The sequence below is a fragment of the Quercus robur genome, chromosome 10, assembly GCF_932294415.1.
Source record: "Quercus robur chromosome 10, dhQueRobu3.1, whole genome shotgun sequence".
NCBI lineage: Eukaryota > Viridiplantae > Streptophyta > Magnoliopsida > Fagales > Fagaceae > Quercus > Quercus robur.
In genome coordinates, this window is record NC_065543.1 from 39,627,296 (window position 1) to 39,699,384 (window position 72,089).

General features: G+C 32.4%; 4 protein-coding genes and 1 pseudogene across 12 annotated transcripts in view; all 5 read right to left on the reverse strand.

The window, feature by feature from the left end:
• Nucleotides 1–16,896: 16,896 nt before the first annotated feature.
• Nucleotides 16,897–17,833, reverse strand: LOC126703345 (uncharacterized). The gene is made up of 2 exons (XM_050402310.1): nucleotides 17,636–17,833; nucleotides 16,897–17,428 (listed from the first exon to the last, which is right to left on the reverse strand). Exons 1-2 carry the CDS (start codon nucleotides 17,771–17,773, stop codon nucleotides 17,195–17,197), a joined length of 372 nt encoding a protein of 123 aa, XP_050258267.1. The 5' UTR covers nucleotides 17,774–17,833; the 3' UTR covers nucleotides 16,897–17,194.
• A 10,040-nt stretch (nucleotides 17,834–27,873) lies between these two features.
• On the reverse strand, nucleotides 27,874–30,707 carry LOC126703169 (uncharacterized; annotated as a pseudogene).
• A 6,417-nt stretch (nucleotides 30,708–37,124) lies between these two features.
• LOC126703244 (uncharacterized) lies at nucleotides 37,125–40,272 on the reverse strand. The gene is made up of 3 exons (XM_050402199.1): nucleotides 40,097–40,272; nucleotides 39,061–39,273; nucleotides 37,125–38,242 (listed from the first exon to the last, which is right to left on the reverse strand). Exons 2-3 carry the CDS (start codon nucleotides 39,217–39,219, stop codon nucleotides 37,397–37,399), a joined length of 1,005 nt encoding a protein of 334 aa, XP_050258156.1. The 5' UTR covers nucleotides 39,220–39,273; nucleotides 40,097–40,272; the 3' UTR covers nucleotides 37,125–37,396.
• Nucleotides 40,273–44,188: 3,916 nt separating this feature from the next.
• LOC126704401 (probable LRR receptor-like serine/threonine-protein kinase At1g74360) lies at nucleotides 44,189–49,336 on the reverse strand. The gene is made up of 2 exons (XM_050403404.1): nucleotides 48,490–49,336; nucleotides 44,189–46,558 (listed from the first exon to the last, which is right to left on the reverse strand). Exons 1-2 carry the CDS (start codon nucleotides 48,551–48,553, stop codon nucleotides 44,346–44,348), a joined length of 2,277 nt encoding a protein of 758 aa, XP_050259361.1. The 5' UTR covers nucleotides 48,554–49,336; the 3' UTR covers nucleotides 44,189–44,345.
• Nucleotides 49,337–61,310: 11,974 nt separating this feature from the next.
• Nucleotides 61,311–72,089, reverse strand: part of LOC126704399 (probable LRR receptor-like serine/threonine-protein kinase At1g74360) — an 18,231-nt gene continuing 7,452 nt past the window's right edge. Inside the window, exons 1-4 of one of the 9 annotated variants that reach the window (XM_050403402.1) lie at nucleotides 67,443–67,688; nucleotides 66,018–66,119; nucleotides 65,088–65,207; nucleotides 61,311–64,694 (exon numbers count right to left, since the gene is read on the reverse strand). In XM_050403402.1, the coding sequence (XP_050259359.1) occupies nucleotides 61,462–64,694; nucleotides 65,088–65,151 (3,297 nt within the window). In that variant the 5' untranslated portion in view covers nucleotides 65,152–65,207; nucleotides 66,018–66,119; nucleotides 67,443–67,688 and the 3' untranslated portion in view covers nucleotides 61,311–61,461. Of the gene's footprint in view, nucleotides 64,695–65,087; nucleotides 65,327–66,017; nucleotides 66,120–67,442; nucleotides 67,689–72,089 lie in introns of those variants that run through there. The other 8 variants (XM_050403398.1, XM_050403397.1, XM_050403401.1 and 5 more) reach the window with 8 other exon arrangements.

Here is a 72,089-nt window from a genome sequence, read left to right on the forward strand (position 1 = left end):
AAGGTTAATTTCAAATAAAAGATTGAATATTATAGTTGAATAAAAAGGAACTTACTTTAACTTGGATATATGACTTTGCATAGTTAAGTACAGTTGTAATCTACATTTTAATTTTATATATTCTTTTTAAGAGAAAGAGATAGATAGGTTTCTCAAAAAAAAAGAAAGAGATAGATAGATATTATTTGGTGTGTGGTTTAGTAGGAGATTAGTCATCATTGGTGATTTATCACATTTGTAGCATTTTATTTGAAATATCATAGGGTTTTAATTGGGTTAAATTTTTATCGGTCTCCTATTTTAAAAGCCTTGTTAGAAATGAAAAAGAAAAATACTACAAAATGTTCACAATAAATGTGATTATGACTGTAATTGATGAATTATAGTAACTTAATTTATTTGTATTTGAATTACTTTTTTATGTGATTGGTGATATGTCAGTTAAATCTATAATAAAATTTGTGGTATTTTTAGCATCACTTTTAAAAAAAAGTACCAATTATTTAAAAAATATTATATTTTTATAAATTTTTTAGCCTTTTACTAAGGGAGGGGAGATGGGGCCTTTTTTTAGTAGAGAAATTTTTTATTTGTTGTGGGGCCTTAAGCCTAGGCCTAAGTTGCCTAGGCCTTGAGCCGACAGTGCTTGTCTGACCGTGATGGAACGATGAAAAATAATAGGTCATATAATCAATAGTGTTAGAAAAGTGTCATGTCAAGTAATCACAATCTCATAAGTTAATAGGTTATGAAATTGGGTGTAATATATTGTATATATCCTTAGAATTATTCTTTTGGTTAGTAGGAGCAAATGAAAGGAACTCATGTTTAAGATTTTCCATTTTTCTTCTCCTTCTATTCCAAAACTTGTAGAATCTTGGATGCTTCTAGTATGCTTTCCTTTCATACTCATTCCCTTCATACGAGGATCTTTTTTGTTTATTTTTAAAGTGGCAAAGACTATTTCATAGTGAAATTTTGATTTTTTTTTTTTTTTTAAACTAATCTAAATGTATGTCATTCTTGTGAGTGGGTAGATCGAAAGGAGGAAGTATTTGGACAAGAACCATGCGCAAATGGACTTGAGTACGTCCAAGAAGAAAATGGACTTGAGTACGCAAATGGACTTGAGTACGTCCAAGGGCTTGAATACGTCCAAGATCAACTAGTGCAAAGTAACTTTAAGCTCCACTTTTTCTCCCCCACAATCTATTTATAAAAAATAAAAAATGTAGAGTAACACTAATTCTAGTGTGCATACCTTTGTGTTGGAGTGATATGGAAGAAGTGAAATTGCTAGAATTCCCCCTGAACTCATATGATAGGTTTGTTTAATTTAGTTGATTTTCCCCCTAATTTCAGCTGAGGAAACATATGCTATAGAACTGTAGTCCCAAAAATCTACAAGCAGATGCAACAAGTTCAATTTTATTTAATGCGATTGATGATTAGCGAGATACAATAAATGGTAATGTGAGAGAAAGTCGATGATTTTCGATGCATGGTATCTTGGTTTATGCCCCAATGATGGAATCTTACTCATAGAAGAGTTATTTTTGCCTATGAGTAAGTTTCTTAGTGGTCAGGAAGGTTCATGCACGACAATTATTGGTATACTCGATTGTACTTGTAGAGGTATTGTTTATGCCATGCATGCACATCCTTTATATTTGCATTCACCAATTATTACCTATCAATATTTTTGGTTTTTATCTTATCAAAAAAAAAAAAATATATATATATATTTACATATATATATATATATATATTTACATATATATGTTTAAATATTAGCTATAATATATACCATGTTAAATATGTTAAAGTAGATATGGAATAATAAGAATTAAAGAATACAAGAATACGAAAAGTTAAATGATTCAATCTGATGGCTCAAAAAAAAACCCATCAGGATTAATGTTTTCTTTGATTATTGTATTTTGAAAAATAAAATATGATATGATAAATCCTCGTGGAATATATCCTCATGATAAAGAGATTTCTAAAATTTTAAGGGTCTGTAGTGTCTAGTCGCTCTCGCGCGGTGAGAGATGACTCAAAAAATACCCCATGAGAACCAGAGTCTGGCCACAATGTGTCAATGTGGCTTTACCACTGGACTTCACTAAAGGGTTTGGCAATGACAACTCGAAAATGGCACGAAAGTGAAGAAGTGAACAAAATGTTTGAAATTGGAAGAGTTGGTGTTGGTCTTCATCATTCAAATCCACAAGATCCAGAAGCAGATGTTGTCGCCACAATGAGCCAATGCTTGGAGGGGTCCGGATATGGGAGTGTCATTGTCTAAAGTCTCCACATCCTGATGCCTATCAACCACGTCTGATCACTGTCTATATAAATAGCCACAAATCTAGGCACTGAAAATCAACCTTTATACTCGGTACAACCTTTTTTTTTTTTTTTTTTTTCGCTGCTGTGACTATCTAGGCACTAAAGGGTTTGGCAATGACAACTCGAAAATGGCACGAAAGTGAAGAAGTGAACAAACAAAATGTTTGAAATTGGAAGAGTTGGTGTTGGTCTTCATCATTCAAATCCACAAGATCCAGAAGCAGATGTTGTCGCCACAATGAGCCAATGCTTGGAGGGGTCCGGATATGGGAGTGTCATTGTCTAAAGTCTCCACATCCTGATGCCTATCAACCACGTCTGATCACTGTCTATATAAATAGCCACACATCTAGGCACTGAAAATCAACCTTTATACTCGGTACAACCTTTTTTTTTTTTTTTTTTTCGCTGCTGTGACTATACAAGTACAACTACTGTTTCAAGGTACACGCATAAATTATATACAACTGCTGCTTTGTGCAAGTACAACTTACTGTCGATTATAGTACAACTTAGTGTGAAGTGTAATGTACGAATGTAATGATCAGGGTGGGCTAAAACACAAACATTTATTACCGTACTTTATTATGCCCTAATATCCATCAGGTATTTTAGTAAAACCCTTTTATTATTAGGATTTTACTAACGTAATAATAAATTTTTTTATGATAAAATGTGAAAGTAATTAATTGTTTTTGATAGTCTTTTCAATTTTTTATAATTTTTTATTAAAAATTGATGATTAATGCATGTTCTAAAAGCATCCATTAATTACACACTTATTATTATTATATTTAACTATGATTTTAAAAATGGCAAAACTATAATATTAGTCCTTCAAGTTTACTTTATATGCACAATTGGTCCTTCAAGTTTTAAAACTGAGTTGTATTAGTCCTTTTACTAACTGTATTTAATGGTGTTACTTATGTGTCAAACGGAACAATGACTTGATATTTATTTTTTCCAATGACGTGGCATTTTTTATTAAAAAATTACAACATAAATTAAGGCAATTTGATTAACAACCAGGTACCAATTGCAATTAATAAGGGAAGCCATCAAACTCTAGAGAGAGAGAGTTTGTTCAAACGGACCAGGTAGTGAAGAGCTTGAGGAACAAGGCGAGAGCGCCGACAATAGAGAGATTCCAAGGGAGCAACAAGAAGGATGGTGTTGTTGTTGTTGTTGTTATTGTTGATGTTGATTTTGTTGTTTATTATGAGATGGAATGACTCTCTACCCCTGCGCTTACCTCCTCCATCTCCGAATACCAATGGAATGGAATGACTTTGTTTATGATGAGATGACTTTTGTTGACTTGTTATATGTCCAATTCAACTTTCATATTTCTAGGGAAATGTTAACAAACACCGTGCGGCGCTTGTTAAGATTTTTCTATATGAATCCCACTTAATAAAAATGACAAAAAATTATTAAAAGGGTTGTCAAAAAGGATAGAAAACTACTAAAAAATTGTCAAAATTGACAAAAAGCCACAAAAAATAGACAAAAAGCTGCAAAAAAAAGTTGTTATTAACGGGCATGTTAACAAAACCCATATTTTTAAGTCCCTCACAAAAAAAAAAAAAAAAAAAAGCCTTATATTTTTAAAGAGGGAGAGAAGGAGAGAGATGTGAAAGAGGACAAATATGAGAGAAGAGAAGCAGGCAGGTCAAGCAGAGTGAGGTGGATTCTTTTGGGTTTTTGTTATGAAGGAACAAATAGAGAATCTTGAGAGGTTTCTATCTTCTGCCTTTTTTTTTTTTTTTTTTTTCCGAAGTAACTCTTATACTTGCACATGCTAGAGAAATTTATTTTGTGATTTTTAATATAAAAAATGCCACATTATTAAAAAAAAATGCTAAATCATTGTTCCGTAAGTCATGTAAATAACACCATTAATGATAGTTTGTAAAAGAACTAATATAACTCAATTTTAAAACTTGAGAGACTAAGAGCTTGTTTGGATGGGATGAGTTTTGAGTGATATCACTCAATTTTTTGTTTCCATCATCCAAATTGTGTGGGTCCCACGGATAAGCATTTGTTTGGATGAGTTTTGGATCATTGTTTCCAACATTCAATTCTCTGATTTTTGAGTGATAAGTTATGGAAACTGAAAACACATTTTAGGTGTTTTCAATTTCCAAAACTCAGTTTTCAAGGGCATTTTCGTAATTAAACTCACATACTCAGCTGCAATGTTTGACAAATGTATATATATATATATATATATATATATATATTTGGTGAAACCTAGCCGCAATTTTTGAAGTTGAAAACTGAGTTTGAGTTAAGGTGCCAAACAGGGGGTTTGGGAAATTGAGGTATTTTAAGTGATGAGTGATGAAAATTGAGTGAAGACAAATTACAAACCAAACAGGCCCTAAGAGCTTGTTTGGATAGCCCAAAAACTGAGTAGTATCACTCAGTTTTCATGATCCATCATCCAAAACTCGTGGGTCTCACAAATGATGCAGTGTTTGGCTTGGTTTTGGATGCTTGTTTCCATTACTCAAAAACTCAAAATTTTGAGTTTGGATGATGGAAACTGAAAATACAATTTTGGTATTTTCAGATTATGGATTATGAGTGATAGTGGCAAAATGGTAAAAAAATCAAATTTGTGAGACCATTCTCTTGACCTGTCACTGTCAAGAAACAATGTCATACCACTTGTTTTTTTTTCTTTTTCTTTCTTTCTTCTTTAATAGAACCGGCTTTTTTTTTTTTTTTTTTTTTTTTTTTCTTCTTCTTCTTCTTCATTCTTTCTTTCTTCATTAGATCCATTCCACCACCGACGATTTTTTTTTTCTTGGTTTTGTCTTTCTTTCTTTTCTTCTTTTTCTTTCTTTCTTCTTCAGACCCATTCACCATGTTCATCCACATATAAATATATACCCAGAAACAGAAACCCATTCCTCATTTTTCAAAAAATTATTAGGTACTCCCGAAATATCATAAATACATACTCCCTCCTTTCACATAAATGGTGGGTCTTACCATGAATTTAATTAGTGGGACCCACCATTCATGTGAGAAGAAGGAGTACGCATTTATGGTACTCCGGGAGTACACAATAATTTCCTCTCATTTTCATGATTTTGGTCTTCGATCTAAGGATTCTTGGGTTTGGGTTTGGGTTTTTTGTATTTGTGGGTTTGGGTTGGCAATTTTGGATCACCGATCTGAAGATTTTGTATTGGTGTGTTTGTAGTTGTGGTTTGAAGCTTGAGCTGTGATGGACGTGGGTTTGTGTGGTTGGTGGTGGTATTGATGATTGAAAATTTTTTCTTTTTGTGGGTGTAGTTGATGGTTGTATTTTTTTATTTTATTTTATTTTTATTTTTTTGTTTTGTGGCTGTTGGTGGTGTTGGCAGTGGTGGGTTCTGAGTTTGTCGTTGATGGTGGTGATGGACTTGGGAGAATATGAAAGAGGGGAAGAGAAAGTAGAGCGGGTAGCAATCATAACCTTGTGTAGTGTCAGTGGGGTGGGTTCCACCATTTTGGCAAAAGGTGGACTTAAAAGTTTAGATATGTGACTGAGTTTTGTAACCAAACAACAATTTTGGAGTTTTTGAGTGATAGTGGGGTTTGGGTTATGAGTTATGAGATTTGAGTTAGAGTTATAAGTTATGAGTATTGAGTTATGAAAATTGAGTTATGTCTAAATCAAACGGGCCCTAAATTGTGCTCGCTTCAAATTTGAGAGAACAGTTACGCACATAGGATAAACTTGAGAGACCAACATCATAGTTTCGCCTTTAAAAATCGTAACGGTTATTAAATTGGAGTCACATTAACTTCAAGGGTGATGCTAAAACCTGCTTTGACCCCTTCTCCTCGCCTAAATGCACTCCTAAATAGACTATTAGTAATGTGATTTGTAATATTTTAAGTTTGAAAGAGTCTTTTGTTTCTTGTTCCTTTTGCTGGACTATTAGGCTTTGTAACCTTGCTGCTCATAAAGCAGCTAGGATGTATTTTTCGTCTACGTCTTTTTGCTTTCATCACCGCAACCTACTTGAAACTCTCTTGGAGGTTTGTATGGCAGATGGCTGTCTTTGTTAGTCTTTTCCTCTTTCAATAAAGATTGAAGTTTATCCCCAAAAAAAAAAATTGTAACGGTCAAAGAATCGAAAATGTATTTGGTTCCTGGTTAAACCAGTGGTTTTCTTGATTCAATTATCAATTTTTACTAGACCAGTCTTTGGTTGAATCGATTCAACCAGCCGATCTAGTCCGATTTTTAAAACTGTACTTTTTACTGTAAGAGTTATTTTAGGTTATTTTAATGTTTTAAATGTTAAAATAGAATTTGCGACGTAAGGTATATTGTTAAATAGTGTATTAAAATAGAAAAAGTAAATTTTTGGTGCACTAAAATAACAATTGTTTTAGCACACCAAATACTAATCCATGTGATATTGCAATAATGCCATATTCCAGCCAATGATTGTTACAAGCGAAAAAGAAAAAAAAAAAAAAAAAAGTAAAATATAAAATATAGTCCACTAAAAAAATTAGCAATTGGCTAGCCAAAATTTTAACAGAAACTCACCTCTCTCTCTCTCTCTCTCTCTCTCTCTCTCTCTGTGCGCGCGCGCATGTTTGTGATGGATATTGGGGTCATTGAGCTACAAGGATCTTTGTACGTAATTAGATACATTATTTTAGGTGTAGTATATTAGATTCCTAATTAAATTCAAATGTTTAGTTGCTTTGGCCAAATAAAATACAAATAATATAATATTTTTCAAGGGCAGTTTTTTATTTTTAATTTTTTTCAAATGTCTTTCTAAAGAAAATTAATTTTAACACAACTAGAGGTTATTGGGGAATTAATATGCTGCACCTAAGTTAGTGTTATCTATTTTTTGGACAATTGTTATTTATTTATTTTTTTATATAATTCTATAATATTAAAACAGAAGGTAGGGGATTTAATCCCTAGATGTCTCCCTTAGAAACACTTGGAAGTGCCATCTAGTTGAGCTATAAGGGTCATGACATTATTGCTGAAAGGACAAGGTTTAGTAACAAACTTGGTTGCATTACAACTTCACTTAATATCTTTTTATTAGAGATGAATTTTGAGAAATTCAACGTTGAATTACATTTTCTTCTTATATGTTTCATGCTTGCAAAATTTAAAGAAGATCAAAGATCAATAGTTATATCATTATCTAAATGTTTAAATTCCAAATTTTTGTAATAAAAAATTATAAATGAAAAATAAGTTTGTGAATCGAATAGTAAATAATATCCAATTAACACGAAATTTGACATACATGTTAATAACATAAAAAACATGCAATCCAACTTGTAGCCATTGACCACAACTAAATTTGTAGTCAAACTTTGTCATTGCTGAAATCCATTTTGGTTTATTGGTTTATAATCCATGGGGATTGAGATAAGGTAGAATAGGGCATTGCACTTGATACTATCACCCACTTTTCTCTCACAAATTTTTTTTTTTTTTTTTTTTTTACATTTTTAATCTTTTAACTTTAACTTTTTTACTTCTTTTTAATATTTTTAATTTAATGATTGAAATTAAAAATTGTTTTATTAAGCTCTCAATTTCAGCAATTACAATTGCATTAATTAGGTACAATGCAATGCCAGGTATTGCACGGATCTTAATTCAATCCACTGAATCATATTTTTTGACCTTATTTCAGCTGCAATAGCAATTTGCCTAGACCATTCAGACTCGTGGGCCATGGGCCATAATTTGTTAAAAACTAAAAATGCTTTCGGCCTACTACTTGTCTGCTGGATCAATGAATGTTACACTGGCTATGAATCTACGACACAGAATCTGGAGCATAATTGGAGTTTGGAGGGTGATAACTCCTCATAACTCAAAAGCCATTGCTTGTGGAAAGTGCTGAAAAATGACAAAACAGCTGTGGATTCTTGCCATCCCTATTCTATAGTCTAACAGACCAATCAATGCTCACTAAGAAAAAAACCTTATTGAGCTCATTTCAAAATGTCGGGATAATGAGTATAACCAGCACGCCATTATAGGCTGATAGCATTGTTCAGCAACCCAATTAGCTATGGAATGGGCGAAGATTCATTGTATGGACTCATACAATGTGAAGTTCATCAGTACACTATTAGGAGTGGTTTTATCAATGCAACCTAGTCAAACATCTTAGAGCAGTCTAAGGTAGAAGTAGTTCATCCTATACCTCTCCTGAGGTGGTATGATAAGAATCCTTTCACACGAGTTGGATCCCACACTTATGAGAACCTCATGTGATTGTGTCCAGTACATTGAATGCGACACGTACTGATGTCCACAATTGAATGTGTCAGCATCCTGTAGCATATTCACTAAACTTTGTCCCGAAATAATGAATAAGGTTAATATCACAATTTTGTCATAATTTACTCACGTGTGTTGTGAATGGAGAAGTTATAGAATCATATAAAACACCACTTTTAGTCTATCATCCACAACTTGCTGCATATGCAAATTGTGACAAAGTTGTGAGTTTTGTTGTTTTACTAGCATTATTCTGAAACAATAAATCCTTCATTAAAGTTTTGAAAGCTTTGTATATTTTGTTCGCCAGCTCTTTGAAAAGTAAATTTTAAGTCGCACAAAAAATGAAACTTTTTTCTTTGGACTTTATGCCAAAATGCAGTACTTGTCTGAAGCAAATCATTACAAGAGGAAACTAGAAAAGATCCTCTCCGTCACATTTACAAATAGGAACCAAGAACTGTTGAGCGTGTGGTGTTGTGTTGTTATGCCCTTGGACGAGATTGATATGGTATAGATCTCCACTTCAATTTGTTATTAAAAGAAAGTGTCTGACCAGGTGTTCCAAGTTTAATTTGTAGCAGTTCTTTGTCCTCCACTTTAGCTTGCATTTGCTGGTCTATTTGGAAAGCACAGAACTCTGAGCGTTTGAGAATTTGGGCCCGATACCTGGTATACACTAGCCAAAGTTTTGAAAAAAAAGTATAGGACCACAAACAATTTCACATCCATTTTCACCATTATCCAATGTACTGACTGTAACCAGTGGAAAAAAAAAAAAAGTAAGTTCATGTGAAAATAATAGATAGTTAATTACGGTCTACAACATAGGATAATTGTGAAAATGATTGTAAAATTGGTTGTAATCCTTTTCAGCATAGTACAATGATTATCAACTGGCAAAGCTAGTACCTCAACCCAACAGTCCAGCACCATACACATTCTCAATCATGAACTGCTCCACCTAAAAAATTGGTTTGAAGTTAACATGTGAATTCCTTTTAAAGTATTGGTGCTGCAACCTTCATGTGGTGTTTTTAGGTTCAATTTGAGGCACTTCATAGCAGATTCAGCTTTATTTAATGTTGTGGCTGCTGGTTCATCTCTCATAAGATAGCTTTCTATCCCAAACTTCTGAATATTAAAAATGTTGTAATTGTTCAATATTGTTTAAGATAGTGTGTTGTTTGTATTGTAGTAAAATTTGTCTTAACCTCACTTAAAAGTTATCATAATTTTAAGTAAAATTTGTGTTAGAATTTCCCTTTCCTTTTTGTACGTTTGTTTCTTAAAAAAAAAAAAAAAAAAAAATTGTAATTGAATTAGACAACAATGAAGGAAATATCAAGGAAGTGTCAACTGAGCCTACCTAACCAAGTAACCAACGCTGGGTCAATGGATTTTTGTTCCAACCAACTGGGCTGGTCTGTGCTGGGTTTAATAACAATGTTCTGTATGTCATGTTTTTAATTTGCCAAGATTGGAAGAGATGAAGATAGGCCCATTTGTGTTACAAGTAAGGTCCAACTGTTCAAATTATTAGCAAGATTGAGAATTGAGATGCTATTAATATGGAGGTTTTTTTTTTTTGATACTCCTAGTAATAAGAAATTAAAACATGTCAAAGTGTTAGCGACCATGTTATGACGCGACCATGTTATGACTCCAAAGGGGCTTAACAACAAATGGTTCTTGTATTGACACAACTTTTGTTACAATCTACTAAAGTGATATATTATGAGTGATATATCAACTTATCATTTTTTTTTTCTTTCACTATTCATCGTCGATCACTCAAAAAATTGAGGAAACTGCACTTTTCTATTCATAATCTTCTTTGCGACCTGTTCTTTCTAAAAAGTCTTCAACAACATTAAGTCTAGAGATGGGCTCTTTGTTTTCTGATGAATTTTTGAAAGTTATCCAATGGACTACTCAGGATTGCGACGGGCAAAGGCCTAGGATTCAATTCTGTCTCATTTGCATTGTTTACATCTGAATAGTTTATGGGGGTGTTTCTTGTTTAACAAGGATGCTAGGTTAATAATTTTTTTTTTTTTTTTTAATACTTTTCATTTGTATAAGAAACTACATAGCAAGACTCTAGTTGATGTTTGCTTACAAGTTTTGTGGTTTCCAAACTAAACTCTACCATGTTTGACTCTTCCTCACGTCTCTTTCCGTTTTCCTCATGAATCATGATGTTATGTCAAAACTAACCTCTATGAGCCAAAGTGGTCAAATCATTATGGTAGGACGTATCCTTCTGCTTCTAGTTTTACCCACGTTCTTTCTTGCCTCTCTTTCACATCACCTTGTCTTCTTTATCTGCTTCTAGAATTTCGGCTTCAAAGAATTCAAACCAGTTGGGGGAACTGCCTTTGCAAATAGCCAGGGTCCATATCCTGTAGGACCAAACTTGAAAATGCGTCTCTCTAGGAGAAAATTTTTCATCCCATGGTCAATTAATTTTTAGATGGCGCAATCTTCTGCATTAATAACACAACAATATATATATATATATATATATATATTGTACATATACATTTCATAGCACAAGAAAATTATTGCTAAATCTATTTAAAGCCTTACTTATCTAAATAAAATAGTTTCAAGCAGGAATAATAAAATTGAAGCATTGTCATTGTCAGTTGATAGAGTAAAAAAGAATGTAAGCCAATAAGAGAACATGATTTTGAAAAATTAATTTGGTTATTTTTTGTTTTTTGTTTTTTTTTTTTTTTTTTTGGTGTGGAAGAAAATGCACTAGAGCCTTGGAGTGGAAGGAAAGTTTATTTTTTGTTAAAGAAGTGTTGTATACCTTGTCTACACAAGAATAAGAATTAAAGTCTTATAAATAGATAGTGTTATAAAGAATTTGATGGCTTTGGCTCAAGGATCCTCTCTATGGAAAGAGGACAAAAATCATAGAATTGGATGCGAAACTAAGTGAGTGTTTGGATTTGCGTTTGCGGATCCATGTTCAAGTTTTTTTTTTTTTTTTTTTTTTTTTTTTTTTTTTTCCAGTGCGTGAACAGTAAAATCATATGGATTCACTGTGCAGGAGACAAAATGCACGGTTCATGCACTGTTCATGGGTCCCACAATACTATTCACCCATTAAAAAATTATTTTGCTACAGTATTTTCAGTTTTCAGTTTCACCAAAAATAAGTTGTATCCAAATGGACCCTAAGAATAGTAGAGAAAAAAAAAAAGATTTTCGCTTGAAAGAAAACACAATGAGAGAAACAATAAGGTTTGTGTTTTTTCTACAAAGGCTTTGTAAAGCGCACAAATAAAGGAGAATTTGTGAAGTTTTGGTTAATGTTGTGAAGTGTAGAAATAGAAAAAGGTGCTGCCACAATATGAGCGTAGTGAAAAAGAAAAATAGTGTGTAAATAGAAAAGAAACCATAGCAAGCAAAGTGAGTGTGTGTGAGTATATAAAAAAAACAAAAAACAAAAACAAACAAACAAAAATGTTTTTCTTTAGCCATGAGACATATACAAGGAAGATAAATTTGGGATTTCTTGAAAAAGATATTGTAATGGATTAATATAACAGTGGATTTATTCAGTTTGTCTAGTGATTTTTTCCCTTTAAGGAGAAAAGGGATTTCCATATAAATATTTGTGTACTTGTGTATAATTGATATATATTTTGGCTCGATAAATTTAATGATGTTATTTTTGGAGATTGATTTAAAATTTTAATTGATTTTCTTAATTCACATAAGACAAGATTAGTTCCCAAATAGGTTGTACATGAAAAGGGCAACAAAATACAGTTGCCCAATCTTGAAAGTCTTGGATGAACTTTCCAACAGGTTGAATGGGAGTTGTACGTCTAGCAACACGGAAGTCAAAAATTGGCTGCAAATTAAATTAAAGCTATCTTTTTGAGGGATTATATTTGTAAATTAAAATATGGGAAATGCTAATTGATGCACTTAAGGTAATGGTTAATAATTCATTTAAAGAAAATTTTTATGGAAAAAGAAAAATTTAATATTTTGACAAATTTTTTCATTTCCCATAACAGTGGTATCAAAACTTTCCTAAAATGGATTGTTAACCATTACCTTAAGGGTACCCGTTAGTATGCCTTAATATATATATATATATATATATTTATATAAAATATAAAAGTTTAAGCGTATCATTTATTGTTGTTGTGCTAGTTTTGAGCCACATTAGAATAGTATTTTGGTTCAGTTCGGTCCAGTTAGATCCATTTTAGTTCGCTTCACTCTTGTTCAATCCACTTTGGTCATTTGGTCCTATTCAATCCACTCGGGTCCATTACAAACCAGTTCGGTCCTCTTTAGTCCATTTATTCCAGTTAGGTCTATTTTAATTAGTCCATTCGGTCAATTTCGCTCCACTTTGGTCCAATTTGTTTCATTTCGGTCCATTCAATCCAGTTCAGTCCATTTGGTCCACTTTAGTCCATTTTGGACTAATTAAAAAGTACGAAACCATTTGGAGAAAAATCTTTAGTTTTTGGTTAAAATATACAAACAAAATAGGCATTGCCCCAAAAGAGTAATAAAAATGATAAATATTCAAAAGATTACCTTAAAATTCAAGTTTCAATAATATAGGCATTATACTTATATTTGGAAAGGAAAAAAGAATGCTCCAATTCTAAACTTAAATAATAATGGACAAAGTTTGGCTGCAAACTTGGTTGTATTCTAAGACTACAACTTAAAAGAAAATTAAGAGTGCTAAATATTTTGAAAATCTAACTATTAGATTACATGTTTTTTACACTTTTAACATACATGTCAAATTTTATGCCAATCGGATGTTATGTACTATATAATGTTTATATAAACTTATTTTTTATGCATAATTTTAGACTACAAAAAGTTGTAATTTAAACAATTGATTGATAACATAACTATTGATATTTGATATTTTGGAAATTTTGATAAAATGGAGGATACAAGAAGAAAATGTAATCCAATATTGGATTTGTCAAAATTTACATCCAATAAAAAAATATTAGGTAATTATAGCCTTTTGTAGCCAAACTTTTTCCTAAAATAATTTATTTATTTAGAATGAATAATAATTTAAACTTAATGTAATATGTTACATGTGTTCTATGAAATAGAGTATACATTTTTCTTCTTCTTCTTCTTTCATTTATATAAAACAATATATTAATTATATATTTAAAATTTTAAAATTATATTTTTCATATATACATAATTTATAATGCCCCCTAGCTTGTTTAAAGGTTGAAGCTTTTGAGAATCCTTGGATTTGCTTGGCCGACACTAATGGCCAAGTTTTATGCTGAAATGCAAGTCAATACGTTATTGGAGTGTTGGAGGGATATATGATAAAACATTAAGCATCACAGTACTCCAGCTAGACAATTTGTGAAGAAGCTTTTAGTGACAAAAGGAAGGAGGAATACTTAAAAGTGTTTGTTTGACAATAGCCTTTTCTTTTAGTTTTTTTTTTTGTTTTTTTTTTTTTGTTTTTTGTTTGTGTTGGCTATCATTCCAACCGTTTTCTTTAAGTACATTTTAAGTTTGTTGGTGTAATTTATTCATTATAAGAGTAAGTTGAGTTCAAGCTAGAAATTGCCCAAAGACAACAAAATTTCGATACACTTAAGATTAGAAGCTCAAGTTTTTGGCCCATATATTTTGTATTGAAGTGAACGTCTGAGTGAAACTTATTTAATTGGAACGTATATATCAAGAGCTTCAATTTGGACACAAATAGGACCCAATTTGCATTTGAAACGAGTGAGTTATGGCCAATTGATGTTGACACAAGAATGTTGACTCTAAGATGCACTAAATTTTGATTGACTCTCATTGACTCACGATTGATCAAGACTCGGGAAACCTGTTTTATGTGAAACTTTTTCCAATTAGGTTTTGGTGTTTTATTTTAAACCCTACCTAAGTCTAGGATATGGTCCTTATAAACACAATTTTTGGGAGGCTTTAAGAGGCAGAAACCTTGGGCTATGCAAAGAGAAAAGCCAAGCCCCATATTGTGTACTCATGAGTTTGAAAGTTATATTCCTAGATAGTGGTGGTTTTAGGAAATTTTTTTAGGGTGGTTACTAAGAAATTTAAATTATACAAAATCTAATAAAAAGACGATAATTCGAATATTTGCTTCAACTGCAAGTCGAGTAACTAAGGAGAGCAAAATTGTTGCGTCTACAAAACTAAAAAAAAGTATAACTGTCGTCACTATCAAGAAAAACTTATAAGCAAAATATTTTTCTTGGTACCACGTTTTAAGGAAAAATGAAATTAGAGATTATTTTTATTGAATAGGTTGAATGAGCTACAAATTTGAATGATTGGCAATTTTTATCTTTTTGTTTTATAATAGGCTTGTTGTTGAATAATTTGTTCACTTGTTGTTTGGTCTTGTTTTGTTTGGTCTATGTTTGTTGTTATTTGGGCTAATATTCATTACTGTTATTTAAGCATTTTTTAAAGGGATTAAGGATTATGTTTGGAGACATAATTAATTTTGGAGTAATGCTATGTCCACAGCATTTTTACAATAAATCTTATGCAAAAATATATTATTGATGGGTAAAAACATAATATTAATATTGGGCTCAAATTCAGTAACAGCTTACCACGTTAGATTTGTTGTGAGATTATTGTAAAAATGTTGTGAATGTAACATTACTTTTATTTTTGTTAAATCCAAAATTTTTTAATTCTCAAATTAGGGTGTTCAACATTTTTATTAGGGTGCTCATAATAGGTTAGTTTAGCATATAATTTTTTGGGTTGGTGTATATATACATTTTTTTTGAAAATAGGGTGGTCCTGTGACCACCTTGGCTTGCATGTGGAGCTGTCACTGCTCCTAATGCATATTGATTGGTTAAGAAGTTGACTCCATAGATTCATTGTGTCACTGTGGTATAGCAAATCTTTAAGAGATTCTTGGAGTCAATAAGCAGTTTTAGTCATGAACAGGAGTGTGTCATTCGCGAAGACATCCATCTATTAGAGCATCTCCAATGGTGTAGCTAAATGCATAAAAATCTCTATAATAGAGAGTGACACCATATAAATAGTCTCCAATGGACTCTCTATACCCGGAAATTTTTTTGGCTCATGAAAAGTAGCTCATCAAGTTTGATGGGCTACTGTTCATTCTTCAAATGTTTTTTTTTTTTAAATAATTTTATTTATTTATTTATTTTTTATTATAATAATCAGGTATTGAATAAAAAAATGTTGGAAGATGTGTAGTTGTTAAAAAAAGAATAAATAATGAATGAAGAAATAATATTTAAATGAGATAGAGAATTTGTTGGAAAGTGTATTTGAAAAAGTGGATAGTTAAAAGGTAAAAGTCACTGTTTATTTTCCAAACAATACAAAAATTTGCTGAAGATGCTCTTAAAGAGTTTAGACATTTTGACATTCTAGAAGTTAGGTATAAAGGTTATATATTTTATTATATTATAAAACTTCTCTAATTCTAGTGGATTGTCTTGATAAAATATGTTACCCTTGTATTGATTTATCCTTTCAACTTTTGCTCCATGTATATATATATATATATATATATTCATTTATGTTACTTTATTATTATTGCTTTATATATGTGATCGTTTTTTTGGATACAAGATAGAATTTCTACTTTAGCCTAATCTAAGTGTATATGTGTGTGAAGCTCCCTCTTGGAAACTTGAACCTCGGCCCTTGCCCCCAACATCTCACACCCCACACCCCACACCCCACACCACACAAGCACTTATACTTGTGGAGTGACCATCACACCAAGGGTGTGCGGTGATTACATATGTGATCGTTAGAGTAATGTTAGAAATACAAATTTTTTTACAAAAATTTTTACAAGTAGCTAATGTGGTAAGTGGTTATTGGTAAATGAAAAAAATAATGTTAATGGTAGGTCTAGATAAAAACCAATGAGAAATTGGTCACATCAACAATTTGTAAAAATATTGTAAAATAGTTTGTAATTATAGTATTACTTGTGATTGCTAATCCTTATTATTAATTAACACATGCTAATTAATATTACACAGTTGGTTAATTTAGAAAGTTACTTAATTTCGCTATAAAATCAACTATGGGGTTAAGGCATTCCTTTCATTTTAGTTGATTTATTTATGTAGAACTTTTTCAAGCCTATTTTTTATTCTAGATACATTTATATTTTAACTGATTTTTAGCAAATAAGAAAATAATTTCTTAACAAAAAAGTTACATATCCAAACGCACACTAGCTTCGAACTCTTTACGCTTATAACATGCTCTCCATACATTCAGCCAGAAAAAGAAAAGAAAAAAAATTACAACAACACAGCAACATGCTCTCCATACATGAAACAAAGATAAGAGTCGCATGTATGGTTTTTAGTAACAAACTAGACCTACTCTCCAACATTAACGAGAGAGAGAGAGATAGAAAGACGCACTGTTTTTTTTGGAAGCTAGATTTATTGTTGATGATAAGCTCGATCAGCTCAACAATTGAAAATACATAGTAAAGCTGGTTGATGGGGGTGCTTCTAGTTGTAGCTAGGTAGAAGTCTGATTCATAACAGGGTACTTCTTAGCATTCTTGACAATTTTTGTCAGAGCCGCTTGTCCAAGATCAAGCCCACAGATATCAGCAAGTTGTACTAGATAGAGCAAAACATCCGAGAGTTCCTCTTCTAGATGCTCCTTATCATCAGAACTCCAGTTGGGTAGTCCTCTTGCAACTTCTCCCTTCCATTGGAATATCTCAGATAGCTCTCCCACCTCTCCCACCTGCACAAACCAATCCAAATATTTCATCAAAATGAAAGCAAGAAAAAAGGGTAAAAATTGTTTGAAATCGTCACACACTGAAGGTGTGAAATGACTATGATAATAGGATTAAACTTGTTGCATACAAACTGTTTTACATAGTTTTATACACACATCTGAAAAAGTAATTGAAATCGTGATAATAGTTTGTGTGAAATAAGGGCTTACTAGTGCTAGAAGGAGATTTCTAGGACTGTGATATTGAACCCATCCTCTTACTTCAGCAAACTCAGCAAGCCTATCTCTAATTTCTTGAAGAGAAACATCCTTTGTTGTCTTTGATGAACAGCCGTAAGTGTTCTCCATCTCTCCTATAGATTCTCTTCTCTATGCTTCATCTGAGCTCATGCATTTCCAAGTCACTTCAAATTTATAGAAGAAAAAGAGAGAGAGAGAGAGAGATTTTGATTGGCTCTTTCATTTTCTTGGCCATTTTTTTTTCTTAAAGTTCTATGATTCTATCTCCTAACTAAAATGCATTGTTGGGTATAGTGGAGAAGCACTTGAGTGTTTCCTGATCAGAACAAGAAATTGATCATGTGAGGTATGCAAAAGATGTCTTTTATCTTTCCATTTTGTGACATGAAATCACTAAACACTGGTTAACCCCACTCGCAAATTCTTTTGTTGGAATATAGGTAGTAGCTACTAGCTAGGCCACAATCCTTTACTGGAATGAGGAATCTAGATTTTTCATCCTCAGCAATTTGGATTCGTCTTCATCCAATTTGAAGAATGATAAAATCTAGAAAAGTATGATAGAGTTGATTTAGAACCATGCAAGATTTCCTTTTATTTGCTTATAGATTTGATATAAAAATGGACAAACATACACAATCCGATAAGCATGACTGAATGTATGGCCAAATTTTGCGATTCCAACGTGGATTATCTGCAACAATATGTAGTGTGATCAAATCTACAAGCTAGGAAACATATATATAACAGCACTCATGTCCTTGACACACACAGCGTGTATTGTCACGTTTAACAAACAGTAGGCATATATGCTTCATATATTTTTCTGAGAAAACGTGTATGATATTTCTCTCTCTCTCTTACGCACATATACGTACACATAACATAACAAATTTTAGAGGATAACTTTTACTCTTCCTTCTTGGTGCTTAAATGTCTGAGGAGATCAATGAAAGGAACAAAAAGTTAAATTTTTTAGTGAAATTTGAGGATGAAAGGTTTGATTAGACTTCAGTTGTATGTTATATACACGCAATGGATTATTTGAGATTAGTCAATTAAGCAATTATGTATTCAATAAATCATAGGTTAATTACCACAAGCATGCAAGTCACCATATATAAAAGCAACATACAACAAAGCACATAACACAGGATATAGTGATGAAGTGAAAAACACGAGGAAAAGAGATATCCATTACAAGGAAAACCTTCCCCAACAAACAATCCACTATAATCAATAGAAGTTTACAATTTAGAGTAAAAACCTTTACCTAAATTCCACCCCATAGATGAACTTATTATAGAAACTTTCTAATTCAAAACCTTTGAACATTTTGTTAGAAAAAATATTATGGAGTGAATAAGAAATTGACTTCTAATGTGTCCACTTGAACATGATATTAAAGTAGTGAAAATCCTTGAATCCAACATAGGAAATGATAGAGTATATGAGTTTATGTTCTCATTGGTTTGACATTGGGTTGGGCTTTAGGCATGTGTAGATTGGGCCCTTTTGTTCAAATAAAAATAATATTTATTATTTTATTTTTTGAGTTAATAAGTCTGTATAAAGTAGTTATTTTTGAACAGTGTGTGTGTTCATTAACATATATATTCATAGCCATTCATTAAAAAAAAAAAGATATGACCTTCTATTCAAACTATTCAAATTATTTGTTTTTTTTTAAAGGAATCAATAGAAGAAAATATTTGAATCCGATTAGATTTGATTTAAATGTATTTGTCTAAGAATGAAAGGAACTATTCTGATTTCATCGAAGTTGAAGAATCAAAGAATTTATCTTATCGATTAGGCTAATTATAGAAGCTTTAATTGATATGACCCAAAGGTTAAAAAGACTCGAATAATCATTCTATGATGAAAATAGAATAACTATCTGTTTTGTGTTGTGTGCATTACATAGTGGGTATAAACTATACAATCAAATAGAAAAATTCCTGGGATGATTCATGAATTTGAAATAGATCCATGGGAGTAAGGAGTTATTATTGAAAGATCTAAAATTGGAAATAAATCTTATAAATTTTATGAATATGGAATCATGCTTTAAAAAAGAAAATGTAATCATGATCTAAAAGAAATGTATCCATTAGAAACATAGTAAAAAAAAAAAAAATGGATCGATTGATTTATTCTAATTCATTGATTAAATCTTCTGGTATAAATATTGTAATGTAATAAAAAATAAATATTGGAAAAAGACGTGACTTTGCAAAAATGAATAGATATACATATAGTCAAAGAGAGAGAAAGAGACAATTTAGTTCGCAGAACACGGACCTTGTAGTGTTACTTTTCCATACTGTAAATCATTTTATCTTGAGAGACAGACGTCTGTGAGTCTCTACGTACCACAGATTATGTAAGGGGCGAAATATGTTTAAGGAAATTGTGGACGCTAGACTTGATCTGTATCATTCATCCTTCACACATTTGGTTTGTGAGTTTATAATGATTTTATAGATTTCTTCTTATATATACAATATCTATTTATTGTTTATGCTTATCACATCTATTTGTATTATTGCTTATAATTAAATTTGTATGTTGTTCATATTTGCTTAATCACAAAAGTAAATTGTTGAAATATATCTACTTACTTACTCCCAAGTGTAGGAGATCGTAGCAATATAATTCTCGGAGTACCAAGATCAAACCACAAGGAGCGGGGTAAATTTAAAGACAATGTAATTAAACAACACTTTTGGTGAAGATGAAAAATAATTTTTTCTTGGTGATTGTTAACAATTAAATAACGATTGGTTTAAATAGATACTTTTCTTTTTTGATTGGTAAATAGATACTTTAAATAATAGGGCATCGGGGTATTTCCCTATATCGATATGAAATTCTTTGTGATCTAAGAAAATATATATATTTCATAATTGATTGTTCTTAGACAATGAAAAACCTATGATTCGGTTGAACTGAGACAATTCAAGAATGCATGATAACTTAGATTAATAATGTAGTTAGAATAGTTTTCAGAAAAACCCATTCACTTTAAAACTTGATATGTATTTGAAACTATTAGAAATTCATCTAAACAATAAGAAAAACATGATTGAACTTATTGAAAGCGTGGAAAAACTAATACATCAAAAGAAATCTAATTGAATAATCAAATATGTTGTTGTCTAAAATTTTAGAGAGAATTACATTGAATATTAATACCGTATAGAAGAAACATAACCTCTAGTCCTAACTAAGAGTTTAGTCTGCCATTAAAGAAAAGAAAATACAAGTTTTTCTCTGCAAAATTCATTCTCCACAGCCTCCCTTCAAAAACCCTAACGTCAAAAGTGTACAAAGAAAATAAAACTTTTACTATTTAATTTTTGTCCAGATTTTCAGCAGCAACTTGTGAGTTAATTTTGGCTTTCAAAAATTGTGAATTTTGAAAAACTTAAAACTGGAAAGTTGTAGATATTTAAGTCAAGGTTCTAGTCCATCTAGCATTGAGTCAATTTAATTTTTGAGGAGAGAGATATGCTCAAAATACTGATCAGTGCTCAAATCTGATTTTTCATTTTCAGATTATGCTTCTTTGATTTCTTTCCTTATTTGAAACTTCCAAACATGGTAAACGCCCCAAGCACTCCAGCTGCACCTTCTTAGACATTTAATCATGGTCCTTTAGCTCCTCTTTACTTCCCGGCCTCCATTCTCTCACAAACTCTTATATGCTCATTTTTTCACATCATTTTCTGAAAGTAGAAAATTACACACAATGAATGACATCTTATTTAAGAAATTATGTAAAGATAAATTATAGGGACTAATGCAAATCATAGCTTAATTACACAAATTAATCATAGTAATAAGGAGATAACGTCCACATAAATATATAACAAACATATATATATATATATATATATATTAAGGCGTTATCAATATCCAACACATTTTAATTATCTGCATGTTCCGCATATGACTCACTTGCGCTTCATGACTGGAACCTCTAGTCAACTCTAAGAAACTCTTGAAGATTTGAACTACATGGCAGTAACACTGGGATAGCTTTGTAGCTTCAACCTTGATCATCAACTCCAAGAATATCATTTTCATATCTACTTCTTGAATCCAATATGATGGTGAACAATATAGAATTAGGGTTTTGGACTTTTGATCTATGACCAAGTGCTATCCCTCTCTCTATCTTAGTGAACCTTAGCGAGCCTTTACATAGTCTAGCAAGTAAGGCACATAAAATACATCACAAGCCAACTTAATTAATAGGCCTTTTTATAATAAGTTTCCACGATTGATTGAGAGGTATGTTAGGAATGCAGAAACTACTTCCTTTTCCTTGAGCTGATTTTGGATCTTTATTTTGGAATTGAAAATGTATATGACAATTTATCAAAACTTACAATCTATCATGGTTTGCTAACACTTAACTTATTGAACCTCACAAACTTTCCTTTTGGCAGTCCATGACAAAACCCAAAACTTTCCTTTTGACAGTCCATGACAAAACCCAATACAAGTATAAAATCTCAGTTACAAACAATGTTGTAGCATTTTGTTGCATCCCTAGATGAAATACACTTGTTCTTATCAAGCTTAACCAATCGGTTCAATCCCAAAAAACCACATTTCAAGTAGGCATTGCTGCAATATTGAATAATGAATACCGGTAAAAGGTATAAAAAATTAAAAATCAATAATATTTAATCTTAATAATAGGATTTCCTGTTTGGGTTTTATCATTTTGCATACTAAAATATCCTCAAACAAATTCTTAAACTCTCTAAAATATCCCTATTTTTTAGTTAAATGATTTTAAATTTAAAAACACAAATTAGTTAAAAGAGTAATTTACTATTTTTTAAAAAATTCCTAAGTTTTAAGCTTTTTCTTTTCTCTTCTCCAATCTGAATTACCAATTTTTATTTTAAATTCAAAATTTCAAACTTTTATCAACTCTCATGTAGAGAAAGATCCTAAACATTATGACACTATTCTATCTTACTTTTAAACATTATTAAATAAATACTCACAATTATCTATACTAATAATAACAGGATTCTCTGTTTGGGTTTCATTATTTTGCATACTAAAATATTCTTATACAAATTCTTAAAAACTTTATAATACCCCTATTTTTAGTTAAACAATTTTAAATTTAAAAACGCAAACAGGTTAAAAGAGTAATTTACTATTTTTAAAAAAGTTCCTAAGTTTTAGGCTTTTTTTTTTTTTTTTTCTTTCTTTCTCTTCTCTAATTTGAATTACCACTTTTTATTTTAAATTCAAAATTTCAAACTTTTATTAACTCTCAAGTAGAGAAAAATCCTAAAAATTAGGACAGTGTCTTTATCTCACTTTTAAATATTATGACACTAAACCCAAAATAAATAATAAATAAAAAAAGAGCCTCTTTGCAAGCGTGTGTGATAAGGCAAGTAATGTGTGTGTGTGTGTGTATATATATATATTAAAATATGAATTCAATAACTTGTTATTGAATTTATATTTTGAAAATTTTACCGTTGGATTACATGTTCTATATGTTTTGAAAATGCATACCAATATTCATGCCAATTAGTTATTATTTACCATTCAATCCATAAACTCATCTTCCCTACATTATTTTAAACTACAAAAATTTAAATTTAAACAATTGATTGATGACATGACTATTGATATTTAATCATTTTAAAATTTTGCAAGTATGAAAAATGCACGAAGATATTAATCTAATTATTGATTTGTTAAAATTCGCATTCAATTAAAAAATATTGAATGGTGTAACATTGCTTAAAGTTACTTCTAGTATAACTTGAATCCGATCCTATATTGAGTGATATAACATTACTAAAAGTTACACTTGATGTAACTTGAACTCAACCTCATATATATATATATATATATATATATATGAAAAGCCATCCAATTAGATTTTTATCAGAGTCTCAATTTTGCATCGCGAGTCCCATCTTCTTTTTTTTTTTTTTTTTTTTTTTTTTTTGTGCCAAGTGAATTATTGGATATAAAAATTGAAGAGTCCAAATCTAATTAGATTTCAATTGGAGTTCAAATTTGTGTCACATGTCTATATAATTTTTTAATTTTTATGGAAAGTGAATTATTGGATGCAAAAACCGAAAAGTCTAAATTCAATCAAATTCTAAATTATATATATATATATATATATAAAATGAGAAACCATTATATACTTTAGAAATATATAGTTTAAAAAATGTGTAAACTAATATCATATAGAATTGAATATCTCCTAAAATAAAGTATATAATTTAAATTGTATAATTGTAATTTTTTTTAATTGAACCATCGCATTACATTAATAAGCACAATGGATAGGGCTTAATTTTCTTTGTGCATGTACAGGTGTCTAGATATGAGGAGAGGGAGGAACTGACTCTAGAGAAAGGAGCCATATAAATGATTCTGTACTTTTTGATCTTTTTTTTTTTTTTTTTTGGTTAAAAATATTTCATACTTTTGATCTTTCTTTTTGCTGAATCTGTACTTTTGATCCGGATCATGGATTGCAAATCTAGAAGATATTTGATATGTATTTCTCGTTTATTTGATGGATTACAATTGATTTCTGTGATAAGGGAAAGATTTCTTTGCCCCTTACTGTCCGTTTGATACAATTTATTTGGTTAAAATTGAAATCTTTTTTGTTAAAAGATACTATAAACAAAAATAAAAGTTAATTGAAATAGTACATTAAAATCTATGAATAGTATCAAAAAATAGAGTGAGACCTATAAATAATAGCAAATATAAACTAAATAGTAAAATAAGTTAGCTTTTTAAGCCATGCCTAACACAGCCTAAAAAATGGCTAATTTTTTTTTTCAAAAAAAAAAAAAAACAAATAAAAGGCTAAATGTAAATGGGAGCTTCAGTAATTTTTATACACAAGATTACTTTTCAGCAAGGGTGCTACACAACATCCCATGTGGAAGTGTTCTTTAGCACTTGAATGGTGGAGGTATTTTCACTTTTTAGTAGTTGAAAATTCATATTGGATTCCTTATTATCGTTGTAGGCTTGCTGCACATTAGGTTTTCATTGTGAGTGGCACTATCGCACATGGAAAAATATTGTTTCACACTCATTATACATCTACTGTTTTACACAATATCCATAATTGATGCACAAATATTCACATTTTAAACACTTAAAGTGGATGTGAGAGAAGATTCTCATAAAAAAGAGGATGTGAGAGAATCCATACCCATGAGTTTTTTTTTTTTTTTTTTTTGCAAAAATGCATGTGACATTCTTGGCCTGCAGGTACTCTAATATGAAGTATGTGTTTCTACCCTTTCAGTCAAAAAAAAAAAAAAAAAATATGAAGTATGTGCTTATGCTTACTTCCTACCAAAATCAAATTGCCAAAACTTGTGGTGTGGCTTCCTTTAAAGAAAGCATTGCCTCCAAAAGGCCATTGAACTTCATTGCAGTCTACCAAACGACCATGAACCCATAAAAATTTACAATTTTTTGAATGATTCGCAACTCCACTAGAAAAGTCATGCACTAGCTGTGTTTATGTGGTGCAAAAATATATAGTAGTTTTTTGTTCTTGCCAGTCAAGCTTTGCCACCTCAGCCTTCCTGGCCTCTTCCTCTATGGCCCTCTATTCCCAGGAAAACCATGGAGTATTGAGAGATGCTTTTGGCCTTTGAGATGCATCTTAAATGAAGACTCATCTATGCACCAAATATTACACACCTTGCTCCACTTTCTCTGCTTTACAATTTGCCCTCCACCTTCCCTTGCAAGCTCCAACTTTTGTAGCTTAGACATGTGCTGTTTACCTTCTAAGTGTTGCTGGAGATGCACCAAACGTTACAAAATTCACACTTCTTTCGCTCGCTCCTTACCTCAGCTACCTCAGCACCATCCTTCCTGCCAAATTTCAATTCTCCTACTACAGCCCTATGCTTGTAACCTCTTATGTGCGATTTATAAGTGACAGCACTTGAGCAGGGCACTTGGCAGACCTTGCAAAAAAAGGGATCCGTCGGATTTTCAAGTGGATGACTAATGTAAATGGGTGCTGCTGTTGATGTGGCAGGCATTGTTTGCTGAAAGTTGGTGCCAGCCGTTTAAATCCTGATAGACTTGGAATTGGCCGTGGCTGTTGATGTGGTAGGAATTCTTTGCTGCTAGTTGGTTCAAGCTGCTTCAATCCTGATAGTCCAGGACTTGGACTTCTATTAATTCTTGGACTTGGACTCAAACTTGAACTTGAAGCCTGTACCTGGTTTGAGGAAATATTATAGGTCAGCTGATACTAATAAAGAACAGCGCCAGTGAATGAAGCACCAGCAGTTGGTCCATCAATATATACAAGATTCTGAATACAAAAAAGAATGGGTGCTGCATTCCAATGGCTATGGCAATAACCACATTTAAAATAAAATAAAAAAAAAAAAAAAAAAAAAAAAAAAAAAAAAAAAAAAAAAAACACTGAAATGCTCAGAGACTATTTTCCATATGGGTGTGTGCATCCCAAACCCAACTCAAAAGGAATACTCTAACCATCAAGGTAGTGTAGGCATTTATGAAGCCAACATCCTTCTCACTTCTTAACAAAATGAGACTAAAGTTCACACAAGAGGGGGACAGGAGGGGGAAAAAACCCTTTTTTATTACTTTTTTTTTTTGCTAATTAATCAATTGAGTATGAAGGGCTGAAAGGCTTTAATGGTATGAATCCCAAGCCCACCTCAAAAGGACTATTATAATCCTAGCTTAGACATTTATAATCATAGCCCCAAATGATAAAAGCTTTGTTGTTGTATCACAAGAATGATAAGTTTAAAGGGTGAATGTAACTACCATTAACTATATTCAATCAATAAAATCAAGATGCAAAAACCACAAGGGGTCAGATGGTGAGTAATATAAATGAAGCAATTCAAGCTAATTATTAATCACTTGGATACTTCTCTAGTTACAATAAATAATCAGTTATATTGTGTTACCTGCCTAACAAGAAATAAGCGATTCTCTTACCTCAGCCTCTGGCTGGTTACCAGTATACTCACCCCTTTCCAGTCTATAACACATATAACCTCCCTTCTCAATACTAACCAAACCAGAAGAAGTACCAAGACTCTCTCCACTTGGCTACGAAGCTTTGATGCTTTTCCATCAACCATCTGGCTGGTTATCACTATCACTGACCCTGGGAATCCTCCTAACAAAAATAACTTTCCTCGTATATGTCAACCAAGAGAAAAGAACAGCATTTATTAAAATTTGTGTGTCTGCACTTCAACTTCATTTGTCATGTCCAGAAAGTTTTTCATTAAAAAGTCACCATGGGATTAAGTGTTAGATGTAAAATATAAAAGGGAGAATGAGAGAATGTTGGATATTGATGAGAAACCCTGCCCAACATATATTTATTACTCAACTCACCTAATCCTTGAACCCAATTAAATTGGGGTTGGCTTGGCCATGGATTCTCAGCAACTAGTTCAACTACATGTATTCTTTTCCACCACTCTATTCTACTTAGAAGCATTCTCTATGTCACCTCTCTAATTAAGATATCCTTCTTCATTACTTCTATTCATGTTATTTTAAGTCTCCCTTTACCTCTATTCACTCCTACTCGAGTAAAATAACTCTTTCTCACTAGCGTATTAAATGGACTCTGATGCTTATGATCAAATCATCTCAAAGGACTTTTCCTCCCTTTTTTTTTTTTTTTTTTTTTTATAGGATCCCCCTCAACTTTTGAAAAAAATTACTTAATTCCTTTTCCTAGTATTTCCATTTATCCAACTTTACAATCTCATTTTGGCTTCATTAATTTTATGAACAAGTTGCTTCTTCAACAACCAAAATTCTATACCATAAAGCATAACAGGTCTTATAGTAATCTACAGAATTTTACCTTTAACTTAATAGGTATTCTAAAGTCATATAGTACTCCCAATACACTTCTCCACCTTATCCACCCCAATGTTGTTAAAAGCGCTGAGCGCACTTAAGCGCAAAGGCCTCCTAGAGCCTAGGCGCAAAGCGCAAAGCGCAAGCGCGCGCCTGATCGATGTGAAGCGCACATTTAAAAAAAAAATTTAATAAATTAAAAAAAAAATTATTAATGATCAATACAACAATCAAGTGATCAATTAATCATATAAATTACAATAAAACATTTTATATAATTTATATGACATTTACATAATTCTATTGTGCTTTACAAAATATATGCAACCATGATTTTTGATGGTCATAATTACAAAACATGGTTGAATCAAAATAGAAGTATAGAACCAAAAAGGCAAAGGCTAAAAAGTACTAGAATGTTAAGTAATGTTATCTTTGCCTAACAAAATATCTTTGCCTAACAAAATCAATGCAAATATGCAATGAAATCCTAATCTACATAATCATCATCATCCTCATCAAGCAAGGGACCATCATCATTTTCATCACAAGATTTGTAGCCCTCATCATTTTCCTCATCCTCTTCATCTCCATCATGAGGAGCATGATGTGAACTAGAACTTGAACCTGTAGCTTGTCCTAATGGTCCCATTCTTGATCTGAAGTTGAATCTTTCTTCTTCAACTCCAAAAGCTCTAGCAACATTGCCCCATGTCAAAATATCATCATTAAACACAAGATCATCTTCAGCAAATTCTTCTACTTCATCCTCTTCTACTCTTCCAATCAACCACTCATTGCTATCATCTACATCTTTCAAGGAGATTGGATCAATTGTGTCACGCAAATTATATCTTCGCTTCAAGGCTCTATTGTACTTGATATATACCAAATCATTCATCCGGGATTGTGCTAACCTATTTCTTTTCTTGCTATGCACCTACACAATTCATATAGCCATATATTAATATGCATAGATGATGATATCATGATAATTAAATCATGAAATAAATTTCACAATTAAGTCCCTAACTTTTTAGTCACTCACATGTTCAAACATACTCCAATTCCGCTCGCACCCTGATGAACTACAAGTTAGGCTAAGAACTTTTACAGCAAATTGCTGTAAACTTGGAGTTGAAGCTCCATAAGCAGACCACCAATCAGCTGTTAAGGAAAATAAAAAATGGTCTTAACTCTTAAATCTTAACCCTTAACTCAAACTTTATAAGAACTAAATAATTTTTCCATTTAATAAAATGGGCAAACTAATAAGTAACAACTAACAAAAGGCAAAAGCTAACAAAGCAAATACCTGGTGCCTTTTTCTTTCTTTGCCTCTTAGCCATTTCCAACCCAAAGAGACCCTCTTCTCTCTTATATGATGTCAACTCTTCAAGAATCTTATCTTGTTGATTAATGTTTGGAACCAACCTTTGTATGCATTTGTATAGGCCAGCCATCACCTCTTCATCTCGCTCAATTTCAGAGCGATTATCATAAAAAAATTATGGATTCAAGAAATAGCCAGCCGCATGCAAAGGCCGGTGGAGTTGACAATCCCACCTTCGATCTATTATTTCAAAGATTTCTTTGTATCTTTCTTCCCTTCCATTAAAAGATTTTTCAATTGCTTCTTTAGCTCGATCCATAGCCTCATAAATGTATCCCATGGTAGGCCTTTTCTCTCCATCAACCAATCGAAGCACACGAACAATAGGACCTGACACTTTAAGGCTATAGACAACAGTGTTCCAAAATGTAGCCATTAGAATTGTTTGAGCCACCCTTTTTCCCGTTAGCTCCTTTGCCCACTTACTACGAGTCCAATCCTCTTAAGTAAACATCTTTCTCAAGCTTTCCTTTTGCTTATGTATACTTGATAATGTGAGAAAGGATGTAGCAAATCGAGTTTTAGCGGGCCTAAGCAAGTTCCTTTGCCCTGTAAACTGTCTCATCATGTTTATGAGACCAGTACGATTATATATATACCCAGTAAGCTCAATTGCCCTTTTTATTGTTCTCATGATTGTAGGAAGCTTTGCAATGTCTTCCAACATCAAATCCAAACAATGGGCAGCACATGGGGTCCAATACAAATGAGGTCTTTTTGCCTCCAATAATCGTCCTAATAATGTAAAAATATAAGTATGACAATTAGTAACAATTAAGAAAAAAATAAAAATAAAATATGAATACTATTTTCTAATTTCATGAGATTAAGATATATAGTTCTATATATAACTTCTTACCTGCCATCACATAACTTGAGTCATTATCAGTTATAACTTGTACAACTTTGTCTTCTCCAATTTTCTCCACCATGTTATCAAGTAGTTGAAACATCCTTTCTCCGGTCTTCATATATGAAGACGCATCAATACACTCGATAAACATGCTTCCCTTAGAGCAATTTACCAAAAAATTTATCAAAGATCTATGACTTTTATCTTTCCATCCATCAGACATAATAGAACATCCAGTTCTTGCCCATTCTTCTTTATGGCTCTTCATTATATCATTGGTGTGGACCACTTCCTTTTTCAATAAAGGAACTCTCACTTCATGGTAACTTGGGGGCTTCATACCAATTCCATATCGTCCAATGGATTGAATTGCAGCATTGAAACTATCATAATTAACAGCATTGAATGGAATTGCTGCTTCATACATCCACCTTGCTATATCAACACAAGCCTTTTCTCTTAACTCTTTCTTGTAAGCATCATTAATTGTTGTTTGGACCCCCTTTCCACTCTTTCCTATTTGTGCTGATTTAGGAGGAGAGACAAATGCATCCATAGGACCTACATGCCTTGGCTTCTTTTTACTAGTGCCACTGCCACCTACATTTTGCACTCGTTTTCCACGACCATCAACTTCAGCAACCTCATCCTCCTCTTCATCAAAAGCCATATCATCAAATTCAGCCATCAAATTTACTTGCTCTTTTTCTGTTTTTTTTCTCAGCATATATTGATTAACTTCTTCCTTCACATGTTCAGGGCACTTTTGACAGCCAACAATAGCTCTATAACCTCCAACCAAGTGTTGCTTAAGTCTATAAGCCCCTCCTTTTGCAACTTTCCCACAGAAATTGCAAGTTAAATCATTTTTATTGTTTTGATTAGCTAGATATGCATACTTCCATGCAATATCTTTTCTTGAATTTGAATCTCCAGTAGCCATAATGCATTAATGTCCTATAACTAATTACTAACATTAATTAATAATTTAATCACTTAATAAATTTAAGAAAAATTCAATATGAGTCTAAGTGCTATGTTGACATATATTAAAGTAAGTTACCAAACAATTAACACATAAATAATTTCATACATTCATACATTTTTATTTTCATGAATGACCCAACTAAGAAAGAGAGGAGCTTCGGGTTTCATTAATGAGGGAAAAAAATGGAACAAGTTTAAGAAAAAAAAAAGAAGAAGAAACAGAGGAGCTGTGTGACTGGGTCGTGGGTTTCAAAATGAGGACAGAGAGAGAATGGAACAGGTTTAAGAAAAGAAAAAAAAAACAAAAGAAGAAAGAGGAGTTATGACTGTGTCGTGGGTTTCAGAATGAGGGGAAAAAAAAAGAGAGAAAGAGGAAGAGAAGAAGATTGAGGTCTGGGTTTCAAAAAGAGTAAAAAAAAAGAAAGGTTTAAAAAGGAAGAATATAAAAGAGAGAGAGAGAGACGTACCTTTGAATCTTTGAGCTTGATACCGAGAGAGCACTGTGATTGGGAGGGAGCAGTGGGGTTGGCAGTGGGGTTGGGAGTGTCTGATTTGTTTGTTTGTGTTTGTTTGAGCGTGGGGTTGGGAGTGTCTGAATCTGATGTGTTTGTTTGTGTGTTTGAGACTTTGATTGGTTGTGGTTAAAAGTTAAAAAATATCTAAAGAGATAGGCTTAGGTGTATGGTAGCACACCATACTATTAGTTTTTATATATTAGATCAATGGCTTATATAAAAATATTTAGATCTAATGGCTAAGAATCAAATCAGGACTTTTTAAAAAAAAAATATACGAAAAGCTCAAAAAAGCGCGCCTTGCGCTTAATAAAAAAGCTCAAAAAAGCGCGCTTTTGAGAGGGAGCTTCGCTTTAGAGGAAAAAAGCCCCAAGGGCTCTGCGCTTTGCGCTTTGCGCTTAAGCGCGCTTTTAACAACACTGATCCACCCTACTCTTATTCTTTTAGTGATCATTATAAAATTTGTGTCATGCATCACTGACATTAAAAGTTGATTAAAACCTGTGATGAAGATGCATGCCACACATTCCTCAAGCCTTCAACTTGTCCAAGACAAAAAGTCGGACAAACACTATTATCACATAAACAGTTCGTGGGAAGGGAATGAAAAGTCAAATCAGAGACTTGTGAAGGTAAGTAAGTGTTATTTGAGACCTATTAAAAAAAGTAAGTGCTATTTGAGAAATCACAGGAGCTGTCAACATATTGGTCTGACAACAAAACACACTTGGTTTTGCATGCAATCTAGTCATCAATGCTCAAACATCAGACTGCAATTAACAACACCCATTTGACAAAAGTCTACTAGGCATCACACTTTGTTAATTGAATTTGTTTTATGAGATTGAAACACAATATTGGGTCACAATTAAATTTGCAAGCAACTACTACTTATAAAAAAGATTCTATGAACTGAAAGGACTATGGAATAAAACACAGAATTTCACAGAAAAATATCCAAATTTAGTGAAACATGATACTAAGAACTCATTAGGCCATCATTGTTGTCATCAATTACAACATACTGCATCGATGAAAATATGACATATCCTCACCAGAAATGGATCGATACCAGTCTTCCTCTGATATGACAGCTCCCGTTTGATTGCTAGCTCCACTGGCATTATGTCTTCCCTTCTCTCATCACCCATTTTCCTTTTTAGTTGTAACCTCTGCAATATTTGACCTGTAAGTTCCCTATTGGTGCACTCACATTATAGATTCAAACTTAGGATGGTGCCCAAGTAGCACAGCTCCAAATTTGAATATGGAAAAAAAGAAAAAAAGAAAGAAAAAAAACAGCAATTTAATTACCTAAATTTGATATTTTAAATCAAGCTAGAAGTGTTTCACATGATTATACTATAAGATTCACTGAGTTGAAGGTTGTATCAGAAAATGATATTACTTAATCAAAAGATAATCCTAGGTACAGAACACAGTTGATTGAAATCACACAATAAATCCAACTTGAAATGAGGAATTATATATGTATCGGGGCATCTCATAAATTAGTAAACAGAGGGTATACTATGTTTTTCTTCATACTTAAGTATCATTAAACCTAAGAGAGAAACAAGCATACAAGTCAAATAGTATATTCTCTTTGTGCCGAACTTGTTCACTAGTAATTACTAACTACCACTGTACATAAACAATAACATTAAGGGTAAATTACATTTTAAACTCTATAATTTAAGGTCCGTTTGGATACAACTGAAAACTGAAAAATACTGTAGCAAAATAATTTTTAAATGTGTGAATAGTACTATGGGACCTATTTTTAATGAAAAAGTTATTAAAAAGTGAAATTTGTAGGTCCGTGAACAGTGCATATGCACTGTTCACGAAAAAATCAAACATTTTGGCTCCCAAAAAAAAAAAAAAAGTAACTGAAACGCAAACATGCGTTTGGGAAGCGCAAAACGCGCTTCCCAAATGCACACTTAGTGGGTGTAACAAATTAAGCCCTCTAGTTTCAAAAAGTAACAAATCAAATCCCACCCATTTGAGTTGAATTACAAAGTGTTTAGAATTTAATACGTGTTTAGACCTAAGGGTTTAATTTGTTACTTTTTGAAAACCCCAGGACTTAATTTGTAACTATAGGTCTTAATTTGTCACACTCTTAAATTATAGAGCATAGATTGTAATTTTCCCTAGCACTAATATGGGAAAACACAAAATGAAGCCCTGATGTGCATTGGATTATAAAATATATGGCTTTCAAAAATAACAAAACACCCACATAGCCAAAAGTTGTGTAGCCATGAAAGAATACAAAACCAAGAACAAGTTAACAAAAACACAGCCAAAAGACACCCAAGAAAAACAAAAAAAAAAGCAACTTGATAATAATCTCTTACAAGAATTTATTTATTAATAAATGAGAGTGAGAGCATTAGATTGAAGCTCAGTTTCCAGGAAATATCAAATCCAATAAAAAGTGGGAAAATGTAAAAATATGGTCATACATGATACAGGCAGAGTGAGTGATTATTTTTAAAACTAAGAAAACCATAAACATCCCAAGTAATAATAATAATAAGAGTACATTACGTTTTTATTAGGAAATTTAATAATGGCAAAATGGGAGACCATAAACGAAGAAGCTCATGTTAGAGAAACAAAAATATTAGAGAAAGAGAAAATGTTTACCAAGTTGATAGTTTGAGAAATGAGGAAGGACTAGTAATTTGTTTGGAGCAGCGAGGTGATCATCAGAGTCACATTTGTTACCATTGGATTGAAGTTCAGGAGTCGGAATCTCTCACTCTCAGTGAAGAGAAAGTGTGCTGCTGGCACATTGAAATAGTGTGTCCTACTTTCTCTACAAAGTAAAAAACAAAAAATGAGTGTGTTTTTTTAGTCTAAAAATAATAGACTTTAAATAACTATAAATTAAAAATGAGGGCAGTATAATAAAAATGACATGAAATTGTTTTATTAGATAAAAAGTGGGTGTTTTGGGAATAATTATAAACTAGCTTTTTGTTTATTTTATGTATTGTAATCTTATATTACTTTTTGTTGTCTCAGTTTTATTTTATGTATTGTTGTCTCAGTTTTATTTTAAATAATAAATCCAACTTTCAGCATTTGAAAATGAGCTAGTTTTTAGGAATTTTTTTTTTCTTACATTATGCAAATAAGCTACCAAAAATAGGTAATTTTCAAACGAACATTAAACACTTATGTGGCATTTATAACGAAAAATATCAATGAAGGGATTGCTGATGCAAATGAAATATATCTTCTAGGAGGTGAAATTCAAATTCTGAAACTTCAATATATAAAATCTAAAGAGCCCTAAATTATATGGTTTTACTTACTTATCTAAATGTATGCATTAACATCTAGACTTGTTGAGACTACCCTAACTTTGATTTTACAAGTCAAATTGTCACTCTAGACTCTAGAGTTTCATGTTGATCACATCTTGCGTTTTTTTTGATTAATTGACTTCTCTCATTTGAACTCAATTTATTTCACCTTGGTGGAAACTTTTTCAGCCCAAACCTAATTTGTCTTAACTCAAAACCTTTGGTTGTCAATGCTTTCCTTTACTACTTTTATTAAAGTGTTTTCCTTTACTTCAGACCATACAACAATCACAAACGGGGATACTGGGCTTTTGCCCCTATTTTTTTTAAAAAATCTAACACAATATCTCTATTTTGAAACCATTTAAGCCTGTGTCCTTGTTTTAATACTCGATTTAAAAAAAATCGAGTTACAAATGGAACTCAACATTGTTAATGTCGAGTTCTATGCATATTTTGCCACTTAATTAAAAAAAAAAAAAAAATTAAGTGAAATTCGACTTTGCTAAAGTCGAGTTTCAATAAAAAATTTATATATAGCTCGATTTTGAGGATATTGAGTTTTATACTGAACTTGATGTTGTTATAATCAAGTTTCAAAAATAGGGATACATATTTAAATAGTTTCAAAACAGGGACATATTGCTGCTATTTTTGCAAAATAAGGGCAAAAGCCCAATATCCCCACCACAAACTTGAAACAAACACCAAAAAAAAAAAAAAAAAAAAAAAAAAAAAAAAAAAGAGAAAAAAAAAAGGCATCTTCTTAGGTTATCTAACTTAATGAGCTTGCATCTTTACTTGGAACTACAAATTGATCATATCTTTGTCTAGAGACATATATACCTTGTTTAATGAGCTTGTATTTCCCTAATCCACTTTGCAATATGTCTGTCACTTACCATCTTCTTCTTCACCTACTTTTGATGCTTCATCTTGGCTTGCTTCTCTTCTATACGTTCATTCTTTCTCTTAAGTTCTTCACCCTCTTCACTTTTTACTTCTAATCCACAGCTCATTTCAACTTCTCCTTCTACTACTCAACCAATCTCTACTCCAATAATACCTCAAACTTAGCCACAACATTCTCCTAACATTCATGCTATGTCAAGTAGGTCTAAGAGTGGTATGTTTAAGCCAAAGCAATGCTTATATCTCACATTGATTACACTTTAATGGAACTACTTTCATTTAAGATTTCCTATCAGCAGTTTCCACAGTGTGCCAGGCCATGTCAGATGAATACGCAGCTTTACAAAGACAACATACATGAACTCTCGTACTTTCACTAGTTGATAGAAAATATTGTGGTATAAAAATGGGTCTATAAGCTTAAACATAATAGTGATGGATCCATAGCTAGGTACAAGGCCAGTTTGATAGCAGAGGGATTCTATGAACGAGAAGGCATAGACTTTGAAGACACAATCAATCCAATTGTTAAACCCCCAACAATTCGACTAATTCTACCTTGGCAGTTTAACTCATTGGCCTATCAAACAGTTGTATGTTAGTAATGCTTTCCTAAATGGATTGGTCTGAGAAGATGTTTACATTGCATAACCTCCAACTTATGTTGATCCTCAATTCCCTCAACATGTCTACAAATTATAAAAGTAATCTATGACCTTAAACAGGCCCGTGGCAGAGCCTAGTTTGAAAGGTTTACGCTTTTTAAGCAAGCTCTCATGCAAAACAGCATGCAGCTCAACTCAAGTGTTGTTTTCTATCAGGATCACACATGGCAGGTTGTATTGTCAAAAGCCTCTGTACTACAAGTCATGGTCTTAGCACTGTAATATACTATTAATGAAACAGTGTGTTTTGAAGATAAGTTGTTGGAGTAAATGAGAGCAGTTTATTAGTAGAATTACTTATGCAATGGCTAGCAGTTGCAATAGACTATTACTCTGCTGAGTCTGCTCTGCTATAAAAGAAACATAGCTCGTTTTGTAATGATAATGAAGCAATTCATTCTTGATATTCATTAAAGATTTCTTCGCTCGGTTTCTTTCATTCCCTTGTGTTTCTTACAAATCCAGCCACCAAATTTGACTAGTTAATTACAAATTAAAAACCTTAACTTGTCTAAGAGACCGGGTTTAAAAAGTATGGGTGCAATTCTATAATGCCTATATCCGTCTCAACCATAGACATAAGCAAGTCTTGTTCTATTCTAAAACTGTTCTAAAACTTTTATTTCCAGCATTAATTTAAAATGATTTATTAGTTGCTTGAAAGGCATTTTGGAATAAATGGGTATTACCATGATGACTACAAGATGCTATTGTCTTAGCTCTCCCAACATGTTCCGAAAAAGAGCAGTTCAGGTAGGCATTGCTGCAATACTGAATGCTACAAGTTTCAAAATATTTGCTCATATATAGGGGGTTTTAGGAAAGCAGGGCTAGTTTTTGTCTATAAGATGTATTAGGCATAATACAAGTACCATTTAATCACAAAAATATACATATTGGTTCAAAATTACTTTTTTTTTCAGTGAATTTTTTTTGATAAATTGATATTTACAATGAGGAGGGGGGATTTGAATCCTAAATATCTCTGTTGGACACGCCAAAAGATATTAGTTGACCTACAAGACTCTTGGCTTTTTTTCTTTGTATTTATAGGTGCCTATATATGAGGAAAGGGAGAAACTCACTCTAGAGACTAGAAGTCATATGCACTAAGTTCAAACAGATTTTCACTGTTTTCTTGGCAAAAATAAAATTCTGTGTCATGACTTTAGCCAATCTCAATTATCTGTTTGGCCCTCTTTTCCTTCTGAAAAGCATGTAGCTGAACAATATGCTTTTGACCTTCAAGGTGCTCCTTGAAATTATGATCACCCATGCACCAAATTTTACACAATCCACACCACTTCGGTTGGTTTGGGATTTCTTCTCCATGTTTTAATGATTCCAGTTCTTGCAGTTTGTCCTTGTGCTTTTTTCCTTGAAAATGCTGCTTCAGCAAAGTTTCATTCATGCATGTTACTTTACACAATTCACACCATTGTGGCTGGTTTGGGATTTCTTCTCCATGTTGTAACAATTCCAGTTGTTGTAGTTTCTCCTTGTGCTTTTTTCCTTGTAAATGCAGCTTCAACAAAGTTTCATTCATGCACGTTACTTTACACAATTCACAACATTGAAGCTGGTTTGCTTTCTCTCCTCCATATTTCCTATTAAGTTCCAACTCTTCTACTTTCGCCTTGTGTTTTCTTCCTTTAAAGTGTTGCTCGAGATTAAAGGCACCTGAGCACTGCACTTGGCAAATCTTGCAAAATAAGTTATCTATCTGATCCTTAAGCATGACACTACCATGAGATAGCCCGGGCTGCTCAGGTTGCAGGTATTGAAGGCAGTTGATCAGCTCTTTTCGCTTTATCCCTGAAAGATTTGTGCTTGGAACCAGACTTGAACTTGGATTTGGACTTGAACTTGGCCCTTCCAATGGTCTTGGGCTGTGGTTGGGACTTGAAAGTGAAGATAGCACTGAACGATTTGTGCTTGGGACCGGACTTGGACTTGCACTTGGCCATTCCAATGGTCTTGGGCTGTGAATGGGACTTGAATGTGAAGACAGCACCTGAAGTTCCCATTACAAACAACTTAGCTGAAGAACTATACCCTAGCAATGCATCTACTGAAGAAACCTATTATGTAAAAATCAAAATCTTTGAAGACACTAGACAACTTCGAGTAATTTACACCATTATATCATAGCAAAATGTGCTCGAAAACGAAATTACTGATAACCAAATCAATTGTATGCACATGAAATTTTCACTAAGCATATTGTATAGCTAGATTCCGAAACTCAATTTAGACTCTACCACAAAAAATTTATATGCATAATGCATTTCATAATTTATATCTTCATTGTGAAATATCTCTGCTTCTTATGTCATGGGTGCCATTTTAAGATAGAACAACTGCACATCTGGTCATTCTTCAATGAAGACCAATAAACATATGACAGCATCTAATAATCTGGGCCATACGAAACATTATAATTAACAGAGATATTAATTTTTAGTGCCTAATAAACCTTCCTTCGAATTCTCATGCATTCTCTGACAAAGCAGACTAATTAAACTTTCCATGTGGGAGAGAGGAAAAAGAAAATGTAAGTTGGGTTCGACATCAACTAGATATGGACTGTATCTTCAAATCCAACTACAGGTCTTGATTTATATGCAAGTCATTTATGCTTTTCAAAAAAAGTTGCACTTGAATAAGGAAAAAAAGATATTCACAGCAGAGCCTCAAAAGTAACTTGGTTAAAGTTTAGGGTGTCTGAAAGACAAGAGAAAGGCTATAAAAAAAAAAAACTTAGTTGAGGCAAAGGGATATAAATCATTGCCAGTGAGAAAAATTCAAGCAATCTTCTATTTAAATCCTCACCTGCAAAGGCATAAGATCTTTCAAATCTTCATCTAATGTAAACTGCAACATAGCTACCTTCCTCCTATATGCTAGCTCTCTTTGGATTGCTACCTCCACAGGCATAATGTTCTCCCTTCTCTCCCCTACCATTTTATATTCAGTTGTCCTCCTCAACATGTTGTTTACAATTTGTTCATCAATATACTCAGTCAGTCAGTCAGTCCTTATACCCTATCAAGAAGATTGGCCAAAGAGCCATTATAATTAACATCATAGTAATCATAGATATGCAGTAGCTCAAAATTTTCTATTAGAACTTCTATAAAGAGGAAGCAACAAACATGTGACATTATTCTTAGTGCAATGAATGAGAAAAATGTAAGACAAGTCTTAAACAATGAAACAGTAAACAATCGTGATACTAAAGCCAACGCATTGCCGTCAAGGGCTATAAGATTGTGAATTTGTGATCCTTATCCGTCATATAGATGAGAAACCCAAGCATACCCATTAACAAATTACACTCCACAAAACAAGCAAGGCCACTTTTTTACTCACAATTTCAAATCAAACTCCTTGAAGAGAGAGAGAGAGAGAGAGAGAGAGAAATATATATATATATATATATATATATAAAATACTGCCCAAATGGCAATATAAGGGAAAAGCAAACTCTGAATCTTAATCTTCTATATCTAACCAAAATCTATATAAAAGTCATTGGAAGAACACATATGAAACATAACCCATCAATTATTTCATCTAGATAGTGTGTATAATCACATTCAACAGTTATAAGACAGCTCATTTTTTTCAGGAAACAAATACCCAATAAATTTGGAAAAGGAGAAAAAGAAACTGGAAGACACATTAGGCAAAACTTGTAGAGTTTTCACTAGAATGCACAAATCAAACACCTAGATAAGAGTTGAAAAATGAAGCCCATTTTCTTGGAAAACAATTTCCTGGGAAAAAACTGGAAAGGAGAAAGGAAATGTCATCTGGGGTTGGGAGTTACTAAATCTGTTGAGGATGATAGAGAAATTAGACTCACCCAGATACAATTTTGGGCCACTTAGATTTTTCTCTTCCTTTGCTTTCATGTTTTGGATAACATTGTTGCACAGAGTTGGAAGCTAAAAAAAATGGGTGAAATTTTCCATTGAAGAGAGAGAGAGAGAGAGAGAGAGAGAGAGAGAGTATGGTATGAGTCTATGAGAGAGCAGGGAAAGTACATGCAAATAATGCAATGCAATGGCCAAATGGTGGTTGGGAAAAGCTAGCAGGATACTAATTTTGGGAAATTCGAAGGAGGGATTGGTCATTAGGAAATGAGTAATCAGGGGTATTATGGTCACTTAGTTGAACAAATAATGAAACTTTGGGTCCAGGTCCTTTTTCAGTAGAAAATAATGTGATTCTTTAATACCCTCTCAAAAAGTACACTCCTTTTTTTTTGCTCCCAAAAAAAAAGGAAAAAAAGAAAAAAGTACACTCTACTACTGACAAGGAATTAAAAAAAAAAAAAAAATCTACTTGTAACAAAAAGGTGCACAATTTTTGCTATAATTTTTTATGTGTGTAATTTTAGTTGGCGAAAAAAAAAGGTAAATAAAGGTAAAAGTAATATGTAGTCAATCACAATTTGTCATGACAAGAGTATTATGAGAAAAATTGTGAGTTTGTTTGCTTGTGATTTTAGAAGACCTCTTTTAGAATTTGATATATTTTCTTGTTTATTTGTGAAGTGCAATTTAATTTTTGTGATTGGGTCAAGCTTTTTGATTTTTCTATCCCAGCTAGGATTGGACTATTTAGGATATGTTTGGATACCGTTAAAAACTAAAAACTGAAAACATTGTAGGAAAATAATTTTTAAATATGTAAATAGTTTTATGAGACTCATTTTTAATGAAAAAGTTGCTGAATAAAGATGTTTGTAGGTCCCATGAACAGTGTACAAGACCCATTGATAGACCACTTTCTACCTGAAACGCGCTTCTCAATGCGCAAAAAAAAAAAAAAGGAATCGCAGACACAAATGCGTCTTTATTGCGGCTATATTATTTATTTGTTTTTTTTTTTTTGAGAAGATGCAAATATATTAGATGATTGTATAACTTCAATTGTTGGTGCATATCTGTTATTTGGAGAGGTGCAAAACTTTGTTGCCCACAACTTATCTATGTGGTAGACCTGTTTAAAACAGGTACATGTCAAATTGAGTATAAATTAGAAACTTATTGAATTAAATAAGTTGTTATTCCTCTACCTTTTACTTGATTTTTTGAAAGGTTGGGTCAACTTGGTATGACATGAATTTTTTTTTAAGGTTCCTTTAACATACTTTCTAACTTTATTATTATTATTATTGTAAGGACTCGACTAGAGTTCCTAGCCCAGCATGTGGATGGACTTAGGTCCAAGAAGCTCAAAACAATGAATTTGTAGAGGAATGGGTTGGAAAACTAGGTTTTAGTTGATCAAACAATGATATAGATAGGCTTGATGACTAAAAGATAAAAATGGACTATTATGAAATGAAGAAAGACGTCATCGGCAAAGTCCGAGGACAATAGTTCTAATATAATGTTCTTAGATAGCATTACAAATTTGATTGTGGATTGCTACAATGTTTCTTCTCTCAAATTTCCGATCCCCATTCTTGTTCTCCCCTTCTTCTTTTATATCCTCCTCCTTTTTCACCTCCACCATCTATCTGTATGTTAGATGGTTAGGGCTGATACTTGTCCCATCAGCCCTTCTCATAAGTCCTCAAGTAATAGCTGTAAGGCTGAAATACACTGTTCAGGTATCACTTTTACATTAATGCGGCCAAGGGATTAGCTGCAGTGCATTTAATGCGGAGGTAGCAGCTTTCTCCCTAGATATTTTGGGGCTCATCTTTATCTTATATCTCTGCAGTGCTCGTCCGCCCCAAATAAATTTCAGGGGTTGTCATATTTGCTGTCGATCCATTTTCTAGGAACTCGGCCAAGTCTGGCCGAGGAAGTTTTTATCCTCGGCACACTCTCTGGAGCCTTTAGGACCAAACCCCACCTTCTATTTATCAGTGCAATCTCCTCTGACAAAGACATCTCCTCCTTGGGCAGATCTTCGTTCTCGGCTTGGGCCACAGGCCCAATATACGAGCAAATAGTGAACTTCCGGGTCCAAGGACCCTACAATTATTATTATTATTATTATCATCATCAATAAAGATAGAAGAACAAAGAAATACTTAAAAATGGAAGTTATACATAAATCCTTGAGTTTATATTTCGATAACTAATTCTACTAGTCTACTAGGCCAATAGTTTCACAAAAGAAGAAAACAAATCATGTATACATTTTATATAAGAAAATGAAATAAAGTTGAATTATCTTTAAAAGTAACTAAGTATGCATTTGGATTAGTCTTTTACTAAAAACTTATTTGTTTATTTGCCTAAAGTTGGCAAAAGTATAGTTGTACCTTAAAAAAAAAAAAAAAAAAGCTTCAAAAAGTTATACATCAAAAAATAACCTTAAAAAAATGAAAAAAAAAAAATTAATTCAAACTCACACTGTGGGGCCCAATAGTTTATGGGTCCGGCTCGCTCGCTTATAGGGAGTCCACAGGCCCCAAACTAAAGGAGGCCAGGGCCCAAGCCCAAAAATAGTGAGCCCGATGTGGCCCAAAGATACGTCCGAGGACCGCTCAGTCCTCGGAGGACCCAGAATCCCATTGACGAAAGTGGAATACAAGCAAACTTAAAAGATCAGAAAATATCTCAGGGAAATAGTCCTTAATACCCTTCATTGACATGACACCGCACCTAACAGAGCCGGATTCTTAGGCTTTATGGACCATCTCCCCCAATTTCGGGATTAGACTGATGGGACAAATCTCTGTCCTGGAAAAGTCGACCCTACACGTGGACGGGGGATAATGAACGTAGGCTAGTATAAAAGAAAACGCAAGGTAACAAAGTGGTGGATCCATCTCACTTCCTGGAAAATACTCCAAGAATGAGAATTCCCGGAAAGTATATACGCTCCACCAGGGATAACCCATTGACGGGTAACCGGAGAATACACTAGTGCTCCTCGGACATGATCCGAGGAGCCCAATCCCTCAATTCATAAAGTTAATGGGCTTAGATAACTGGACTAAAGCCTTTTCCAGTCTAGGTTTATCTAATGTCCGGCCTGTACTAACGTCCCGTGACCCAACTCCAGCATTTCAAACCCACTCTCTACAAAATTTATTGTGAGGGATCCATCACGCGCGAGCCCAACGTCATCGTTGGGCCGCTTGAGAATCGTGTCCCTACACACACATATATAAAGTTTTAAGAATAAAATATAACATGTTAGGTAAAGGAAAGAAAATATATAATTAGGAAGAATATATAAAATGAACTTTAAAAAAAAACTACTCAATGTTTGTAATAGATTTGACTTTGAAAATATTTATATTTGAGAACTGCGTGTCAAGTTGACAAATAAAGTCATTAGCATTTTCATTTACAATAATATAGAAAAACTGATATACTTTTAATCTACAAATGTACATTGAAAATGAGTTAATAAAAAAAAAAACTTTTCAATTTATAAAAGAAGCTTGATAAACATGTCTTGTCTGGAGTTCAACCAGACCGGATCAAGTCAAAAGCAAATTAGACAAAAACAGATTGCCATTTACAAGTTCTACTAATTAGACATCTTGGCCTAACAAATTTGGTTCCCCCACCCCCCAAGATTGCCATATTACTCATTCTAGTTTTTTATTATTTTATTATTATTATTATTATTTTATATTTTATTTTGTGTGTGTGTCTAATTTTATAAGGTTTACTAATTAGACATCTTGGTCTAACAATTTTTTTTCTTCCCCCCCCCCCCCTCCCCTTCCCAATCCTTCCCAACAGCTACAATAATAGAAAAGTAAGATTTGAACTTTAGTTCTCCAAATAAAGGAAAGAACGTTGTACCACATTGAGTGACAAAACTCTTGAAAACAAAATTAGTTCTTTCAGCATTTCTTAGTGTGTGTTCAGCTCCAAATTAAAAAACCAGCTTATTTTACTATTCAGCTTATTTTTGTTACTATTTATGGGTCTTACTACATTTTTTGATACTATTCATGAATCTCATTATACAATTTCAGCTAACTTTTACTTTTATCTACGGTACTTTCAACAAAAAAGTTTCAGTTTCATGTTGGTAATTTGTATCCTCTAATAGATGCCACAGTGATTCTGATGGACTCTTCACTGTCAAGCAGACTATGAGTGACAAGAAGAAAAAGAAGAAAAGCCTTACTCCCAAATTTTGGGGCCAGCTATGCCGATTATGAGTGAGAATGACCCAAATGTTAATAAAGTCAATATCAAAGCTAGGAGCACCAAGAATGCAGAAGAGCTATTAGGCCTTTTTGTCTTCCCATCATGATTGCCATTGGTACTACGTGGTAACTTATATGAGGTGTTGTCAATGAAATTTGGAAGTTCCAAAAGGGGGTCACCGAGATAGGACGACTTCTCAAACGTTGACAATTGCCCGGTTATTGGAATTACACCAGACATCAGTGGATTGTATGAGATATTGAACTTGCTTAGCTCACTCAGGTTGTTAAAGCTTGCTGGGAACATGCCAGAAAAATTGTTGCAGGATAAGTCCAGATTCTGCAGGCACTTAATGTTACCAATCTCCCCAGGAATTTCACCGGAAAACTTGTTATTGGAAATGTTTAGGACTACAAGTGGCATTTCCTCAATTTGAGGAGGGAGCTTCCCATAGAATTCATTGAAGCCCAAATGCAACATACTGAACTTCTGCATATTACCAATATCTGGAGGGACCTCACCTGAAAGCCGATTCCCACTTAGTTGAACATAACCGGGGATTTGAAAGGTCCTGCCTGACAAACCAGCTGCACATATTGGGAAAATGTCATTTCCTTCAAGTATCCAATCCCATAAGCTTCTACAACTCTTCCTTGTGAGGATGTCATACACAAAACTGAAAGGAGGGTAGTTTGCAGGAATCCACCTCTGCATCGCCAAACACTCCCCTGAGCCACCAACAATCCGGTCATTTTCCCAGCGATTAGACTCGAAAGTTGCAGAGGCATTTGTACCAATATTTGTCAATTGAGGTGGGATTTTCCCAGAAAGCTGGTTGTTGGCAAGGTTCAACCACAACAAGCTTGTACAATTTCCCAAATCCGGTGGAATCTCCCCTGATAGGGAATTATTGGCAAGCATCAACCATAAGAGTGACCTCAATTTTCCAAAGGTGGGAGGTATTGATCCATTTAGCCAGTTAAAAGAGAGGTCAAGGGCTTGCAGGCGGGACAGGTTTCCATATTCTGATGGTATAGTTCCAGAAAATTCATTGTAAGCAAGGATCAAGAACTTCAAACTTGGCATTTCAGAGATTTCAACTGGAAGTGGACCTGAAAATTTGTTGAAGCTCAGGTCTAATATAGAAATGTTAGGAAGCTTGAGAATTCCCGATGTATATATCCCACCGATATACAAATTGCTGTGCAATACAAGAAACTTAACCTGAGTGAATTTCCCAAAAATCTCTTGTATATTTCCTCCAAAATTGTTCCTACTCAAATCCAAGAAGGTTAAATTATTCAAGCTGAGAAGTGAATCAGGAATGTCATTGGAAAAGCTGTTGTTCCCCAAGTACAAAGTTTGAAGACTAGAAATTGATCCCATCTCGGCTGGTATTTTTCCTGTAAAATTATTACTCAACAGATTCAAAATAACCAAATTTCGACAATTTGATATATTCCCTGGAACCTGACCAGTAAAACCATTTTCACACAGTTCTAAAACTTGCAGGTTACAGTTAGTACCAAACATTGATGACAAAATAGGCCTGTTAAAATTGTTTTCTGAGGCAAAAAACTCAAGCAGCCTTTCAAAACCAATCCATAATTCCCCACTTAACTTGTTTGAGCTCAAATCCAAGAACTGCAAATTCTGGCATGTATCAAAACTGCCATTGATCACGCCCATGAAGTTATTCGCCGATATATTCAACACAACCAACTTGTCACAAATTGTTGGGAGGCTCAACTGGACCTCCCCACATATTCTATTGACAGAAATATCAAGCTTCTCAAGCTTATTCAACCCTGTCAAGTTCAGGTGGCCGTCAAGAATGTTATGTGAGAGATTGAGATGCACAAGGTTTTGGCACCGGTTTAAGTCCTCAGGAATCACTCCACTGAGAGTGTTCTTGGAGAGGTCGAGGAAAGAGAGCTCAGTTAGCAACGAGAAGTTTCCGAATAACTTGCCGGAGATTTTGTTGTCTGAGAGGTCGATGCTAGTGACTCTTGCTGTTCTGGTAGTAGTACTGCAATTTATTCCAGGCCATTCACATGGGTTATTGCTCTGCTTGTTCCACTGTGAGTATTTTCCTCGGTTTATTTGATTATTTCCTTCAAAGAATACTTTCAGATTTAGCAGGACTTCTTTGTCTGTGTCCAGAGAATCTCCAGCAACAAGCATACCTGCAAAATTTAATGAATTAGATTCCCATAACTTAAAACATATTTGAGAGACAGAATCGTCCTTTAAAAATTAAAACATGTTTTGGTTCTAAGAAACAGGAAACATCTGTGGTGAATGTGAATTTTATTATTAAACTAGCCGCAAATCCGCACGTTGCCCGTGATAATTAATTTTATGGTGGTTTTATAAAAAAAAAATTTACAATTTAAACTAATCTAATAATGAGTAATGTATTTCGTAATTATATTTTTATTTATTATAGGAACAATTAGAAATGTAATATAGGAACAATCCAAAACACCAAAAAAACATAAACTAAAAATAATTAATAAAACTTAACAATGGTTAATTGAACCAATATTAGGATAAAATTTTGTTTTTGATAATCTATTAAGGTTATTTTCTTTGTAGAAATTATAATTTCGGCCGCCCAAAACATATTATCAAATAAACAATTATTAGCAAAATCTAAGAATTAAATTTCTATACATGCATTGTTATAAAATAATAATAATAATAAAAATAAAATTGCAAAAGTTAAAATTTGTCACATATCCGATTATTTTCGTTTGGTTAACCTTTGCTTTTCTTTAAATAAATGGCATTATAGAGCACTTCTAATACAAATATTAAGAGTATTTTGTCCACCACAGAGGATTAGAAAATAAACAAAAATTAGTAAAGTCTAATAGTTTAATATCTAAATTGAGCACTATAAAAAATCATGCTATGTAACAGAATAAATACCAAATTATCCAATTCATACTATGTAATAGAATATTATTATATTTTTATATGTTATATTTAATTCTTTAGAACGCAATAGTAACATTTAACAATCAAAGAGAATTAAAAATAAATAAATAAAATAACAACAACAACAACAACAAAAACAACAATTTAGAAAACAAAACTAAATCACAATTTAAAAAACAAAACTAAATCGCATTAACCCAAAATAGAGTTTTAAAGAATATATAAAATTATCAATCTAAAGTAGAGATGCAAGAAAACTAAAAAAAATCCACCAAAAAATTTAGAGAGAGAGAGAGAGGGAACCTTTTTTTTTTTTTTTTTTTTTTTTTTTTTTTGTGAGGAAAAACTATGCATAGAATAGAAGAAATAGGGACAAATTTATAGTAAGAGGATGTCAATAAAAAGAGACAAAAATAAAGGAAGATGAAGGGAAAGAGGAAGAATGATATTAATGTAGAGAGTAGTGGAGAGATGAAAAAGTAAGGGAGGGAGAAAGATTGAAGAAGTAGTGGGGAGATGAAATGGTAAGGGAGAGAGAAAGGTTGGAGAAGTATAAATATTAAAAATAAATAAATGTTAAAAACAATTATAAGAAAATCGATCACACAAAACCCTAAAACTAAATTGAAAAGATTTTGGGTTGGCTTGATAGTGGAACTAAATAAATAAAAGGTGGGCTGAATTAATTATACAAATTTATTATAGGGTGATAGTGGAAGTAAATAAATAAGCAATGAGCTACATTTATAGAGCTAAAAATTGTAAAAACCATTTTAAATTTGTAGGGCAAATTATATTTTAAAAAAGAAAAGAAAAAAAAAGAATGACGTGGTAGCTGATGTGGCGCAACGTGAGAACAGCAATATTAAATGCTACACTTCAGTTTTTAGTAATATATAGATATAGATGTTAACAAAAACAAAAACAGAGAAAGACCCGTTAAACTTTTTTGTAAGTTTGAATATTTCATTAGATAGATATAGTTCATACTAGTATTGAGATTCAGGATGTCATGAAAGATGAACTTGGTATGGTATTGCAAAGTGCTGAACTTTCATGTTAAAAAGGCAGAATTTAGAGTTATGAGCCAAAAGAATCTCTCTCTCTCTCTCTCTTTTTTCTTATTCTTTTTTAATAATGTTTTTTATTAAAAAAACACAGTTTGAACTAGTACCTGTGATCAAGATTAAGAAAACAATTAACGCAACCGGCCATGAATTAGTTTCCTCGTCTGACATGCTAGTTCAAATATGGCCTTCTTCTTCTTCTTCCTCTTGGTCTTTGTCTTGGTTTTCTTTATAGAATTTGTAGTTAAAGATTAGCTTCTTAGAATCTGATGAATAAAATTGAACCAAAATTGAAGTTATGGATTCTCAATATGAGAATGTTATTCCAGTGTTGTTGACACACACCGCCTACAGATAGACCAAAACAAACTTGCAACTAATAATGCCTTCTAATTTTGTTCGCTTTTATATTAAATAAAAAGTTGCTAACTCATGGAATGGATGAGATATTAAAATAAAAATTACAAATATTTATTAGCTCATGGTAGGAATTTGGCTTTATTGTTTCAATTCTCTAACCACTAACTACATTGTTCTTTACCATCTTATAACCAAAATGGAAAAACATCAGATTAAAGAGAATTAGAATATCAACATCAAAGACCTACAAATGAATAGGCAAATAACTTTTGAATTTTAATGCCACCATTGAAAAAAATTAAGCCCTCAAGTACAACATGAGAATGAAATTCTCAAGTACAAATAATATTTTATGTCAATCTAGACAATGGAGAAACTATGTAATGATAGTATACAACAAGAGAAATGAAATTCTCAAGTACCAAATATATTCTTTAATAGCATATTTAAATAGAAGATCAAGAAAGGATTGATGTGAACATAGTAATGGAAGGGAAAAATAAAGTAATGTAAACAATTTTTTTTTTCAATTTAAAAAAAAAAAAGGCAAAAACTGAAAAGCAAAGAGAGATACATATCGGTAACCCAGATTTAAGATTTTAGCAATTTGTTCATTTTCACAAAGATCCGTACAAATATTCTAAAAAGATCAAACTTACTAAAAACAAAAGATACTGACCAGATAGGAAGTAAAAGCTTGTTAGCACCATCCTCCTCTCTAAATCAACATAGGTAAATAAGCATCCATATATTGAAGAATTTTTGCATATGCATAGCTTATCTGCAAAAAGTTCGGCAAGCTCAGATGACATTAATTGCAACTAATCAAACAATTCAGAAAATTTAGTCCCTACAAATTGCACTCCAAAGCCTCACATTTGGGAACATAAAAAAACATGATGCAATTGCAAGCCCATAAGACATTTTATCAAACACATAGGATGCTGCAAACTCAACAAAAACACACTAAAATCAATGCCCATTACACATTACACAGACACAATATCTTGATAAATGCTAAGAAAGACGAAAACTATCTTATATAATCTTGAGAAAAATTTAGCCCAACAATGTGTATCACATAAATCTGAACTACAGCCACAGAAAAAGAGAAAGAATTAGAATTCCATTCTGTGACAAAATTATTTTATACCACAATAGTACTAAGAGCATCAGTATAAGAATACCAAAACAGCAACAACATTGCCAAAAAACCGAAAGCTTAGGGCATTGCATCACCCAGCAATACAACTCAAATCTTATACAATCAGCCATCAACCTTTTTTCTCAAGTCTCAATTAAGAATATTAATCAAATAGCACTAAGAAAAAAATTGCACAAGAAGAATAAGATAAAACCAATATGAGTTCAATGCATTGAAAAAATTAATTAAATAAAACATCCATAATAAAGAACAAACATAGAGCGGATCTAATTAATTAAGAAATCAAATAAATAAAATCCTAGCAGTGTTTTCTACAAAAAAATCTAAATATTCAAACAAAATCCTGCAATTATATCGTAGCCAAAAGTACCCATTAGCCTAAAACAACACCTGTGTCCTTGTTCTTAGAATAAGGGAAAAAAAAATTACATATTTAGTCTCTGTCCTTTATATTATATTTCAATTTGGTCTATACCCTTTCAATTGTATTAATTTGATTCCTAATCTTTTAGTATTATGTCAATTTAGTCCATATCATTATTTCTTTGATGGAAATTAGTGATGTGACAAATGACCAAAATAAAAAATTAGTTTTTTTTTTTTTTTGCTAGACATTTGCTATATCAGCAATTTTTATCCAAGAGATAACGGCAAAAACTAAATTGACATGACACTGAAAGGTTAAAGGTCAAATTAACACAATTGAAAGGTTATGAACCAAATTAAAATACAGTACAAAAGATAGGAGCCAAACACATAGTTTACCAAAGAAAAAATCACACCCCCAATAAGCACCACCCAAGCAAGCAACAAAAACTTTAAAACCTAAGAAGCACAGGCACAAATATGACATGCACAACAACATGACAATAGGTATGGGCACAGGCAAATTTCAACCCCTAAAGTTTATTATGCATTTGCAATAGTGTTTGTTCTAACTTCTAACTGACTAAATTTAATAAAAGAATTGAATATAAAACAGTACCTCACGCAACTTTAGCAGCAGATCCTGTAATTTGTTTTCACGCTAGCCTATTTATAATGTGGTTTCCTCTTAATTAGAATTGAAGGGTATATTTGGTAACTGCTTTTTCTTCTTATTTTCTGTTTACAAAAACAATTTTCTATTTTTGAAACTAAAAAAATTGTTTGGCAATTCAAAATGGATAGAAAATAAAAACTATTCTCAAAACTCAATTTATAAAGGAAACTAAAAACATGTAAAAGACTATTTTCAAGTTTTAATTTTTAAAAGTTAATGAAAACATGCATTTAATTCAATAAATCTATCTCATTTAATAAGTTAGTATTAGATGTCAAATCCTAGTAACAACATATTTAAGTATTTTATATTTTTTTCTTCAAAAAACTATCTTATTAATTTCAACTAACTAAACATGTTTTTGATTTCAAAAATACAAAAAAAAAATTTCTCAAAAAAAAATACAAGAAAATTGTTTTTTATTTTTATTTTTTATATTTCCAAAATAAGTTTTTAAAAATAGAAAATAAAAACTGTTACCAAACATTTTGATAGAGTTACCAAACATAACTTAATTGTTGTAATTCCCAGAAATCAGAAAGTTATAAAGAGGTATGCGGGAGTAGTTAATACCACCAATGAAAATAAATTCTGAATGGTTCATAAAATTATTGGAAACTTGGAATTGGTAAGGTTGGAGAGAGAGAGAGAGAGAAAGAGAGAGAGAGGAAGTCGTTCAAGACAGAATAAGTTAGGTGAACCAAATTGAGAGAGAGGGGAAAAGATGGGACAAAACATGATGATCACAGCACCTTCGCCGCTGAGAGAAGGAAATTGAGGATGAAGTTTTTGCGTTGCATACATATAAAAGACTTCTGCGTATAGCGCATGGTTGAACGTTGAAGGGTGTTTTTTTTTTTTTTTTTTTTTTTTTTTTTTTTTTTTTTTTTTTTTGGGGTTGTTGAACGTTGACGTTGAACTGATCTTTGAACACTTTTTTTTTTTTTTTTTTTGAAGGCTTTGAACATTCAAATCACCATGAAAAAAATTATATTTATTTTAGATTAATAAAAATATAAATATAAATCCGACTTTTTCTACTTTTTACTTAACTATTATAAAAATTCACATTAAATTAATTGGGTAAATTGTAAATTACACTCGTTAAAGTTTGAGGGTCTTTAGATTTTACACCTTAAAATTTCAGAATTTAGATTTTATTACCTGAAATTTGAGGGTATTTGGATTTTATACCCTAACGTTTCAAAATTTGGATTTTACCCCTTAAATTTTAGTAATGTTTGAATTTTACTCCTTAAAGAATTTAGAAGTGTAAAATCCAAACACCTCGAAATTTTATGGGGTAAAATCCAAATTATGAAACTTCAGGGTGTAAAAACTAAATATCCCAAACTTTAGAGAGTAAATTTCAAATTCTGAAATTTCAGGGTGTAAAATTCGAACACCCCAAATGTTATAGGTGTGATTTGCAATTTACCAAATTATTTATCTAAACTCTATTTCATCAAAATATCAATTTTCTTGCTCTTTTTAATTGTTTTTCTTCTTTCACATACAACAACTACTATCTACTTTATTTCTTCATGTAAAGAAAGAATAAAAATTAAATACAAAATGAATATTGTCAGTGTAAATTTACACGGTTACGATAGTAACTTTGCAAATTCACATTTTCTTTTTTGACTGAAATTTACATATTTTTAACTTGACTAATTTATGTGATTTTTGGGGGTTGAGTATCTAAAATTGAGCCAATTTTTATTTTGCATTGTCTGATACAAATGCTCTGACAATTATAAAAGTAGTGGCTAACCCTGTGAAGAAAGCATAGTTAGCCAATGTTAAATTAGTTAAAAATTAATATTTTAAACAAAAAAAAAAAAAAAAAAAAAAAAAAAAACATATCTTGAGAAATAACCATATTGTGTCTTTTTTATGGACAAGGTTTCTCTCCATACTCAAACTTATCCTATATATATATACATATATATTTTTTTTTTTTTTATGTAAAATTTGAAAATCTTACCATTAGATTACATATCCTTTAAGTTCGTAACATGCATGAAAAATTTTATTCAAATTGGATATTATTTACTATTTGATGAATAAACTTATTTTTTGTGCATAATTTTAAACCAAAAAAATAATAATAATAAACTTAAAATTTAAACATTTGATTAATTACATAGATATTGATGTATGATCTTCTTGAAATTTTGCAAACATGAAGGATATAATAAGAATATGCAATCCAACGGTTAGATTTTCAAAATTCCTATCCAATAATAATATATAGGAGGAGTTTAAGTTTGGAGAGAAAACTTTTCCTTTTTTTATGAGATGAAACAAAGGAATCATCCACATCTACGTATGCATATTTTCTACCAAGCTTGAGCATAACTCGTAATAGGTGTCTCCAAAATATCTATCTATTTGAAGAAACAGCAACATGACAACCTATAAGCAATTCAACAACTATATTCAATGTAGTACATGTGTAGATATACTTGCACCATAAAAAAATATTTACAAATTTCATATATAATATGATGATTTTAGACATAATTAAGGACAATAATTATAAAACAATGTGAATTAAAATTATGATGCTAGAAAATATGGGGAAACATTGGACAATGAAACCTTGATGGATTTGGAGAAAATGTTGCCTTCTAGTTAAATTAAATTAATCCTTAATGTTCCCACATTCCACGAACAACAAAATCATATAATTCTAATGAAAATTACCAATAGCTAATTTTTATTTTTATAAGTAAAATTTCATTAAAAAGGCTGAAGGGTGCCAACCAAGTACTTAATAACAAATCATAATAGCCGTAAGGATTACTAATGAAAGAACAAAAACTTAGGTAATGTTTGGTAACAGTTTTTGTTTTCTATTTTCAAAAACTTGTTTTTGGCATGGGAGTCAATTTCGTACTGTACCGACCGGAATATACCGTACCGGCAAGCAAACCGGTACATATAACCCCCTTGTTACGTACCGGAAAAAATACCGGCCGTATCGGCCAATTTCGAGCAATACCGGCCGGTACCGGGCGTACTGGCCGGTACTAAAAAAAGTTTTTTTTTTTTTTTTTTTAAGTTTTGTAATTTTTGAATTTTTTTTAGGGCTGAATGGTAACTTATTTGCATTAACTTATTAGTATTATTTGTTTTCTTAGTATGCAATGGTAACTTTTAAGCTTTCTATTTTTTATATTGTTTTTTTTTTTTAATTGATACTAAAGTCTAAAACCATGAATAATTAGTTTTGAATTGAGGAAATGTTTTATGGTAAATCCGAAACGGTACACCGATATTGACCGGTATCCGAAATATATCGTACCGCTGGTCAAACCGGTACAGCCTCCGGTACGATATTGACTCCCTTGGTTTTTGGGAATATAAAGAAAAAACAATTTTTCTTGTATTTTTGGTTAGTTGAAATTAAAAAGATAGTTTTTTGAAGAAAAAAAAAATATGTTATTACCAGGATTTGAATTGTAATGCTAACTCATTAAATGAGATAGATTTATTAAATTAAATGCGTATTTTCATTGACTTTTGAAAATTAGAAATTGAAAATAGCATTTTGCATGTTTGCAATTTTTTTCACAAATTGAGTTTTGAGAATAGTTTTTGTTTTCTGTATATTTTAGGTTGCCGAACAAGTTTTTTAGATTCAAAAATAGAAAATTATTTTTGAAAAAAAAAATAAGGGGAAAAAAATAATTACCAAACATAACCTTAACTTTCTTGTATAGATTGATTCAAAAGTTCCTCAAACTCTTTTTTCACCATTTCTTATTCTTATATTGCCATCCTAGCTTTACTTTTACTTTAAATCTCCATAATCTTTTGTCTTATTTTTTATTCCAAACAAACTTTTATAAAAAAGAACAACAAAATATGACAACTCCACGACAAAAGAAAAACTTTTAAGTTCCACTCAACCTTTGAGAAAAAAAGAAAAAAAAAAAAAAAAAAGAGAGAAAAGAAGAAGAAACAAATTGATCAGATGCATATCTGTTATTTGGAGAGGTGCAATCCTTTCTGCTCACAACTTAGCTATGTGGTTGATATGGCAAATGGAACCGGTCAAATTGAATGGGTTTAAGTAGTGGCAGCTCCAGGATTTTTATTTAAGGGGGTCAATAATGGCAAAGCTATGAATTTATTGGCAGGGGAGGCGTGAGTAAAAAATAAAAGGATTTTTTTTTCCTCTATATATAACTTTCACATTACATACAACACAACTATATTGTACAATAATTTTAAAAAACATTAACATTCGAAAGATCGTTAAGACAACAATCATTGGATGTGTAAACGAATAGAATTAAATAACTAATTATACAGTTTTATCAAATTAATAATAACTTATTATATAATTTATATTTATAAGTTATATCAATTGAATAAAAAATATTAAATAAATAAGAATAGTAACACACTTAGGAGTAGGGCTAGGGCCTAGGAGTAAGTGTGAAACTAAGAAAAATAATACTCCAGCAATAAAATTTTGCTTATGAAGTGTATGGTTTTTTAAATATGCACGCTATCACTCTCTTGGAATTGGAGTAAATAGTAAAAGATTTCTTGGACTTGAAAATGTGTAGAGCACTTATCAAAATACTTGATTGGACATAGAGAAAAACTAAGAAAACATAAATACAAATCAAACATAGAGAGAAACTAAGGATCATGTTCAAACTTATTTCAATTGGGTTTAACAAAAAATGTAAAGTTAGGGTGTTCAGATTTTTATTGTAGGGGTAAAAAATATATATATATATATATAAATTTTTTTTTTTTTTTTTTAAGGATCAGGTTAGGGGGTTCATTTGAACATCCTAGGTTGGTCTTGGAGTCGCCCCTGGGTTTAAGTTAAGTTAGGTACAAGTCAAGCCGAGTACAAGTCAAGAAATGAACCCCCTGGGTTGGTCTAGGAGCCACCCCTGGGTTTAAGTTAGGTACAAGTCAAAAGTGAGGAATCTAGAGGGGGCAATAAATTCAAGTTCTTGTTAAAAACATACTCCTCTCATGAGAGAGTATTAATTTAGGAAAAAATCGGGTTCCACACGCATGGGACCCACATGTCAGTGAGACAATAGGCGCATACGCCCGTCTCACAGGATACCTTCTCTTAATTTAGATGAGGTAGATGAGGAAGATAATGAGAAGAGACCATTAGTTTACATGAAATAGATGAGGAAAATAATGAAGATTTAAAACCTTGTGATGACAATGGTCATATGCTTAATGAGGATGAGGATTATATACTTAGGATTGCATTGCATTGCTTTTGTTAGGCATAGAAAAATTATTACTTAATATTCTAGTGATTTTTTCTCTTTTATCTAATAGCCTTTTAGATATTCTATGATTCAACCATATATATTTCATGGCTTTACTTTGATCATGACTATCAAATATAATATTTGTGTATATTTTGTAAGGTACAAGAAGTATACAAAATTTTATATTTTGTTTTTATATGATTACTTGATTAGTATTAATAATTAATTTTAAACTAATTACATTATTTCTAAAGTGTGTGGTTTACTTCAATCAAACACGTATTTAAGTCCTCCCCCAAAAAAAAAAAAAAAAAAAAAAAAAAAAAAAACCACGTATTTAAGTCTGGAAGAGATATCTGTGCTTATGCCACTTTTAATCCAATGCTGGATGAGACCAACAGGCTCCAACTCCACTACTCCAAGTTTAAGCCGAATGGGCTCCTAAATAAGGCCTCTATATTAATTTGGAGGTTAACATTAGTAGTAGAGTACCAGAATTGCTTGAGATCTGAAGTGAAGCCCAAGCATACCCATTAACAAATTACATACACTTCACAAACAAGCAAGGCCACTTTTTTAATCACAATTTCAAATCAAACTCCTTGAAGAGATAAATAAATAAATTTATTTATTTATCTATTTATTTATTGAAGGGTTCTTTTTGTTTTTGGCATAAAAAAAGAAAAAAACTAACATTGATTTGCTATTCTCTTAATAGCTATAATACTGCACAAATGCCAATATAAGGGGAAAGTAAACTCTGAATCTTACTCTTCTATATTTAACCAAAATCTATATAGAAGTCATTGAAAGAACACAAATGAAACATAACCCATCAATTATTTCATCCAGATAGTGTGTAAAACCACGTTACACAGTTAAAAGACAACTCTTTTTTTTTTTTGGGAAACAGATACCCAATAAATTCGGAAAAGGAGAAAAAAGAAACTGGAAGACGCATTAGGCAAAACTTGTAGAGATTTCACTAGAATGCACAAATCAAACACCTACATAAGAGTTGAAAAATGAACCCATTTTCTTGGAAAACAATTTCCTGGGAAAAAAACTGGAAAGGAGAAAGGAAATGTCATCTGGGGTTGGGAGTTACTAACTTCGTTGAGGATGATAGAGAAATTAGACTCACCAAGATACAATTTTGGGCCACTTAGATTTTTCTCTTACTTTGCTTTCATGTTTTGGATAACATTGTTGCACAGAGTTGGAAGCTAAAAAAAATGGGCGAAATTTGTCACTGGAGAGAGAGAGAGAGAGAGAGAGAGAGAGAGAGAGAGCAGGGAAAATACATGCAATGCAATGGCCAAATGTTGGTTGGGAAAAGCTAGCAGGATACTAATTTTGGGAAATTCTAAGGAGAGATTGGTCATTAGTAAACGAGTAAACAGGGGTATTATGGTCACTTATGTGTACAAATAATGAAACTTTGGGTCCAGGTCCTTTCTCAGGTGAAAATAATGTGATTCTTTTAATACCTAATTACACTCCTTTATTTGCTCAAAAAAAGAAAAAAAAAAAAGTACACTCCTTTACTACTGACAAGGGACTGGAATTTTAGAATTAAAAATAAAATCTACTGCAACAAAAATGTGTATAATTTTTGCAATAAGAGCAATTACATCAGCTTGTGCATAAATTTTTTCATTTTATACATCTAAAACCTACTTTTTCTATTTTACACACTTATTTTTACAAAACACCTACATCAGTTTGTCTATTATACACATTTATTCAAATAAAATATTCATTTCTTTACCCATACAGCCACCGACCCATACCCACAATCCACACCGGAATCCACACAACCCACCGACAAAAAACCAGAAAAACAAACCCAGCAAAATGGGTCAAAACCCATTTATCAAGATTGACGTCTCGCCTTGAGCAACAAGATCGACGCCTCCAAAGGCAAGCGGTGGCGATGGCGATGGCGATGGCGAGAGACATTCAACCCCATTCAACCTGAAACCCAATGATCAAGCCCATTCAACCCGAAAACAACGAGAAACAAGGAAGAAAGATCGATCGGCGGTGGTGGCGATTGATGGAAGAGGAAGAAAGATTGATGAGAGGAAGAAAAAGAGAGTTCTGCGCCTGAGAGAGAGAGAGAGAGAGAGGGAGTTGAGAGTCAAGTACAGAGAGAGAGAAAAAATTGTTAAAAAATTATATGCACATGCTACAGTACCCGTGCATATTTGCATGGGTACTGTAGCAACTTGCATTTATACACAAGTTTACCCAAACTGATGTAGGTGTTTGCACAGGTACTGTAGCAACTTGCATTTATACACAAGTTTACCCAAACTAATGTAGGTGTTTTTTTTGCTCATATTGTGTAAAATGAGCACATTTTTCCATTTTGCACAATTTTACATAATTTTACATCAACTGATGTAATTGCTCTAACTTTTTATTTGTTTAATTGTAATCGGTGAGAAAAAAAAATAGTGAACGAATATAAAAGCAATACACAATCTAGCACAACAAGAGCATTGTGACAAAAATTGTGAGATAGTTTGTGATTTTAGAAGATCTCTTTTAGAATTTGATATATTTGTCTGGTTGTGCAATTTAATTTTTGTGATTGGGTCAAACTTTTTGACTGTTTTGACCCAGTCTCAACTCAAGGCCGGATTGGACTATTTATCGCAGCTATATATATATATATATATATATTTGTGAGAAAATGTAGTTATATTAGATGATTGTATAACTTCAATTGTTGGTCCGTATCTGTTATTTGGAGAGGTGCAAAACTTTACTGCCCACAACTTAGCTATGTGGTAGACTAGTTTAAGACAGGTACATGACAAATTGAGTATAAATTAGAAACTTATTTAACTAAAAGTGCAAGACTTAGGCACAATACTTAAGTGCTACTCTTTAGGTTCATCTCTTAAGATTTTGAATAGAAGTGTATTTTTTAAGTTAAGTAGCCACATAGCAGAATTTTAAGAGGAGAATCTAAGAAACAGCACCTAAAGTACTGTATATAAGTTTTGTCCTAACTAAAATAAGTTATTATTCCTCTAGCCTTTTGCTTGATTTTTTTTGATAGGTTGGGGCAATTTGGTATGACTTGAATTTTTTTCAAGTTCCTTTAACATACTTTCTAACTTTTACTACTACTACTACTATTATTATTATCATTATTATTATTTCTTTCAATAAAGATAAAAGAACAAAGAAATACTTAAAAATGGAAGTTATACATAAATCCTTGAGTTTATATTTCGACAATTAATTCTATTAGTCTACTAGGCCAATAGTTTCACAAAGAAGAAAACAAATCATGTATACATTTTATATAAGAAAATGAAATAAAATTGAATTATCTATAAAAGTAACTAAGTATGCATTTGGTTTAGTATTTTACTAAAAACTTATTTGTTTATTTGCCTAAAGTTGCAAAAGTATAGTGGTACCTTAAAAAAAAAAAAAAATGTTGAGGCTTCAAAAAGTTATACATAAGAAAATAACCTTAAAAAAACTAAAAGAAAAAAAATAATTCAAACTCACACATCTATAAAGTTTCAAGAATAAAACATAACATGTTATGTAAAGGAAAAGAAAATATATAATTAGGAAGAATATATATAATGAACTTATAAAAATAACTACTTAATGTTTGTAATAGATTTGACACTAAAAATATTTATATTTGAGAATCACATGTCAAGTTGACAAATAGAGTCATTAGTATTTTCATTTACAATATAGAAAAACCGATATACTTTTAATCTACTAATGTACATTAAAAATGAATCACTAAAAAAAAAACTTTTATATTTGTAATAGAAGCTTGATAAACAAGTCATGTCTGGTTAGAGTTCAACCAGACCGGATAAAGTCAAAAGTAGGTTAGACAAAAACAGATTGCCATATTACTCATATTAGGTGTTTTTTTTTTTTTTTTTTTTTTTTTTTTTTTTTTTTTTTTTTTTTTTTTTGTGTGTTCAAATTTTACAAGGTCTACTAATTAGACATCTTGGCCTAACAAATTTGGTTCTTCTCCCCCCACAGATTGCCATATTACTCATTCTATTTTTTTTTTTTTTGCCAAGTTAATGGGTCCAATTTTACAAAGTCTACTAATTAGACATCTCGGTCCAACAAAAATTTTCTTCTCCCCTCCCTCCCAACCCTTCCTGATAGCGACAATAATAGAAAAGGAAGATTCAGACTTTAGTTCTCCAAATAAAGGAAAGCACGTCGTACCACTCTGAGTGACAAAACTCTTGAAAATAAAATTAGTTCTTTCAGCTTCTCTTATTTTCTTAGAAATGTTCTTTTTGGGAAGGGCAAAGAAATTCAAGACCTAGTTTTTTTGTTGACAATAAAATCATATTCATTCATCAAAAGAAGCAGGGCAAACTTTTTGCTAAGCATAAATACTTCAACTATGAGATTTTTTTTTTTTTTTTTTCAACAATTCATATTGGCCTCCCTTTCCAATCTGTGTAGGTTTCTTGAACATTATGTTTTGATTGTGATTTGCATTATTAGTTATTTTCAAATGGACAAATGACAATGCGCGTGGTGCCATTTTTTGGGCTGCCAAAAATTGATTGGCACCTATTGTTCATGCTGGAAAAGCATCCATTCTATGATGTTGAAAACTGGCCATTTTGTGGCGAATCAACACAAGTTCTCCCAATAAAACAAAAGGAACAAGTTACTGTAATATGAAGTATACCCTTATTCATAATTCCTAATTCAATCAAATGTCGAAAACTTGTCGCTTCCTTTAAAGAACGCAATGCCTCCAATAACTCCTTGGAGTTTCTGTGCAGTCCACCAAACGATCATGAACCATTAATAATTATTACATTTTTTGATGAGTGATAATAATATATAAATGCTTGAATGGTTAGCCACTCCACTAGAAAAATCATGCACCAGCTGCATTCTTAGATGGATTAGACGACTTTGTGTTTATTTGGTGCAGAAAAATATAATTGAAAATGCATTCTGAAGCACTATGGTCACTCGAAAAGTTGCTTGGGAGTAGAACATAATCTTATGCTCAAATGAAGACTATTATAACTAGCATTTGCCCTTAAACTGCTTTGAGGAGTCACATAACAAAATTGAGAAGCCTTTCTTTGACATAATGAATGATGAATGATTTGTGTACAAGAAGAATTACATCAGTAAAAACTATGTGTATTATATGTGTGAAAACTATGTAACATCCTCAAACTATGGACTTTTTTCTCAAAACTTCAAAAAATTAAAAAGGAGGAGAGTGACCATAATTGAACTCCCCTCTAATGCAGGAAATCTCTATTAGCATAGCTAGCACTTCCTTCATGTTTGGTCTAGCTTGTGGTGACTCGGCTGTGCACTTCACCCCAACCCGAAGAAGCTCACTCATTTCCTCTGCCCCCTCAGCCAGCCCGGACCCCAAAAGCACAACCGGTATGACTGATCTGCTCAATCCTTGCCTCTCATTTCCCATCACCCGTTTCGCCCATTCCACCAGACACTCTTCCCCTCCATCCAAAGCTCTCCTCCCAGTTGCTAGTTCCATTGTCAATACCCCAAAACTATACACATCCCCTTTTGTAGTAGCATGCCATGTTTGCCCATATTCAGGAGCAACATAACCAATTGTCCCAGCCACCACTGTACTAACATGACTATCCCCAGCATCAACAACTCTAGCTAGACCAAAATCAGTAACCCGTGCTTTCCCATCCTTATCAAGTAGGACATTGCTAGCCTTCACATCACGATGCACAATGGCAGGGTAGCATTCATGGTGTAGAAACATTAATGCACGAGCTACATCAACTGCCACATCAATTCTTCTCCTCCATGTAAGCTTTATTCTGTCTGATATGAGGTCCTCCAAGCTTCCACCTTCCATGTACTCATAAACTAGAATTTTCTGTGTGTCATCCAAGCACCAACCATAAAGTGTTACAAGGTTTGGATGTGGCCAACCAAATCCATTGCCACTTAGAACCTCCATTTCAGCTCGGAATTCCCTTTCACCCTCTATTCCTTCTCTTTGAAGCTTTTTAACTGCCACTTCTCTCCCATCAGGCAATACTCCTCGGTAGACTGTGCCAAATCCCCCCTTTCCAATAATCCTCTCCTCTGAAAAGTTACCAGTCGCTTTTAAAATGTCTGCATGTGTGAAAGCTGTTTTGTCCAAACGAATGACCTTAATCGTATCTGACAACCATGGTGATGAATAGCTAGAACTTGATGCAAGATCATGCCGGTACTTTATATCCTGCAATAGATACCCTGGTGATTCTGATGGGTTCTTCACCATCATGCAGACTATGAGTGACAATACCCCTAATATTAAGAAAATCAGTGTCAAAGCTAGGAACACCAAGAATGCAGCAAAACTACTCCTGTTTGTCTTCCCATCATGATTGTTAATATGTGGAGACTTATCTGTGGTGTTGTCAATGAAATTTGGAAGTTCCAAAAGGGGGTCACCGAGATAGGACGACTTCTCAAATGTTGAAAATTGCCCGGTTATTGGAATTTCACCAGAGATCAGTGGATTGTATGAGATATTGAACTTGTTTAGCTCACTCAGGTTGTTAAAGCTTGCTGGGAACATGCCAGAAAAATTGTTGCAGGACAAGTCCAGATTCTGCAGGCACTTAATGTTACCAATCTCCCCAGGAATTTCACCAGAAAACTTGTTATTGGAAATGTTTAGGACTACAAGTGGCATTTCTTCAATTTGAGGAGGGAGCTTCCCGTAGAATTCATTGAAGCCCAAATGCAACATACTGAACTTCAGCATATTACCAATATCTGGAGGCACCTCACCTGAAAGCCGATTCCCACTTAGTTGAACATAACCGGGGATTTGAAAGGTCCTGACTGACAAACCAGCTGCACATATTGGGAAAATGCTATTTCCTTGAAGTATCGTATCCCATGTGCTTCTACAACTCTTCCTTGTGAGGATGTCATACACAAAACTGAAAGGAGGGTAGTTTGCAGGAATCCACCTCCGCATCGCCAAACACTCCCCTGAACCACCAACAATCCCGTCATTTTCCTGGCGATTAGACTCGAAAGTTGCTGTGGCATTTGTACCAATATTTGTCAATTGTGGTGGGATTTTCCCAGAAAGCTGGTTGTTGGCAAGGTTCAACCACAACAAGCTTGTGCAATTTCCCAAATCCGGCGGAATCTCCCCTGATAGGGAATTATTTGCAAGCATCAACCATAAGAGTGATCTCAACTTTCCAAAGGTGGGAGGTATTGATCCATTTAGCCTGTTAAAAGAGAGGTCAAGTGCTTGCAGGCGGGGCAGGTTTCCATATTCTGATGGTATAGTTCCAGAAAATTCATTGTAAGCAAGGATCAAGAACTTCAAACTTGGCATTTCAGAGATTTCAACTGGAAGTGGACCTGAAAATTTGTTGAAGCTCAGGTCTAATATAAAAATGTTAGGAAGCTTGAGAATTCCCGATGTATATATCCCACCGATATACAAATTGCTGTGCAATACAAGAAACTTAACCTGATTGAATTTCCCAAAAATCTCTTGTATATCTCCTCCAAAATTGTTCCTACTCAAATCCAAGAAGGTTAACTTATTCAAGCTGAGAAGTGAATCAGGAATATCTTTGGAAAAGCTGTTGTTCCCCAAGTACAAAGCTTGAAGACTAGAAATTGATCCCATCTCAGCTGGAATTTTTCCTGTAAAATTATTACTCGACAGATTCAAAATAACCAAACTTCGACAATATGATATATTCCCTGGAACCTGACCAGTAAAACCATTTTCAGACAGGTCTAAAACTTGCAGGTTACAGTTAGTACCAAACATTGACGACAAAATATGCCCGTTGAAATTGTTTTCTGAGGCAGAAAACTCAAGCAGCCTTTCAAAACCAATCCATAATTTCCCACTTAACTTGTTTGTGCTCAAATCCAAGAACTGCAAATTCTGGCATGTATCAAAACTGCCATTGATCACGCCCGTGAAGTTATTCCTCGATATATTCAACACAACCAACCTGTCACAAATTGTTGGGAGGCTCAACTGGACCTCCCCACATATTCTATTGACAGAAATATCAAGCTTCTCAAGCTTATTCAACCCTGTCAAGTTCAGGTGGCCGTCAAGAATGTTATGTGAGAGATTGAGACGCACAAGGTTTTGGCACCGGTTTAAGTCCTCAGGAATCACTCCACTGAGTGTGTTCTTGGAGAGGTCGAGGAAAGAGAGCTCGGTTAGCAATGAGAAGTTTCCGAATAACTTGCCGGAGATTTGGTTGTCTGAGAGGTTGATGCTAGTGACTCTTGCTGTTCTGGTAGTAGTACTGCAATTTATTCCAGGCCATTCACATGGGTTATTGCTCTGCTTGTTCCACAGTGAGTATATTCCTCGGTTTATTTGATTGTTTTTTTCAAAGAATGCTTTCAGATTTAGAAGGACTTCTTTGTCTGTGTCTAGAGAATCTCCAGCAACAAGCGTACCTGCAAAATTTAATGAATTAGATTCCCATAACTTAAAACATATTTGAGAGACAGAATCGTCCTTTAAAAATTAAAACATGTTTTGGTTCTAAGAAACAGGAAACATCTGTGGTGAATGTGAATTTTATTATTAAATGTTAACAAAAACAAAAACAGAGAAAGACCCGTGAAACTTTTTTGTAAGTTTGAATATTTCATTAGACAGATATAGTTCATACTAGTATTGAGATTCAGGATGTCATGAAAGATGAACTAGGTATGGTATTGCAAAGTGCTAAACTTTCATGTTAAAAAGGCAGAATTCAGTGTTATGAGCCGAAAGAATCTCTCTTTTTTTTTTCTTATTCTTTTTTAATAATTTTTTTATTAAAAAAACAGAGTTTGAATTAGTACCTGTGATCAAGATTAAGAAAACAATTAACGCAACAGGCCATGAATTAGTTTCCTCGTCTGACATGCTAGTTCAAATATGGCCTTCTCCTTCTTCTTCCTCTTGGTCTTTGTCTTGGTTCTCTTTATAGAATTTGTAGTTAAAGATTAGCTTCTTAGAATCCGATGAATAAAATTGAACCAAAACTGAAGTTATGGATTCTCAATATGAGAATGTTATTCCAGTGTTGTTGACACACCGCCTGCAGATAGACCAAAACAAACTTGCAACTAATAATGCCTTCTAATTTTGTTTGCTTTTATATTAAATAAAACTAATTGCTAACTCATGCAATGGATGAGATATTAAAATAAAAATTACAAATATTTATTAGCTCATGGTAGGAATTTGGCTTTATTGTTTCAATTCTCTAACCACTAACTACATTGTTCTTTACTATCTTATAACCAAAATGGAAAAACATCAGATTAAAGAGAATTAGAATATCAACATCAAAGACCTACAAATGAATAGGCAAATAACTTTTGAATTTTAATGCCACCATTGAAAAAATGAAGCTCTCAAGTACAACATGAGAATGAAATTCTCGAGTACAAATAATATTTTATGCCAATCTAGACAATGGAGAAATTATGTAATGATAGTATACAACAAGAGAAATGAAATTCTCAAGTACCAAATATATTCTCTAGTAGCATATTTAAATAGAAGATCAAGAAAGGATTGATGTGAACATAGTAATGGAAGGGAAAAATAAAGTAACGTAAACAAATTTAAAAAAAAAAAAAAAAAAAAAAAGGCAAAAACTGAAAAGCAAAGGGAGATACAAACCAGTAACCCAGATTTAAGATTTTAGCAATTTGTTCATTTTCACAAAGAACCATACAAATATTCTAAAAAGATCAAACATGCTAAAAACAAAAGACACTGACCAGATAGGAAGTAAAAGCTTGTTAGCACCACCCTCCTCTCTAAATCAACATAGGTAAATAAGCATCCATATATTGAAGAATTTTTGCATACGCAAAGCTAATCTGCAAAAAGTTTGGCAAGCTCAGATGACATTAATTGCAACTAATCAAATAATTCAGAAAATTTAGTCCCTACAAATTGCACTCCAAAGCCTCACATTTGGGAACATAAAAAAACATGATGCAATTGCGAGCCCATAAGACATTTTATCAAACACGTAGGATGCTGCAAACTCAACAGAAAACACACTAAAATCAATGCCCATTACAGATTACACAGACACAATATCTTGATAAATGCTAAGAAAGATGAAAACTATCTTATATAATCTTGAGAAAAATTTAGCCCAACAATTGAAGTGTATCACATAAATCTGAACTGCAGCCACGGAAAAAGAGAAAGAATTAGAATTCCATTCGGTAACAAAATTCTTTTACACCACAATAGTACTAAGACCATCAGTATAAGAATACCAAAACTGCAACTACATTGCCAAAAAACCGAAAGCTTAGGGCATTGCATCACCCAGCAATACAACTCAAATCTTATACAATCAGACCATCAACCTTTTTTCTCAACAAAGAATTGTAATCAAATAGCACAAAGAAAAAAATTGCACAAGAAGAATAAGATAAAACCAATATGAGTTCAATGCATTGAAAAAATTAATTAAATAAAATATCCATATTAAAGAACAAACATAGAGCGGATCTAATTAATTAAGTAATCAAATAAATAAAATCCTAGCTGTGTTTTCTACAGCAATATCTAAATATTCAAACAAAATCCTGCAATTATATGGCAGCCAAAAGTACCCATTAGCCTAAAATGACACCTATGTCCTTTATACCATATTTTAATTTGGTCCATAACCTTTCAATTGTATTAATTTGATTCCTAATCTTTCATATCATGTCAATTTAGTCTATGTTATTAACCTTTTGATGGAAATTGGTGACGTGACAAGTAACCAAAATAAAAAATTAGTTTTTTTTTTATTGCTAGAAACTAATTTTTTTATTTCGGCTGTTTGCTATGTCAGTAATTTTTATCCAAGAGATAATGGTAAAAACGAAATTGACATAACATTGAAAGGTTAAATATCAAATTAACACAATTGAAAGGTTACGAACCAAATTGAAATTCTTTGCAAAAGATAGGAGCCAAAAAAGTAGTTTACCAAAGAAAAAATCACACCCCCAATAAGCACCACCCAAGCAAGCAACAAAAACTTTAAAACCTAAGAAGCACAGGCACAAATACGACATGCACAACAACATGACAATAGGTAAGGGCACAGGCAAATTTTATTAAGCATTTGCAATAGTGTTTGTTCTTTGTTTAACTGACTAAATTTAATAAAAGAACTGAATATAAAACAGTACCTCACGCAACTTTAGCAGCAGATCCTGTAATTTGTTTTCACGCTAAACTATTTATAATGTGGTTTCCTCTGAATCAGAATCTAATTGTTGTAATCCCCAGAAATCAGAAAGTTATAAAGAGGTAGGTGGGAGTAGTTAATACCACCAATGAAAATAAATTCTGAATGGTTCATAAAATTATTGGAAACTTGGAATTGGTAAGGTTGGAGAGAGAGAGAGAGAGAGAGAGGGGAAAAGATGGGACAAAACATGTTGATCACAGCACCTTCGCCGCTGAGAGAAGGAAATTAAGGATGAAGTTCTTGTGTTGCACACATGGAAGACTTCTGCGTAAAGCGCATGGTTGAACGTTGAAGTTTTTTTGTTTTTTTTTGGTTGAACGTTGACGTTGAACTGATCTTTGAACATTCAAATCACCATGAAAAAATTTATATTTATTTTAGATTAATAAAAATATAAATATAAATCTGACTTTTTCTACTTTTTACTTAACTATTCCGCACAAACATGTGTTTTTGGGTGATGACCAGCCGAATTTGCGTGAGTGACTTGACTGATAGTACAACAATGCAATGGGATCGGGAAAAGATATTTGATCTCTTTGTTTATCAAACTAGAAAAGAAATACTAGCCATTCCTCTGTCCATGACTGCCTCTCAGGACAAGCTGATATGGAAGAAAAATTCAGCAAAGTTGTTTACAGTGAAGTCTGCATATCAGGTTGCTTTAAAGCTAAAGGAAAAAAATCGGCTGAGCACTCTAGAGCAGTAACTGATCGGGCTCTCTGGAAAAAAAAATCTGGACTCTTAAGACTCCTCCTAAGGTTAAGATGTTTGTGTGGCGCGCCTGCTCAAATATTTTACCTCCAATGTGAAATATGCTGCCAGAAACCTGAATCCATTGGTCATCTTCTTTGGGAATGTCCCTTAGCAAGGAATGTATGGGCACTTTGCCGAGGGAAAATCCAAAAATGTTCGAATGCAGAACAAGACTTCTTTGCACTCTTTATGATGATGGCAAATAGGCTTACACAGATGGAGTTGGGACAGATGGGCAACGATATTGTGGGCATTATGGAATGCTAGAAATAAATTCTATTTTGAGAAGGACCAACAACATCCTAAAGCTATATTGGAAGGGGCAATTGGCTACTTGGAAGAATATCAGAGATTATGTGCAGCAATGGGGAACCATTAATAATGTTTTTGGACCTTGTTATAATTTGTTGTGTGTTGTTCTGGTATTTAATGTAGTTCTCCAACAGTTCTGCAACTATGCACATGTGCTATGAAATTGGAAGGGGCAATTGGCTTCTTGGAAGAGTATTAAAGATTATGCACAGTAATGGGAGTTTTTTTGAACCTTGTTATAATTTGTTGGAGGCTGTTCTGGTATTTGATGTACTTCTCCAGCAGCTCTGGAATTATGCACATGTGTTGTGAATTTGGAAGGGGCAATTGACTTGGAAGAGTATTAATGATTATGTGCAGTAATGGGGTTGTTTTTGTATGCTGATCTGGTATTTAGTGATGCTGAAACTCTGCACCTGTGCTGTGATACTGGAAGGGGCAATGGAGAACCATTAATTCTGTTTTGTGAAATTGGAAGGGGCAATTGGCTTGGAAGAGTATTAAAGATTATGTGCAGTAATGGGGTTCTTTGTATGCTGGTCTAGTCTTTAGCAATGATGAAACTATGCACCTGTGCTGTGATATTGGAAGGGGCAATGGAGAACCATTAATTTTGTTTTGAATATTGTTATAATTTGTTGTGTGTTGTTGTGGTATTTGTAATTTGATGTACTTCTTTCTAGTAGGCTTGGAGTTTATGCGCCTATGCTGTGATGGATATGGTGTTGTACCTTTATACTTTTATATAAAAAAAAGTTTCTATCTTTATCAAAAAAAAAAAAAAAAAAAAGGTTAAATGGTAAATTACACTTTTAAAAATTGTGGGTGTTTAGATTTTACACGTTAAAATTTCAGAATTTGGATTTTACTACCTAAAATTTGAGGGTGTTTGGATTTTACACTCTAACGTTTCAAAATTTGGATTTTGCCTTCTAAATTTTAGGGGTGTTTGGATTTACTCCCTAAAGTTTGGAAGTGTTTGGATTTTACACTCTAAGATTTCAAAATTTGAGGGTGTAAAATCCAAACACCTCGAAACTTTATGGGATAAAATCCAAATTATGAAACGTCAGGATGTAAAAACCAAACATCCCAAAACTTTAGAGAGTAAATTCCAAATTCTGAAACTTCATAGTGTAAAATTCGAACACCCCAAATGTTAGGGGTGTGATTTGCAATATACCAAATTATTTATTCTAAACTCTATTTCATCAAAATATCAATTTTCTTGATTTTTTTTTCAATTGTTTTTGTTCTTTCACATACAACGACTACCATCTACTTTATTTCTTCATGTAAGGAAAGAATAAAAACTAAATGCAAAATGAATATTGTCATTGTAAATTTACATGGTTACAATAGTAACTTTGCAAATTCATATTTTCTTTTTTGACTAAAATTTAAATATTTTTAACATTAGTCTGTGATTTTTGGGGGTTGAGTATCTAAAATTGAGTCAAATTTTATTTTGCATTGTCTAATACAAATGCTCTGACAATTATAAAAGTAGTGGGCCACCCTGTGAAGAAAGCATAGTTAGCCAATGTCAAATATTTTGACTTTGCTTAACACTATAATTAGTTAAAAATTAATATTTTAAAGAAAAAAAATACATATCTTTAGAAATAACCATATTGTTTCTTTTTTATGGACAAGGTTTCTCTCCATACTCAAACTCATCCTATATCTTTTTATTTTACGTAAAATTTGAAAATCTAATTGCTAGATTACATATCCTTTAAGTTCTTAACATGCATGTAAAATTTCATTCAAATTAGATGTTATTTACTATTTGATCAATAAACTTATTTTTTATGCATAGTTTTTTTTTTTTAAAAAAAAAAAACTTGAAATTTAAACATTTGATTGATTACATAGATATTGATGTTTGATCTTCTTAAAATTTTGCAAATATGAATGATATAATAAAAACATGCAATCCAACGATTAGATTTTCAAAATTCATATCCAATAATAATATATAGGAGTTTAAGTTTGGAGAGAAAAATTTTCCTTTTTTTATGAGATGAAACAAAAGAATCATCCACATCAAGATTTGCATATTTTCCACCAAGCTTGAGCATAACTCGTTTAGGTGTCTCCAAAATATTTATCTATTTGAAGAAACAGCAACATGACAACCTATAAGCAATTCAACAACTAAATTCAATGCAGTACATGTGTAGGTATACCTTGCACCATAAGAAAATATTTACAAATTTCATATATAATATGATGATTTTAGACATAATTCAGGACAATAATTATAAACAATGTGAATTAAAATTATGATGCTAGAAAATATGGGGAAACAATGGACAATGAAACCTTGATGGATTTGGAGAAAATGTTGCCTTCTAGTTAAATTAAATTAATCCTTAATGTTCCCACAGTCCACGAACAACAAAATCATATAATTCTAATGAAAATTACCAACAGCTAATTTTTATTTTTATAAGTAAAATTTCATTAAAAAAGCTGAAAGGCGCCAGCCAAATACTTAATAACAAATCATAATAACTGTAAGGATTACTAATGAAAGAACAAAAACTTAACTTTCTTGTATAGATTGATTCAAAAGTTCCTCAAACTCTTTTTTCACCATTTCTTATTCTTATATTGCCATCCTAGCTTTACTTTTACTTTAAATCTCCATAATCTTTTGTCTTTTATTTTTTATTTCAAACAAACTTTTATTAAAAAGAACAACAAAATATAACAACTCCATGACAAAAGAAAAACTTTTAAGTTCCACTCAAGCTTTGAGAAAAAAAAAAAAAAAAGAAGAAGAAACAAATTGGTCAGGTGCATATCTGTTATTTGGAGAGGTGCAATATTTTCTGCTCACAACTTAGCTATGTGGTTGACATGGCAAATGGATCCGGTCAAATTGAATGGGTTTAAGTTAGGTACAAGTCAAGAGTGAGGTCGCTAGAGGGGGCAATAAATTCAAGTTCTTGTTAACAACATACTCCTCTCATGAGAGAGTACTAATTTAGATGAGGAAGATAATGAGAAGAGACCATTAGTTTACATGAAATAGATGAGGAAAATAATGAGGATTTAAAATCTTGTGATGACAATGGTCATATCCTTAATGAGGATGATGATTATATACTATAGGATTAGGCATAAAAAAAATTATTACTTAATATTCTAGTGATTTTTTTTTTCTCTTTTATCTAAAAGCCTTTTAGATATTCTATGATTCAACCATATATATATATTTTTCATGTCTTTATTTTGATCATGACTATCAAATATAATATTTGTGTATATTTTGTAAGGTACAAGAATCATACAAAATTTTATATTTTGTTTTTATATGATTACTTGATTAGTATTAATAATTAATTTTAAACTAATTACATTATTTCTAAAAGTGTGCGGCTAACTTCAATCAAACACGTATTTAAGTCTGGAAGAGACATCTGCGCTTCTGCCACTTTTAATCCAATGCTGGATGGGCCCAACAGGCTCCAACTCCACTACTCCAAGTTTAAGCCGAATGGGCTCC

Coding starts and splice junctions, on each gene's coding strand:
- LOC126703345 (XM_050402310.1), bottom strand. CDS start 17,773: ATGGAGAACACTTACGGCTGTTCATCAAAGACAACAAAGGATGTTTCT. Junction 17,429..17,635: donor GAAATCTCCTTCTAGCACTA/GTAAGCCCTTAT, acceptor TGGTTTGTGCAG/GTGGGAGAGGTGGGAGAGCT.
- LOC126703244 (XM_050402199.1), bottom strand. CDS start 39,219: ATGTTGAGGAGGACAACTGAATATAAAATGGTAGGGGAGAGAAGGGAG. Junction 38,243..39,060: donor AAGATCTTATGCCTTTGCAG/GTGAGGATTTAA, acceptor TGGGAACTTCAG/GTGCTGTCTTCACATTCAAG.
- LOC126704401 (XM_050403404.1), bottom strand. CDS start 48,553: ATGTCAGACGAGGAAACTAATTCATGGCCGGTTGCGTTAATTGTTTTC. Junction 46,559..48,489: donor TTTCTTAATCTTGATCACAG/GTACTAGTTCAA, acceptor TAAATTTTGCAG/GTATGCTTGTTGCTGGAGAT.